This window comes from Ylistrum balloti, unplaced genomic scaffold (genome assembly GCF_031769215.1).
Source record: "Ylistrum balloti isolate Yb309-2 unplaced genomic scaffold, AGI_CSIRO_Ybal_v1 Utg370778, whole genome shotgun sequence".
NCBI lineage: Eukaryota > Metazoa > Mollusca > Bivalvia > Pectinida > Pectinidae > Ylistrum > Ylistrum balloti.
In genome coordinates, this window is record NW_026782455.1 from 337157 (window position 1) to 409245 (window position 72089).

The 72089-nt window shown below is 38.2% G+C and overlaps 2 protein-coding genes across 2 annotated transcripts; both read left to right on the top strand.

Annotated features, from left to right (window-relative positions):
- The first annotated feature begins 358 nt into the window (after positions 1 to 358).
- On the top strand, positions 359 to 9446 carry LOC132558286 (nucleoside diphosphate kinase A-like). Its single transcript, XM_060222829.1, has 4 exons — positions 359 to 574; positions 4691 to 4792; positions 7334 to 7446; positions 9106 to 9446. The coding sequence occupies exons 1-4, from the start codon at positions 392 to 394 to the stop codon at positions 9218 to 9220; spliced, it is 513 nt and encodes a 170-aa protein (XP_060078812.1). The 5' UTR covers positions 359 to 391; the 3' UTR covers positions 9221 to 9446.
- A 14072-nt stretch (positions 9447 to 23518) lies between these two features.
- Positions 23519 to 56662, top strand: LOC132558288 (uncharacterized). Its single transcript, XM_060222832.1, has 3 exons — positions 23519 to 23607; positions 28796 to 33346; positions 53337 to 56662. Exons 2-3 carry the CDS (start codon positions 28834 to 28836, stop codon positions 53933 to 53935), a joined length of 5112 nt encoding a protein of 1703 aa, XP_060078815.1. The 5' UTR covers positions 23519 to 23607; positions 28796 to 28833; the 3' UTR covers positions 53936 to 56662.
- The last annotated feature ends 15427 nt before the right edge of the window (positions 56663 to 72089 follow it).

Genomic DNA, 72089 nt, shown 5'->3' on the forward strand with positions numbered 1-72089 from the left:
TTAGGTATCGCGGACCTCAAAAACAAGTTGATGAAATAATTTTTACTTTTACATCTCGGTATAGTTGATTTCTTTTTAGTTCAGAGCCTAACAGTTAATGCAGGTATGTCTTTCCCAAATTGAGCTGATGTAATATGGCGTAGGCCTGGGTCATGACATATTATCATCCACCGCATGCTTCTACATGTATCATTTATTTATTTTCATAAGCTTTACGTCCACACGTATCGTCATATCTACACGTTTTTATACATCTGTGGTCTCACTCGTGGCGCTGTGGGTCTTTATTGAAACGACTTATACTTTACCGGAAGTTGTAAGCCTTTGTAGTGAATCACGTGGCCGGTGTTGAAATTTCCTCCGACCTCACGTTTCCTTTTACGTAGTCCACATGGTCGCGACCCTGCTGTCTATTTTTGCATCGTTCAACCGTTCACAAGTAAAGATGTCCGACCAGAAAGAAGTATCATTCATCATGGTGAAACCTGACGGAGTCCAGCGGGGGCTCGTCGGAGAGATCATCAAGCGGTTCGAGAGCAGAGGCTTCCAGCTTATCGGATGCAAAATGATGTCGGTAAGCTAACATTCATTTTCAGACACCGGCCGGCATTTTATTTCACCTACCAGGGCATGGCACGTGGAGTTATACGTCACGCACAGAGACATGTTGATTATGAAAAAAAAATGAGCCAGAGCTGGGAAGATGTCTTGCCAGTACATGTTCGACAAACATTGTACAAAAATGTACAACTTTGTATGCATATAATGTGACGTCATTTTTGTGTAATTAAAATCTAGACTCGATGTTAACATTTTAATAGGAATCCTATTTCCTGTATTGACACAAGTGTTCTAAGCTTTTGTCTTGTCCTTGGGAAGAAAGACGTCCGTTTGATGTGATTTTAAGAAGTAATGTTATGTAAAGCTGAAGTATCAATTAAAAAAAACCCAACTAATGACTAATATTTAATTAGCCTCCGCGGTTTGAAAAAAAGCTAAGTTACTTCATTTCGGAAAAGAGACTAACGTTATGAACACCACTTTCTACATGCAAATAAAGCTCAAGTTAGTGAAAAATGAAGTTTTATATAAAATTTTCTGTCAAAAAATAGGACAAGTTTCATTTTTGTCGTAATTCACCAAAAATTTGTATTGATTTATATAACTTAGTCCGCAATATGAATAATTCTGTTTGGGTCATTTATTATTTGTTAACAGTAATTGGCAGATAAATATATACACAATGTTTATATCTACAAATACTGAACTTAGTGCAGTCCTCTCTTTTGAGATATATGTAACATGTGCATCTGAGCAGCTTAATCGGGTAAAAGAGTGTCAAATTTAAAAGATGAACTTTTAAAAGTAAAGTTCTCTGCAGGAAAGTTGGGTTCCAGGAATGAAAAGCATTATAATATAATTGTTACTTGTATTTTAAAATATGTTGATAGAAATATTATTAGCTCACTTGGCCCAAAGGGCTTCTGCCATAGCGCAGCATTCGTCGTCTGTCTGTCCTGCATCTGTCAACTTTGCATTTAAACAACTTCTTCTGAAATACCAAAAGGCATAGAGCTATCATATTTGGCTGGAAGGTTCCTTTGATGAAGCCCAACAAAGTTTGCCAAAAGAAATTACCATGACCCATATTCAAGGTCACTGAGGTCAAATGTGTAAAAACCTTTAAACGACTTCTTCCAAAATGCTTGAAGGCCTAGAATCATTATATTTGGCTGGAAGGTTGCTTTGATGAAGCGTAATAAAGTTTGTGAAAAGAAATGACCTTGACCCATATTCAAGGTCACAGAGGTCAAATATGTTAAAACCTTTAAACAACTTCTCCCCAAATACTAGAAGGCCTAGAATCATTATATTAGGCTACTATGTTCCTCTTGTGGTGTCCTACAAAGTTTGCTAAAAGAAATTAACTTGACCAATCTTCATGGTCAGAGGGGTCAAATGTGTTAAAACGTTTAGAAAATTTCTTCTGAAATATCGAAAAGCCTAGAGTCATTATATTGGGCCAGTACGTTCCTTTTATGAAGTCCAAGAAAGTTTGCAAAAAGAAATGACCTTGACCCATAGTCAGGGTCACAGGGGTTAAATGTGTTAAACATTTAAATGACATTTTCTGATTATCCAAAACATCTAGGATAGTGATATTATTCTGAAATAGGTTCTCAATGATGCCCGGTAATAATTGAGAACAGAAATGACATTGACCCATATTTTAAGGTCACAACAGTCAAATGTGTTAAACCTTTGAACATCTGCTGATTAATCTTAAGGCCAAGGATCATAATACTCCCTAAAGGTTCCCTTTATGGTGCCCACATAGTGTGTGAAAAAATAGCTTGACCAATAAAAATATTTAAGGTCACTGGGGTTAAATTTGGTAAAATTATCAACAACTTCTGATTGAACAAAGGCTATCATATTCGGCCAGTAAAAGTTTCACAAAGGCTTCTATACAAATATGTAGAACCTTCCAATGACTTATTAAAGGAATATATTTGGCTGGAAATTTTCTTGGCACAATTTGGATAAATTATAAAAGACCTTTCACAGTGATGTAACACTGTTCCAAAAAATAGATTAGGCCAAGCCCCCTGGAGGTCTGAGGGGCTTGAGCTGAGTAATGTGAAAAACTACATGTTAGCCAATTACTTATGTTCTATTCACAGCATTAAAATGCAGAAAACATGATTGGAAAGAGAATTGCAAGAGCTTCATTTTGATTTAAGATTCTTCGTAATTATGGCATAAATAAATAAATTCTAAGTTGATCCCATTTGCTATGCAGTGTTTATAGGCCTACAGTAAACTGTTATCAATATATCTCCAGTAACGGGGCTTAACTGACCATGGTGACATCACTAATGATATGCATGAAACAATTTATTATTGGTTTTGAGTTAGGATTATGGTTTATAATCACACGTACCTTAATTTTTCCTGTCTTGATATTTAATTGTTGCTATATATTGTTGACTTGTGCAAGTTTCAAATATGTTGTATCTGTGTTTGTAAACAATGATCTAAAGGGCAAATAAGCTTCTGCTATCCTGGGTCACCCGTCCAGCTATAACTAAGAGTTTTTCTGCTATATTGTTTGTATATTGTTGGACCATCTTCTTTCCTTGATTTGAAAGAAAGCTATCAATTATATTTAACTGGAAACATAATAAGAAAGTCTCAGTTCAATATTGCACAGTTGAGGGGGCTGACTACTAAGGGACAGAACCAATATGGAGTAATTTGTCATATTGCTTTAAGCACCTACTGTGGAACATATGCACAGATATAGTACCGTTGGTCATAAAGATCCAGGTGAGCGATACAGGCCCTCTTGGCCTCTTGTTGATATTGAAAAATGATGGATTTTTTTTCCTACTTTTGCGTGTCATAAGTGTTCAACAAGAAAAATCAATACACATATACTTCGTATTACATCTGGAAATGTTATTACATTGAAAACTTTATAGAAATGACATACTTTTTTTTTTTTACATAATGTGAATTAAAGAAAGATTTCTCACCACACTCCTCTAGGTTTTTTTAATTAACAACATCTTTGACATGTGATTCCATTTTGAGAGATAATTAGTGTAATTGCCTGTGTCAGGTGATCAGCTTAGTATGATTAGGTGTTCCACTTATCACTGGCTATTGTCCAGGTTTCCATGACGCCAAGGTTGACTCTGGAACTGGATGTAGCCAGCTTTGACCTGGGGTTGAATGTGAATTCTGTCCATGTACTGCAGGGTTGTACTGTTGTGTGTAGTCTGACTGTAAATTTTACTTCCCTGGACAAGCAGCCTGAGTTATACACTACTACAGCTGTACAAAATAAAAGCAATTTGTTCTTAAACGAAAACCTTTAGCATTGTACATGGAACACTTGAGGTGTACCTCCACTCCTGAGAGTGCCACATGATAAAGGAACATAACCAAAAAAAGCGGGGGGAGGGGGGATACTGTAGTAAACAATAGCTTTGTATGCTATCTCTTGTATAATTGTATATTAAACTGTAATTTTGTATAATATTTGTGCCAAATCCTGATCTGGATGTCAATAGAGATGCTGGATTTCTATATTTCTGTAATGAAGTACTCTGTATGTTTGTATCAACACACTTAACAGGAATCCCTAGTCTTCAGTAGCTACTAAAATATGTCCAGAGTTGTGTTACTGAGAGGTTTTTCTGAAGTTACTGTGATGTTCTTGGTAAGGCTAATCAATGTCTATATTTCAACACATTAACATGTACCATCATCCACTGAATCACCACAGGCTCCTGGATGTACTGATAATTCACATGCTAACTATTGATGTGATAGTTTAGTAATGAACTGCTTTCATTTGGCATCCATTAGCTTATGAATGCCAACAGGATTAAGAGAATTTCAATTACACTGTTTATTGCTTTTATATTTAATTTGCCTTTACACATTTTGTCCTAACTCTATATGACTCTTCATAATTAACATGTATTCTGTGATAAGCCAAACAAACTGTATACATCAAAAACCATTTGATGCTTTGGAGTATTTCATTGTTCTGTATTAAGCCTCCCCATGTACTTTTAAATATTTGACATCATTGTTGTAGTGGGCACTTAAGTAATGATAAGATAGATCTTATTTGAAACTGAATAGATGTTGCACAATACCTTTATTGTTTCTTCAGCCGTCCAAGGAATTTTTGGAGACACATTATCAAGACCTCAAGTCCAAAGCTTTCTTCCCAGGATTGATCAAATACATGTCTAGCGGACCAGTCGTTGCCATGGTGAGTACCTAAAGCTGATTACTTCATTTTATTCAACTAATAAAAAATTTATGACACTTTGGAAATACTAATATATTTGGTAATCATTGCAATTTCATCTTCATCGGGTGTTTAAGAGATGAGAGACAGCCTGAATAAAGGTAAAGATAACCTGTAGTTGTCATATTTCGTCTGTTGTCGTGCATCATCCACAAGACCTTTCACCTTTTTTAACTTCTCAAGTTCCAACTGTGACAAAGTTGTCAAAGTGTTATTTTCCTGCTGTGGCAGCCACTGCTGCTATTGTTGAACATGATTGCACGATCATGGTTTTCCTGAACATCACACATTTTTAGCTCATCAGATGGTGGGCTATTCAAATCCCCCTCCGTACATGAACACTTTTTGTTATTGCTATTTTTTGAGAACTACAGCATAAATCTTTCTCAAATTTCATGTGTATGTTCCTTTTGGTCCCTAGTTACGCCTGTTTGATTTGGTACTGATCAGAAAAAGAAAATGGCCTCCTGGTGGCCATCTTGTATTTTGACTTTGAAAGTTTATTATCGCAATTTGTAGAGAAACTTTGCATAGATTTTTCTCAAATTTTATGCATAGGTTTATCTTGGTCCCTAGTTGTGCCCATTTCATTTTGTCACTGATCATAAAAAGAAAATGGCCAATGGGCAGCCATCTTGGATTTTGTCAAGTAAAGATTGTTATCCCTATTTCTTAAGAAGCACTGAATGGATCTCTCTCAAATTTCATATGTGTGTTCCCTTTAGTCTCTGTTTGTGCTCGTTTGATTTTGGAACTGATCAGAAGAATTAGACTGGCTTTCTGGGGATCATTTTGGATTTGGCAAGTTAAGATTATCATTGCTATTTCTAAACAAATGTTGTAATGACAGTATGACAAACATAACCACTCATTATCACTTTAGAATCAATATTTACCCATGTTTCAGTCACAAATATTCCATATATCATCAGTACTCTCCATTTTATTTTGGTGTACAGAACTTTCAGTATGCATAATTATGTACACCTCCTGATTTGGCGTATATTTTTGTGTTTGTCAATTATGTCAAAATTCAAACATCAAAACAACTGCACTGTGTCATATATTTTAACATTTGATAATCAAATGAACTGACTCCAGTGTCTCCATAATATATTTCCAAAACCGTCCTTATATATCATTAAATCACTACTTCTGTTTCATCCTTCATATAAACCATTACCTCTGAACTCCTATAAAGGAATATTACATACCATGCCCTTGGCAAAGGATCTGATTAACAATGTCCTTTTCATTTTCAATTTCCCCCATTTCCACTGGAAACATTAAACTGGAATTAGGTCGGAATGTTGAGAACATCAATTAAAACAAATTGTTTTCTGTTACCTTTACTAACTATAATTCAAAATTGTTTAAATCAAATACATAGAGGCCATTCTCAGTCTGTTAAATGCAGACTGACAACAATTGAAGTACATATGAAGTATTCTATTTGTATAAATCAAGCCCCTTACACTTACAAATATATATATATATATATATAAACATCTGCATAGAACAGGTGCTATATCATTTAACATGAGCTAATGATTTGTTGGTTTGTGTTGATGCTACCTTTTACAATTCTAAACAATTTTATTTTGTCAGAAAAGAGTGAGTGGATCACAATATGTGTCTCTACTGAATGACTGATTTTCTGTCAGTATTTAAAACATGAATATTTCAATTTCTACCAAAATCAGACCCAATGAATCTACTAAATGTGATCTGTTTCATTTACCGATGAATTTGACCAGATTAACAACATGAATCGTAAGGGGAGAAAACTCCCCAACTTCTTGACTGGCAATATACCACAAGTATGAGATTTAAAAACATCAAAATAGAAATTGAAATCAACATTTAATAACTGTAACTTTACTTTTCAAAAGATGTAGCGACTGAAGCCTAATATTTCTTTATCGTTAAGGTCCTTGGACGACACCGCACCGGGGAAAAATGCACACTGTCTTTGTTGCACACTGTGATTTAAATTTTCATTAAAGTTGTCGAAAAATATATTTAATTTTGTTCTTATTTAAGTTTCATTGAATGTTAAGTAACCACACTGAAATATATTTCAACCTGTCACAATAATCTGTCTTCAAATGACGGACTATTTGCCTGTATGACGTCAAACAATATGACAAGAAACGAAAATGAAAGTAAAAGATAAATTGCGTCAGTTCCCATGCTATAGAAAAAAGAAGCGTGAATTGAAATATAAGGATTGAATCTTGCTTATGTCGATTTCATGGGATGATAAATTGAGTTGGTCTTGAGACAAATCCAACATGAACTGCTTTGCAGTTCATTAAATTTGTCTCAAGACAAACTCAATTCATCATCCCATGAACTTGACATAAACAAGATTCAATCCTTAAATGCTATCAGTCCAGATATAATCCTTAAATGCTATCAGTCCAGATTAAATTTTTACAACATTCCTAAAGAATTTTCATATTTTGTTTCTGATAAGAAAGTTGGACTTGTCTTTTACAGGCTTGGCAGGGAAAGAGTGTTGTAAAGACCGGGCGTGTCATGTTAGGTGCCACCAATCCTTTAGACTCTAACCCAGGAACCATTCGAGGCGACTTCTGTATAGATGTTGGAAGGTAATTTTATCATTTACAGTGATCTTTTAAACTTCACTAAATCAAAATTATTAATTATTTCTTGTGTCTGGTGAAGGTCTTGATGTGTATATAGTGTCTGGTGGAGATCCTGTTGTTTACATGGTGTCTGTTGGAGGTTGTGTTGTGTATATAGTGTCTGGTGGAGATCCTGTTGTATACATGGTGTCTGTTGGAGGTTGTGTTGCGTGTCTGGTGGAGATCCTGTTGTTTACATGGTGTCTGTTGGAGGTTGTGTTGGAGATCCACATGGTGTCTGTTGTGTTGTGAGATCCTGTTGTATACATGGTGTCTGTTGGAGGTTGTGTTGTGTATATAGTGTCTGGTGGAGATCCTGTTGTATACATGGTGTCTGTTGGAGGTTGTGTTGCATGTCTGGTGGAGATCCTGTTGTATACATGGTGTCTGTTGGAGGTTGTGTTGCGTGTCTGGTGGAGATCCTGTTGTATACATGGTGTCTGTTGGAGGTTGTGTTGCATGTCTGGTGGAGATCCTGTTGTATACATGGTGTCTGTTGGAGGTTGTGTTGTGTATATAGTGTCTTGTGGAGATCCTGTTGTTTACATGGTGTCTGTTGGAGGTTGTGTTGCATGTCTGGTGGAGATCCTGTTGTATACATGGTGTCTGTTGGAGGTTGTGTTGCGTGTCTGGTGGAGATCCTGTTGTATACATGGTGTCTGTTGGAGGTTGTGTTGTGTATCTAGTGTCTGGTGGAGATCCTGTTGTATACATGGTGTCTGTTGGAGGTTGTGTTGCGTGTCTGGTGGAGATCCTGTTGTATACATGGTGTCTGTAGGAGGTTGTGTCGTGTGTCTGGTGGAGATCGTGTTGTGTATATGGTGTCTGTTGGAGGTTGTGTGTGTGTCTGGTGGAGATCCTGTTGTATACATGGTGTCTGTTAGAGGTTGTGTTGTTTACATGGTGTCTGTTGGAGGTTGTGTTGTGTATCTGGTGGAGATCCTGTTGTATACATGGTGTCTGTTGGAGGTTGTGTTGTGTGTCTGGTGGAGATCCTGTTGTATACATGGTGTCTGTTGGAGGTTGTGTTGCGTGTCTGGTGGAGATCCTGTTGTATACATGGTGTCTGTAGGAGGTTGTGTCGTGTGTCTGGTGGAGATCCTGTTGTATACTTGGTGTCTGTTGGAGGTTGTGTTGAGTATCTGGTGGAGATCCTGTTGTATATATGGTGTCTGTTGGAGGTTGTGTTGTGTACATGGTGTCTGTTGGAGGTTGTGTGTGTGTCTGGTGGAGATCCTGTTGTATACGTGGTGTCTGTTGGAGGTTGTGTTGTGGTGGAGATCCTGTTGTATACATGGTGTCTGTTGAAGGTTGTGTTGCATGTCTGGTGGAGATCCTGTTGTATACATGGTGTCTGTTGGAGGTTGTGTTGTATGTTTAGTGTCTAGTAGAGGTTGTGACGTATGTTTAAAGGTCTGGTGAATTTTGTGATGCATGTTTGGTGTCTGGTAGAGGTTGTATTTATATTATATAATAAAATTGCATGCCAAAGGTGTTAAATGGCATGAAAAATATGTTGTAATTGAGCCCAGAAAATATTTCTATCACTTTTTTTTTTTTTTGACAAATAATTTTATCCAATTTGAAATATTTGTTAATGCTTTTTATCTTGTCATTCATTAGGAACATCTGCCACGGTAGCGATTCTGTTGAAAGCGGAAAACGCGAGGTTGAGCTCTGGTTTGGTGGCAAAACAGAAGAGTATTCATTATGTACAGAGAGTATGATTTATGAATAAATTCACTGTACAGAAAAGGAACTGTGGATGAGATTGATGTCCAGAAGGAACCGTGCTCTTCCTGGTTGTATGATCTGTGATAAACCTTTACAACATTTTGATAATGATCTTTTGGACCAGCAAATATGACACTGTGTACATGTCGCATGGAAGTGCTTACATAAATGATCATGAAATATATGCTATACAAAATCTTGCATATGAATTAAAATTCACACATAAATTACCTTATTTGTTGTAATCTTAAATTAAATGGAAGAGTTTGCTGTGTAAGGAACAACAAACTTAGGAGAGAGCATCGTAACTCCTGTATTCTAGAATGTTCACATTTTACAGAAATCACCGCGTTGTCTGTCAACTGTTTACCATAACTCCTGTATTCTAGAATTTTCACATTTTACAATCACTGCGTTGTCTGTCAACTGTTTACCATAACTTCTGTATTCTAGAATGTTCACATCTTACAATCACCGCGTTGTCTGTCAACTGTTCACCGTAACTCCTGTATTCTAGAATGTTCACATCTTACAATCACCGCGTTGTCTGTCAACTGTTCACCGTAACTTGTGTATTCTAGAATGTTCACATTTTACAATCACCGCGTTGTCTGTCAACTGTTCACCGTAATTCCTGTATTCTAAAATGTTCACATTTTACAGAAATCACCGCGTTGTCTGTCAACTGTTTACCATAACTTCTGTATTCTAGAATGTTCACATTTTACAATCACCGCGTTGTCTGTCAACTGTTCACCGTAATTCCTGTATTCTAAAATGTTCACATTTTACAGAAATCACCGCGTTGTCTGTCAACTGTTTGCCATAACTCCTGTATTCTAGAATGTTCACATTTTACAATCACCGCGTTGTCTGTCAACTGTTCACCGTAATTCCTGTATTCTAGAATGTTCACATTTTACAATCACCGCGTTGTCTGTCAACTGTTTACCATAACTCCTGTATTCTAGAATGTTCACATTTTACAATCACCGCGTTGTCTGTCAACTGTTCACCATAACTTCTGTATTCTAGAATGTTCACATTTTACAATCACCGCGTTGTCTGTCAACTGTTCACCGTAATTCCAGTATTCTAGAATGTTCACATTTTACAGAAATCACCGCGTTGTCTGTCAACTGTTTGCCATAACTCCTGTGTTCTAGAATGTTCACATTTTACAGAAATCACCGCGTTGTCTGTCAACTGTTCACCGTAATTCCAGTATTCTAGAATGTTTACATTTTACAATCACCGCGTTGTCTGTCAACTGTTCACCGTAATTCCAGTATTCTAGAATGTTCACATTTTACAGAAATCACCGCGTTGTCTGTCAACTGTTTGCCATAACTCCTGTGTTCTAGAATGTTCACATTTTACAGAAATCACCGCGTTGTCTGTCAACTGTTCACTGAACTCCTGTACTCTAGAATGTTCACATCTTACAATCACCGCGTTGTCTGTCAACTGTTCACTGAACTCCTGTATTCTAGAATGTTCACATTTTACAATCACCGCGTTGTCTGTCAATTGTTCACCGTAATTCCTGTATTATAGAATGTTCACATTTTACAGAAATCACCGCGTTGTCTGTCAACTGTTCACCATAACTTCTGTATTCTAGAATGTTCACATTTTACAGAAATCACCGCGTTGTCTGTCAACTGTTCACCATAACTTCTGTATTCTAGAATGTTCACATTTTACAATCACCGCGTTGTCTATCAACTGTTCATTTTACAGTAGTTGTTACGATCCCTGTTAGTTCAATGTAAATAATCAGCTATTATCGTATATATGGAAAAGAGTGCACGTTGGAGTTGTCTCGCTTTGACAACATTCACCCGCGATGCACAACCTACACAACGGCATACTTCATCTTTCCTGATGTTTTAGGCTGTACAGTGACACGACTTTTTGGGATCATCATTTCGATAAGTCGTGTTATTATGTAAAACCAGCACTCCTTTAATGTCCAATTGACCACATAATTGAGATAATCATTTCATTAAATCGTGCTATTATGTAATTAACTTCTCATGAAATATCTTTCGTATCTATTGATATTTGAGGGTGTAATGCTCATAATAACGGTAAGTGTATGAAACCACAAGATACCCCTCGATCAGTGTATGAAACCACAAGATACCCCTCGATCAGTGTATGAAACCACAAGATACCCCTCGGTAAATGTATGAAACCACAAGATACCCCTCGGTAAGTGTATGAAACCACAAGATACCCCTCGGTAAATGTATGAAACACAAGTTCCCTTTGGTCAGTGTATGAAACCACAGGATACCCCTCAGTAAATGTATGAAACCACAAGATACCCCTCGGTAAATGTATGAAACAAGTTCCCTTTGGTCAGTATATGAAACCACAGGATACCCCTCGATCAGTGTATGAAACACAGGGCCCCTCGGACAGTGTATGAAACCACAGATTACCCCTGAGTAAGTGAATGAAACACAAGTTCCCTTCGGTAAGTGTATGAAACACAAGGTTCCCTCGGTCAGTGTATGAAACCACAAGATACCCCTCGGTAAGTGTATGAAACACAAGGTCCCCTCGGACAGTGTATGAAACCATAGATTACTCCTCAGTAAGTTTATGAAACACAAGGTCACCTCGTTAAGTGTATGAAACCACAAGATACCCCTCGGTAAGTGTATAAAACCACAAGATACCCCTCGGTCAGTGTATGAAACCACAAGATACCCCTCGGTCAGTGTATGAAACACAAGGTCCCCTCGGACAGTGTATGAAACCACAGATTACTCCTCGTTAAGTTTATGAAACACAAGGTCACCTCGGTAAGTGTATGAAACCACAAGATACCCCTCGGTCAGTGTATGAAACCACAAGATACCCCTCGGTAAGTGTATGAAACCACAAGATACCCCTCGGTAAGTGTATAAAACCACAAGATACCCCTCGGTCAGTGTATGAAACCACAAGATACCCCTCGGTAAATGAATGAAACACAAGGTCCCCTCGGACAGTGTATGAAACCACAGATTACTCCTCAGTAAGTTTATGAAACACAAGGTCACCTCGGTAAGTGTATGAAACCACAAGATACCCCTCGGTCAGTGTATGAAACCACAAGATACCCCTCGGTAAATGAATGAAACCACAAGATACCCCTCGGTAAGTGTATAAAACCAGAAGATACCCCTCGGTCAGTGTATGAAACCACAAGATACCCCTCGGTAAGTGTATAAAACCACAAGATACCCCTCGGTCAGTGTATGAAACCACAGATTACTCCTCAGTAAGTTTATGAAACACAAGGTCACCTCGGTCAGTGTATGAAACCACAAGATACCCCTCGGTAAATGAATGAAACCACAAGATACCCCACGGTAAGTGTAGGCAACACATACTCCCCGTTAAGTCAATGATATGAACAGCTCTTCCTTCTACAAAATAGCGATATCTATATTAAATACCAATGAAATCAAATTCTAGAAAATGATACAGGACTTGTAATAAGGTTACTCCACAGCAAAAACTGGTTACATTACGCACTTCCCAATTTACATCAATAACATTTACGAAGGCACATAATTAAACACCATGCATGTTTATGTAGGGTTGTAAAATGCATCACTATTTTATATACTTCCTTGTTTTTGTTACTGTCATAGGATCATACTTCTGGCTGCAAATTGTTTACACACAACACATTGTTGCAGAGACATACCACCAGTGAGGTGGCGAGACATACCTCAGTGAGTTAGAGAGACTTACCACTAAGCAGTTCGAGAGACATATCGGCAGTGATTTGGAGAGTCATAGCTCCAGTGAGGTGGAGAGACATACCACCAGTGAGTTGGAAAGACATGCCATCAGTGAGATGGAGAGATATACCCGAGTGAGTTGGAGAGAAATGCCTCCAGTGAGGTGGAGAGACATACCACCAGTGATTTAGAGAGACTTACCACTAGGGAGTTCGAGAGACATATCAGGAGTGATTTGGAGAGTCATACCTCCAGTGAGGTGGATAGACATAACACCAGTGAGTTGGGGAGACATACCCAAGTGATTTGGAAAGACATACCATCAGTGAGGTGGAGAGACATACCTCCAGTGAGTTGGAGAGACATACCCAAGTGAGTTGGAAAGACATACCATCGGTGAGTTGGAGAGACATACTACCAGTGAGTTAGAGTGACATACCATCAGTGAGTTGGAGAGTCATACCCAAGTGAGTTGGAAAAACATACCAGAGGTGAGATGGAGAGACATAAACCAGTGAGTTTAAATGACATACCATCAGTGAGTTGGAGAGACATACTAAGTGGTTGATGGAGAGACATACCCCCGTGAGTTGGAGAGACAAACTACCTGATTGATGGAGAGACATACCACCAGTGAGTTGGAGAGACATACCACCAGTGAGTTTGAGAAACATACCACCACTGGGTTTGAGAGACATACTACCAGTGGGTTGGAGAGACATACTACCAGTGGGTTGGAGAGACATACTACCTGGGTGATGGAGAGACATACCCCCGTGAGTTGGAGAGACATACTACCTGGTTGATGGAGAGACATACCCCTGTGAGTTGGAGAGACATACTACCTGGTTGATGGAGAGACATACCCCCGTGTGTTGGAGAGACATACTACCTGGTTGATGGAGAGACATACCCCCGTGAGTTGGAGAGACATACCACCTGGTTGATGGAGAGACATACCACCAGTGAGTTGGAGAGACATACCACCTGGGTGATGGAGAGACATACCACCAATGAGTTTGAGAGACCTACCACCTGGGTGATGGAGAGACCTACCACCTGGGTGATGGAGAGACATACCACCTGGGTGATGGAGAGACATACCACCTGGTTGATGGAGAGACATACCACCTGGGTGATGGAGAGACATACCCCCGTGAGTTGGAGAGACATACCACCTGGGTGATGGAGAGACATACCACCAGTGAGTTGGAGAGACATACCACCTGGGTGATGGAGAGACATACCACCAGTGAGTTGGAGAGACATACCACCTGGGTGATGGAGAGACATACCACCAGTGAGTTGGAGAGACATACCACCTGGGTGATGGAGAGACATACCACCTGGGTGATGGAGAGACATACCACCAGTGAGTTGGAGAGACATACCACCTGGGTGATGGAGAGACATACCCCCGTGAGTTGGAGAGACATACCACCTGGGTGATGGAGAGACATACCCCTAGAAAGTTAAAATGGATAATACTGAATAAAGTTCGGGGGGAAAGTGTGTAGTAATGGATGGTTTTACTCTGTGTCTTATAGGTTTAATAGAGTTATTGCTGTCTGGAGCTGTTCGCGTCTAACGTTGGATGAAGGAATGTGACAAAGAGTGTTTGGAAGATGTCCCCGGTCAGAACGATAATTGTAGTACACAGCTGTATTACTCTTTAGTAGTTAGTAACAAGAGGCATGTATATAGATCCGTACACGGTATACTAGCATGTCATGGGGATTTGTTCTCAACTCCAGGGAACTTCATTTGTAATCTAAAATACGTTGTAAGGTTTTGATAAAGTTTGACAATGATATATTATGCTATAATGATAAAAATAATCAAATATAACATTATAACATGAAATGAAAAAATAAAATGATTAAAAATTAAAGAATAGAAAATATTGCATAAAGGCAAGCCTCTTTGATTGCTTTCTTCCATATCAGTCTTGACTCCATTAACGCTGGAGGCTCCATGGTCCAGTCGTCCCTTAATTCTACATGACGTAATAAATGAAAACGATATTTTGTTAGTTCCACTCACCATTCTACAGACGTAATGCCATTACCCCTCTCGGATCACTCATGTAACAAAATGAAAATCGTTGTCAATTATGATTAGTCAAAACAACAATCGCTGACAACTGGCTTGCAAACTTCGATCTCTAACAGAACAAACGCTGATTTCATTGTAAGTCACGTGACTTCAGCACGTTTCATCCTTCGAGGTCTTACCGGTGATGCTATTGTTCCAAATTTATTCATAGAGTTTAAAGAAACTAGTGGAAAGCACCTTTCAATCACAAAATAATTACACAGTAATGAATTAGATTACATCTCTAGTATACAACTGTTTCTTCCCTCTGAGGCCCTTAGAGCAGAAATCTCGAAGGCGAGTGGAGAATAATCAGGATTGGTCGAAAACAATGTTAAAATAAAGAATTAGGGAGATGCACAAACTTCATTATTCCGTTAATTTCGTCAATAATGTATCGTCCTAAACAACGCTTAGGCGGAAATACACTACTGTGTAGCAGTATAAAGGTTGATATTGGTAAAGATTACATCTGAGGACCTGTAAATTAAATTCGTAATCTAAGTCCATGCATTAAATTGTGCTGATTTATAGAACAACTGTACAATTATTTGTGGAATACAATATTCGTATGAGTGAGTTAGTACGAGATGGATTAAACGAGGAGAATAGCTGAACAAAAGAGGGATACATTTGAATAAGTAAGTGGATGATAAAACAGTGTTCCGGTAGAGTTAGCGTCCTTAAGACCAGAGTCGATGTGGTTAAAAAAAAGCACAACAAAGAAAATACCGATATGTCAACAGAAACTTAATTCATACACAAATTCGATTAAATCTGGGGTAAGATATGAACACAAAAAAGATTTACACCGTGATTCCTGGACAAAGTACAAAGAGAATTAGACCAGGTGGTCCGAAAGAGTAAGTGTCTTCTTCTTCGACGACAGCCACCATGTAAATCTGGGTTAATCCAAGAAAGAAACGTAACGTATGAGAATGAGAACAAGACTGACAACAACGGTATGACGAGGTATGATAACAGGTATCAAACATGTTCGACTTAAGTCACTATGACAACCCTAAAGGTTCTTCATAATCTTCATCAACCTTCACCTCTTTAAAATCTGTTTATCTGTCAGTTGTTGACACCTTGAATCGAATTTCAAATCCGTGTAGGAACAGTGTAATTATAGACAAGCCACGACGAAAAGGGATATTTTCATCATCCTGTATCTCTCGTAACCTGTAGTTTATTGCTGTCAACTGTCTAACACAGAGCAATTACCTGAATTTAGAATCATTTGTTACCTGGAAGAATAATTGTTACCTGTAAGCACCACAGGCTAAGAAAGTGGGATGTTGTTGTGAACCTGCAATCCTTCCCTTATTGGTTTCTGATAACAGGAGCTGTAGGCGGGACGAACCAAATTTAACACGGAGCACATTTCCCTCTCTCTCCATTTAGCTGTATTGTTTACTTTTTGCATGTTTTCTGATACGGCTCTCTGAAAACAACTAATATTACCTGTCTTTTGTAAATAGATATAGAAACGTTATACAAAAAAGCAAAAACTGAATAATTATACAAACATAGAAACGCTTCACAATTTAGCTAGGTAATAAGACACAAGTGTATGACTTTATGCTTATGTCTGTTTATGTACATAGATTCTATATACCGCCACACACGACTACCTCACCACATCAACACATTACACCCACCATCACCACTGCGGCAGTGGCAGTACTGACGTCACCCGTTGCTGGGATTTGAAGTAAAGCAACGAGGGTGCATACGATTGAAACCACTGAATCGTAACATTAAACGTGGGATTACTTTATCCAGAAAGAGGACATTTTCAGTCGTTAAATTTTTGTTTTAATTTTAGAGTCATATCGTTGTTACTTAACATATGATTAATACATTTCTTAGTTCTAAATGACATCCCCTCCGTCGCCCCTTCTATAACCTACCGAACCACAGGTGAAATTGAATTAAAACCACATATCAGAAACGATCACAAAATACAGCTAGTCATAAAAGTATCATGTCTCCGATCATAAATACTTGTCCGGATCCTGACGAACATTCCAATTTGTCAGCTACGTGCACTGTTAAATAAATGGTTTTTAAAAACACTTATTAAGTTACTGAATGATGAAGCAAGTTTAATATTAGTTATACAAAACTCATGAGACCTGGGTTTGTATCCGTGTAATCATCGTCACTCGCGCATCCCTTTGATATTGGCTATAAACGATTGATAAAGATTTGTTGAGAAGCAATGAGAAAAACTGACAGTTTTCAGAGACTCTCATATAACACCTAGGAAAGCACTGCCAATACTTAACAGAATACTCCACAGGAAGTGTGTAGTGTCGAGGGAGAATTTGATGGAGCGTAACGATTTCACTTTTTAAAATTCAGTCGACATGCTTGAGAAGTGAAAAGCCTTGTATAATCATTTGCATAGACTTGACGAGCTGTCAACATAGGAAATTTCTGTCATGTTGGATAACATTTAATCGTGTATGGAACAAAAACGTATCCTTGGAGAATTCCCTATCTTTGAAACAGTCGGATGTTGATCGCAGGACGATGCTAAGGACACCGGGAAATATGTGCACACCTGTGTTGTAGTGTTTGTTGTTCTATACTAACAACTTGAAGTTGACTGATTCGTATGGTGAAATAACAGATTGTTGTGGATTTTAATCATATTTTCATATTAGTACTGTTTGTTTGCATTATCAAATACCACGAGAACACCGAACTCTTTGTACTCGACGTAGAATGGCAACATCTGCACAAACACCCTAAGTTTGAAAGCTTCGCGTGTTAAACCTCTTCCTTGTAACCGTATACTTATGTAACGTGCACATGTATGAAGTTTAGTTACATGGACTGAAACCTGTATTACTGAAGACAAATCCGCCCCGGGCGTTCATCGTTCGAGTCCAGCCGCGGGCCAGGTCGTCAGCGAACAACGACTGCACCACTAGGTTTGTAGCCATCAAATTATGATTGAAGATAGAGTGCCCAATGATCATTGAATATAAAGAGAAGAGTTCAAAATAAACTTCCTGACGCGAGTACATAATAAAACCAACATAAACATCCGCCGGCCTTTGAAGGTAATCTCAAAAACAACTCCGAACACTAGTTTTAGTAGCATGCCAGAAGTATATACGTAGGTCAGAAGAAAAGTCTTTATAATATACATATACATATATTCTAATGATTCAAGTCCTTTAGAGTGTTTAAAGACCAAAGATCATGAAGGTAATGAATTATTGTCGTGAAATCAACCTAGACACTTAAAGATTACAATTTATATATGTCCCCTAACCGTGAAAAACGCCACATCAGACTTACCAAAGGCTTACCTCGATTTTACATTAAGATGACAGCGTTCCAATAAGGTGTATGACACTCAATAATTTCACTTTTTGTATTGTGAATTTTTCATTTCTTAATAGTAACAGTAATAGTAATCCTCGTTACGTCGATGTCTGTGTATGTTTATATTATACCCTCGTTACGTCGATGTCTATGTATGTTTATATCATAACCTCGTTACGTCGATGTCTGTGTATGTTTATATTATACCCTCGTTACGTCGATGTCTATGTATGTTTATATCATAACCTCGTTACGTCGATGTCTGTGTATGTTTATATTATAACCTCGTTACGTCGATGTCTGTGTATGTTTATATCATAACCTCGTTACGTCGATGTCTGTGTATGTTTATATTATAACCTCGTTACGTCGATGTCTGTGTATGTTTATATTATACCCTCGTTACGTCGATGTCTGTGTATGTTTATATCATAACCTCGTTACGTCGATGTCTGTGTATGTTTATATTATACCCTCGTTACGTCGATGTCTGTATGTTTATATCATAACCTCGTTACGTCGATGTCTGTGTATGTTTATATTATAACCTCGTTACGTCGATGTCTATGTATGTTTATATCATAACCTCGTTACGTCGATGTCTGTGTATGTTTACATTATAACCTCGTTACGTCGATGTCAGCTTAAGATTACAGCTTTGATGTGTTGTATTTGAGCGTTAAAATAAAGTTACACTTACAACCAATTTAACCAAAGTTACAATTTTCAAACTGCAGTTGAAATATTCTTTAAAATATAACCCTTATCGAAAGCTCTCTAATCGTAACATCAAAAGCATTTGCTCCGCTGTGGTGCTAATTGATCATGCATTTCATTACACAAGGCAGACTCATACTTTGTGCAATTTTACACGTGAACAATTACCAGCGTCCCGACTTGGCAATTTGTTCTGTGTCAAACATGCCTTTGCTCTATCAGCTGTCTGCTTGAAGGGCGAACATGTTGATATCGTCATCTGTTTGACCTTGGAAGGAGGTTTTCAATGGTTGCTGTTTTGTTTTTGCTACTTGTGTATTTATTTATTCCAATGTGTTTATGTAGATGACAATCGTGATATTTTATGACAGATATTCATCAGTTTTGATATTTTTGGCGCTGAAAATAATCAATATTTTATCATGCTTTACAGCCGTTTTGACTACTCTAACGTAACAAAGAATAACATGTGTCATGTTCAGATGGAATCTCGACAAATTTACATGATTAACACACTAATGTCACTTTAAAGAATTCACGGCAGATTACAGGTGTGGACCGAAATATCTAATACAGGCAAACGAAAGGAAGTAATAAGATTCATAGTTAGGATGTTTATAAAACATACATGCATAACACAGGTATTTGTGGTACAGATAGAGGTACAACATATATTACAATTACGGTCTCTCCTCTCATTGAGTACGGTATATCTATACAGTCTCTCCTCCTCTCATTGAGTACGGTATATCTATACAGTCTCTCCTCTCATTGAGTACGGTATATCTATACAGTCTCTCCTCTCATTGAGTACGGTATATCTATACAGTCTCTCCTCTCATTGAGTACGGTATATCTATACAGACTCTCCTCTCATTGAGTACGGTATATCTATACAGTCTCTCCTCTCATTGAGTACGGTATATCTATACAGTCTCTCCTCTCATTGAGTACGGTATATCTATACAGTCTCTCCTCTCATTGAGTACGGTATATCTATACAGTCTCACCTCTTATTGAGTACGTATATCTATACAGTCTCTCCTCTCATTGAGTACGGTATATCTATACAATCTCTCCTCTCATTGAGTACGTATATCTATACAGTCTCTCCTCTTATTGAGTACGGTATATCTATACAGTATATCCTCTCATTGAGTACGGTATATCTATACAGTCTCTCCTCTCATTGAGTACGGTATATCTATACAGTCTCTCCTCCTCTCATTGAGTACGGTATATCTATACAGTCTCTCCTCTCATTGAGTACGGTATATCTATACAGTCTCTCCTCTCATTGAGTACGGTATATCTATACAGTCTCTCCTCTCATTGAGTACGGTATATCTATACAGTCTCTCCTCTCATTGAGTACGGTATATCTATACAATCTCTCCTCCCCTTATTGAGTATGATTATAATTATAATTTCTATGATCTTATGTTAAGACCCACGGCGTCAATGACGACCTACTGAGCCTTTACACAAACACGAATAAACCAACACCAATTTCTATAAAATATCATTATATTATATGTGTGCTGCATTTAAATGAGAAAGTGTTTTGTCACCAGTCAGTGTGGGTAGGATATACACTCCTCATACAAAAAGTCTAATTCAAAAGGGTATAAAGATCCAGAATAAGCCAGTGTTGTAGAAATTACACCCCTTCCCCCTCAAACTTGTATTACACAACTACACTTACTCAGATTTTCATCATACATTTGTTCATGCTGATTCCTAGCTGTTAAATTTCTCTCTTCAAATGTAATTCAAATAAACTTCGTGTCTTGTTATACTGTCTTACGACAGTACGTAGCATTGCACATAAGGGGAAGCGTTATTAACACGTGACATCCTGGGCTCTTTTTCGCCATGTTGATCAGGGTTGGACTGGTGACACAGGAGGTAATTAAAATTGCACGGCAGAAAATAAAGCACCACATAAAAAGTGAAATATGTAGATATTGCTATGTAGGTACACTGCCAGGAGGGTACAGAAAATAAATGACAAATGTTTCATGTGTAACATATTTTATCAGTCTCCGTGAGGATAACAACTTGGCAATTTTGGTTTGTGTTGACGTTGTCACAATCGTACATGAAGTTTTATTCAGGAAACTCACAGGAAAATGATTTTCAAATGTTGACATTAATAGTAAAAAATGTTCGTTTCGAATTTTAGCTTTTCTTGTGCGAACTTGTTTCCCTAATTCCATTATTAAGTTGTGCTATTCAAGGCCATGTAGTCTGAAAGTCATAGTATCAATGATTCGTTGATGTTTCAAGGTTGTCACACGGACCGAGTTAGCTGTCGGGTTTCATGCGACATGCGAGTCTAATTGCGGTATTCCGTTGTATAACGTCTTGTCACTGTACACCGTCAGCACATGCCAATTGCAGTATGATGGCAAACCTTGGAATTAAAAAACGTTAAACTAGTTTTGTCCGTCAGGAGACTGTCACTTAACACTAAGACGTCAGGCAAAGCTAACGACCCTAACGATCCGGCCGGCCAAAGACTGCGGCATATTGATACTAAGAGAATATTTAACAGCTGGTATAACAAACGCTATCATACAGGTTCCCCCAAGGTTGTTAGTCTTTGGAAAATCTATAACACGACGAAAATGTTCAAGACATTGTTTATTGTATCGTCTGGATGGTTAACTATGGCGTGAATCAGTTTAGTATCTTCGTCCTCAGTAAACAGACACCAAAGTCACCTTTTACTCAGGCACGAAGGAATTGTTACCAACTTGTCTGATAAAGGGTTCTGACCACCATTTTTCATAATGTCATATTTCAGTCTAAAAATGATACACTTTTGTATATGGGCCGCGGTATCCTGTCTTTCCCAGCAAACAGACGACAACTGAAGCTGGTACCGCCCTGCTCAATATAGCAACCCGAGAACAAGTCACAGGTCCCATTTATCACACGATGGATGATATTGGCAAATAAACGTTGTTTCTGTGTCAAACATGAAATTTGTTTGGCTTCATATCTATAGCTGTTACATTGAAATGTTATTTTGTTTTCTGTTGTGGGTGTTAAAGTAAATTCCTTTAGCATGAAACCGTTTATTGAATAAAACGTCACTGATTTAAAAATAAATCATCACAACATTATGTAACACGTACCTGTTTACGAACAGGTGTCACTAGAATAGAGGAGCTCGTCATTTACTCTGTGCTGATTTTCTCTGACAAATATTTTGATGCTATTTGCTGTTTACGTGTTTACGATATCTCGGTCATGCTTCTATGAGTTTGTATGACCATGTTTTATAGTGTAAATGATAAGTGATATTTACTCACGTTTGTCTTATCTATACTTATCAATTTCTGGTTCTCAAGCTCTTCATCAAGCTCATAAAAGTCCCTAGACTGAAAAGGCCAGTTTTATCACAAACCAGCAATGTAAGAATGTTTTACTTGTAAATGATTGTTTTAATAACTATATTTACATATATCAAGACACGTTAATTCAATTGAAATTTATTCCCTATACACAATCTACGTATAATGGTATATGTATGTACCTGTGTATAATGGCGTCTCCTTTCCTGTGTATAATGACGTCTCACTACATGTGTATAATGACCCCTCATTACCTGTGTATAATAACCCCTCATTACCTTTGTATAATGATCCCTCATTACCTGTGTATGATGTCGCCTCACTACCTGTTTATAATGACCCCTCACTACCTGTGTATAATGACCCCTCACCTTTAGATAATGACAGTGTCCTTGACCGCATGTATCCTGATTCATCAGCCATGCTACTGTACCAAGTCACGAGGCCTGATTGACAATATATCTACAACATAGTATACAGTTATTGGAAATTGACGTATCTTTATTAACACAATAAAGATGGAATACCCCGACTTATGAAGATATTTTTTCTTTAAATGCCGTATAAGTTTGAAGATATTATTTTTCACCGATTTTGATATACCTAATATGGGTCAGTTATGGCCTTTACCAGCGTTTCATTTAGAACTTCGGTACGTTAACTATTGCGTAGGCGCGTCTGATGATTAATATAACGGCTATTCTTAATTGACAACACCTTGAATGTGAAGACAACATGTATGCATATTGAAGTAACATGGAGCTGTACCTTGGAGACAAACATATGCACGTGCCACGTGATCAGTTGGGACGAGCATTCCTCGTATACCATTAAACAATGACAGATCGCAAATTTTACAATTCAAATCAACACACTTTAAATGTCAGAATGTAATTATCTCCCAGTGTAACACATAACTTGCTAGGTAACCTAATCACGTACACACCGTGTGTGCCCCACAATTTGTATAATTAGTCTCCGTCTTGGCAGCGCTTTATGATACACTGCTAATAAGTTTGGACTCTCGTTTCAGATACAGTGGAATATTGAGAGGATGTCCTCTGATTCTGGGTCATATTGAAGCTTGACGACACGTGACCAGTTCGGAATTAAACTAAGATATGATGGTAAGTAAGAAAATTTACTTTAGGTATTGTTAATTCTGTTTTTCAAAAGCTACACTTTAAAGTTGGCCTCTGCCACAGACGGACCATTTGTGGTGTTTTACTCCGCATTGCGGACTAATCTCAAGAATTTAGATAGCCTTGTCCCTCGTCAAGTGTCTCCTGTGTGTATGGGATCGAGCCTTACAGCGTACTTCCTATGAAAAGGGCTTAGAAAGACATCGTACATTTGTTCGTGACGAAATGATCTCTTGTCGCTCTGGATACTTCAGCCCATGTATAATTGTATCCGTATCGTTAATTGTAGTTCATTTTTTTCATTTTTTTTTATTCATCATCATCATCATCATCATCATCACCACTGAATCCATACATCATGATTTATCATCCTAACCAAATGCCTAAAACTACATGATGTAAATTAAAGATCTGTCATCAACTTAGATATCTTTCACATAAACAAAATGAACTTATGAACGTGTTCTCCATTCATTCACTTACTTTCACATCAATACACATCCCTCGTCCACAATTTTGTAAGTATATCAGTGCCTGGATAGGCAAGAGAAATCTTACAGACTTAAATCTGAGAGAGAGAGAGAGAGAGAGAGAGAGAGAGAGAGAGAGAGAGAGAGAGAGAGAGAGAGAGAGAGGAGAGAGAGAGAGAGAGTGAGAGAGAGAGAGAGAGAGAGAGAGAGTGAGAGAGAGAGAGAGAGAGAGAGAGAGAGAGAGAGAGAGAGAGAGAGAGAGAGAGAGAGAGAGAGAGAGAGAGAGAGAGAGAGAGAGAGAGAGAGAGAGAGAGATACAACAGAAATATTTATAATACATTTAGTTGAATCAGCTAAGTCAAGACTATACAATTAGGATAATTACAAAACATAACATACAAAATAAGAACAATAGAACCATCCTATGAATCTAGAAAAGGTTTCCATTTTCTCCAGTTTAAACCTAAATACCTCTCGATTTGTTTGCTTTCATTACTAATGTTTTTGTACCAAAAATTATGTTTGAGGGCATGAATGAGGGCATTCAAGGATTTGTTAAGACATCTAAATTTTATAAATGTAGTGCTTGATAATGATTAAGATTTAATTATCCACATAGCTACAACGGTATGAGACTATTCCAACAATAGAGGAATCCTTGTTATAGGCAAATATAATTTTTAAAAACTCCAACAAGTTTTCAGATCTCAGAAATGCTGGGACCTCTGTACATAGACAATGGACCATGGTTTCATTTTCCACATTACAGAATGTACATAGTGGGTTGGGATGTAGTGTTACTTTATATAGAAATGTGTCGGTATCCAGTATGTGATGTAAGATTCTAACTTCGAAACACTATAACATTTTGGTTACTGTAAAAGGTGGTTTACATATTTTTGACCACTTTTCCATATCAATATCAAACTCCTGGTTCTATTTACTTGGTCCAATAGGTATTAACACTGGTGTAATAATTCTGTTATAAAAATCTTTGGAATATCTTTCTATTCTTGAATTTTTTTTAAAAAAAAAATAACCGATCTAATTAATTGTGGAGGTCTTTCTAAATGAAACTCTAATTTTCTTTTAAAAAGCTTCAGTGATGTCACTAGTCCATGTAGAGAGTTAGTGTTAATTTGAAAATGATGCAGAAACTCAACAAGGATATAAAAGTGTTTTTTTTTTTTTTAAATTAAGTAATTCAATGTAAAAACTCCATCCCTAAACCAGTTCAGATAAAAACAAAGTTCCTGTTACCTTGGATATCTTGGATATATATCAAGGAGGAGTTTTCAGGATAGAACTTTGTAGAACAATTCTCATAGATTCAGAGCTGTTCAGGATACTCCAAGCTTTAAATAAATCTTTCCTAAATAAATTGCGACAGTTCATTCCACAGAAATTTATATATTCATTCCCACAGTGAAACATCTTATTAAAATCGATTGTTGACTGAAGAATCAGATGCAGTTTACCTGATGACTGAGCTGTTCTTCTCATCCAACCCAGCTTAAGTGACTGAATGATTGTAAATCAATCATTTTTAGACCACCATCTATGTAGTCCGGCCACGCTGTGTTTTATTTTATCGCGAAATTTTGAGATAGCAACTCTTGAATTCTAGGTATAGTTTTGCAAATGAAGTCTCTTTTCTCTAATCAAAAGAGATTTCACTATTCTCTAATTTGAAGAAATAAGAAGTTGTTTTTTTTCCCCACCTCAAACACTTAATCTTTTTTCAAGCGAATAGACTCCAGATCTTTTTAATTCCCTGTTAATGGCCCTGGTCTGTGTTAACTTCAGCCTCCAATAATGCAAAATAATTTCATAAAAGAAGCATAAGATATTGTTTTATCCCTAATCTTCATTAACAAATTTTCTAGGAGTAGCTGGTCATTTATTTTGTAGTTCATAATTTTTTCCAGATTCAGATTCATAATTTGCTATACTTTTACAACTTATCACCATAAAACAAGACAGGGTCCATTACTTACACTGACAAACACATCGACGTTCATCAACTGTCTTACACACATACATTTTCTTCACTTCTTCACTCTAAATCCAACTAAAAACCACCACAGTCTTGTTAGTATATTCTTGTTTACCTCCCTCTAACGTCACCAGATTACGTTCTAATTCTGTAATTCGAAACTCTATCTTGTTACCTGATAACATATTACAATCAGGTCTGTATGTTTTCGATTTCATTGCTGTTTAAGGTATTTTGCAGTATGCATCGCATTTATGATGTAATTTACATGTTTGTCATGGAGCAACAAACATTTACACGAAACTTGTTTAGAATGTTGCATTTTTTATCGGTAGATGAATCTTTGCAAATAAAATGATGTCTTCCTTGTGCTGCACTGTGAAAATTATACGCTTCTCTCGAGCTGGCTCAGAGATCCGTACCCGGATGACGAGAAATCAATTTACTTCAAATATCAGAATCGTTATTGCAAAGTAACATATGATGTCGGTAAACATAGTCTAACACCTAAAGTCCCAATTTATTAATGTTTTACAGTATACTTTTGTTACTGTAGTGTATTTTTAAGACACGAATGAAACGAATTGTAAATTACACATGTACTAACAAATGAAAGATAAAGCCAGACCCATATCAATACACAATGGGAATAAGACCAGATGTTCCGGAGAAATAAGTGCATTCCGCTTCATCGACGACAAATCTTGGTCATCACAACTTCATTTGTTTGCTTGTTTTTCATCTTAAACATTTGTGAAATTTTCCTAGAATGACAATACAAAGTCAAAGTGACGGAATTAATGTTTGTATACAACATTTGGTAGATCGATGTCTGTAACATAACGAATTTTGGGTCCGAATCAACGGGTAGGAATGGTCCCGACCAAAGCCGTCTTGTATGAACTGAATTCTGATCAAGTTGTAACGACACTATTTGCTATATATATCGTAGGTAATTTTTTTTTTCAATTTTTGTGATGGCGATAGATGAAGTAAGATATGGTAACTACCCTGACCAGGATAACCAATAATGAGCTCCGGTATCAACCAGTGTCACTTTGAGACGTGGACTCCTTGTAGTATCTGGTCACTACGTCACTGATTAGCATGGACTTCATTAACATATAAAATGAAATTCTGATGTCATTGTTCCTGCTATGTGTCTCAAGAAAGAGAAGCCAACGGCTGACCTTGGCGTCCAAACGTCAACAGCCTCCTCCACTTCTTGTCCCTTTTTCTGATTTTTTAATTTTAATAAAACTCTTCCAAACAATATACATTTTATTTAGTATAACTTATAACAGAATCAAAGTTAAACACAGGAAATTTTCATGTAAAATTTGAGACACATCCCTTAAGTACCTTCCTAAAGAAGTAACCACTTGGTTTGAAGAAACCATACTGAATATGTTTATAAGTGGTCCACTGAGAAGTTCTTCAGAAATAAAGCAGTAGAACTTTTGCACCTCCCCCGCAGATCATTCAAGCAATCACTGAATATATCAGGTCCGGGCCAGAGCCATGTACAGTATGTATACGTGTAGCATATGTTTAAAAATTGCCGTTTGATTAGACATAGAGATTCCTGCATTTTTACATGTTCAATCTGTCCTGTCACCGGCGTTTAGTTTTACCTGACTGTACTGGCGCGCTACCAGGTGATGTGAGGTATATATTGTCGGTATGTACCGCCTGCACATTTGTCACCTCTAGTAGCTGCTCACCTGTATTACAGGTGTCAACGCCCGTGTCCTTTACAATACCTACATGTTAAATTGTTTACGTAGCTTTATCATTAAAAGCGCCCATCCTTACAACGAGTTAATGCCTTCCCTATTTAACCACTGCTATGTAATTGATACTTGTTTACTTAGATATATTACAGAATCCCCGTTTCTCGGGTGCTACAACAGGAACTATTCATTCTATCCGATATGTACCTGTTTACTATTCACAGTATCAACGGTCTACAATTTCTCACGCTTTCTTATTTTGTAATGTTTGTGATACAAATTATCAGAAGACAGTGAAGTCAAATTGATGTCTCAAGTATATATAACTTTAGAGTGATGTGACTATATTCATCGAAGCGAATGACTGTTACAACTTCAAAACGACTGTAAGGAAAGTGACATCCGTCCGACCGTCCCAGCGACCATAACTAAAGCTGAAACGTCCCTACTATCGACTGTGATGATAGTTTCAAATTGCCCGTCCTGGTAAATGATATCTTTTCTAAAGCTGTAGCGTCCGTCCTAGCGACTGTGGCGATAGCTGTAGCGTCCGCCTAGCGACCGTGACGATAGCTGTAGTGTCCGCCTAGCGACCGTGACGATAGCTGTAGTGTCCGCTTAGCGACCGTGACGATAGCTGTAGTGTCCGCCTAGCGACTGTGACGATAGCTGTGGCGTCCGTCCTAGCGACTGTGACGATAGCTGTGGCGTCCGTCCTAGCGACTGTAACTGTAGTAGATATATGTGAGTAAAGGTCTAATCTGAGTCGTTAATTGAAATATGAAGTTTTTTTTTTATAGAAAACAATTATAGATTGTTTTTACAATTTATAGTGTAACCGGGAATGTCCTTGACTAGGACCTTTTTTGGTGTTTTGACTGTTTCAACCTGACAGATATGTTAACTGTTATAAATAACCTATATTTTTAGCTAGCCAATGACATTCTTTGATCTTTGTATTTTGTTTTCCGCAGACGAGTACCGGTATTGCTTCCGTTTGACGGTTCACGCGATGGACGCGGAGGAGTTAGACGAATTATCTGACGTCCACACTAAGGTTCAAAGAAGCTTCGTCTCCAAATTATCTCTCCACAGACAACATGGCGGGACATTGCCAACCATTCATTCTAACACAGGGCTTCCACCCTCTACCTTTGGCAGACAAACCTCTCAGAGATCGTCTTTATCTTCCTTGTCGACTGATTCCGGATTTCCAATGTCGTGTGGTTCCCCCTCCCCTTCCATAGACGTTGTCTCTTTTGATGATATTGACAAAACTTCTCTACGACCGTCGAATTCTGTGACGTCACCAACATCACCAAAACGAGTGACGTCATACAAAAATTTGTCATCATCAAAACGTTTTGTATCGGTCTTCACTTTAAATTGTAAGCCTAGTGCGGACGATTCCAATGTTGGCCAACTTCTTACAAATGATCAAAAGCCCAAATCTCTTTCGATGTCGAACTTGGTCTCATCAAAGTTTGCGCTTCACCCACAGGAATTTGACAGTCAGCCTGATGTATCTCTGAATTATGATGATGAACAAAACCCCATTAAGCAAAAATATTCGAATGGTTCTTGTTCTAGCCATAATGAAAAAGAACGAAATGTTGTAGGTTCAGTAAGCATGACAAATAAAGACGACCGTGATTCTAACAATATCAGACAGAGTGAGCAGTCTGGAACGTGTAATTCGGAATACCCCCTCCAAACTTCATCTCCTCGAGTGTGTCGATTGTCTCGTCCTGTAAAGTTTCCCGCGGACTTTCGGAAGTCCTTTGCCTCCTCTCGTCCTGACGCATCAGATAGTTCCCAGCCTCGTAACCGCGATACTAAGACCGCGCAACTTATTGCCAAGAATGTGGTTGATTTAAATCAAGACAATCACTCCCACATTGACAGTGTGAAACTCCGTACCACTGAACACCATAATTTACTAGGATCTTTAGACGTCTCTTGTCGTCCGGACAGAACATTCACTGACTCCAAAGTTCATGATGCTGGACATTTAAAAACCGCTAGTAATGGATATCGTCAAGTTCGACACAAGAGTACTGGTAACCAGCCAGCGTACCATACACGACTACCATTTACCATTTCCAAACTTGAGGACACAACGAATACTGTGAGGAAAAGGATTCCACCTGGGATGGTTGCAGACATGAGACAAGTGTTCTCAAAACCAATTAAAAGGCGACAAACCATGCCGACTTTATCGAATTTAAAAAACTATGATAGTTCTTCACGAAAGTTCAATATCCCATCAGTGTCAAATAATGGCGTGAATACAACAGACGAATTAACTTTAACCGGAAGTTCTCCGGAAAGAATCGAATCTAAAGCGGAAACTACCTATCGTTGTTATTGCAGTGGTGATTCTAGTCCAGCAGGAAAGGATGACATTTTTCCAAAACGATTTAACGCTGATGAGAATAAGACGAGAACTGAGTTAGAAACACCAGAATCAAATGAATATGTTCAGAGTGTTTGTTTAATGAATAAAAACGACGACGGAAAAGACGATAACATTTCTGATGATAGTGAACACATGGAATATGATAGTGATGTTAATTCATCAGAGTTGAACTTTTACGTCGTAAATGGTAGCACATTGAACGGAGGTGACGAAGAAACTGTTGGTTCCGACGATGTTTGGGATGAAAGTTCAGACAACCCTGATGATGAAGATGAATATAATGTTTGTGCCAGTAAAGATGATATCACGTTCAACGCCAGACCATCAATCGATCCCCCCGCTACACTGAATACTCCATCCTACATCGACAATATCTTAAAGCTCAGCAGAACGTCTCTAAATTATGACGACACAGACTCAAAGAAAACTCAAACTAAAAACACAGTAGATATGAATTGGAAAAATAACGATTCCTTAGAAAGCATGCACAGATACAGTGAAAGATCGTTTGACAGAGTAGAAATATCCGATGAGAGCAAGGACATGGTAAACGACGAGGTCGTTACGTCACACAGCGAACCAGTCATTGTACCTCGTAGAAAGGTAAATATGTATTCTGTGATTAACGAATTTAAGGATAATGACACACAACAACGTCAATCAAGTTCGTGCACGTGTATAGATTTACACACGCACGTGGCATCACATGAGGATGATAAAACCAATACACAAACGAAGGGTGTGGACATATCGCGAGACGACAGGAACGCAATACACAATGATAGAACAGCCTATTTACATACCATACCTAATACAGGTGATACCGTGGGTAAAGGTAACACTCGTTTGAAGACTGACAAGAAAAATGAACAAAGACAAGAGAAAAGTGGGATAAAGTGTTCCAGAGTCAAGGTTTTACCTGTGGCTATTGAAAATAAATGCACTGATGGAGATTCGTCCATTAATAACACGCCAACAAGGTCCTATGTCACCTTTGATAAACCGCGAACAGACGATGAATTCACTGAAGCGTGGCCGACTCCAGGCAAAAGGGATAAACCTGAAGATGATCACGTGTCCTTAGCGAATAATACACCGCCACAGGTAGAAACAAAACAGTGTCGAACTTCCACAGTGGTCGTACCAGAAGGAATCTCCTCGTCAAATTCTCTGGATTATAGCGGTAAATATTCAGAAAGGATAGACAATATGCCTGAAAGATCGGCAGGACCTAATAACAACTTTTCTGAAATTTCAGAATATACTGGAGGAAAGAAAGTTACAACAAAAATGTCAACAACAGACGTAAATATGAACGAAACGTCTGAGGAGGCAAAACAAACATTGGCCATTCTGGCCGAGGCTATGTCGAAACTTAATGGTGATAATAACGACGATATTCTACCCGAGATCAAACAATCTGTCGCCAAACTAGATGGAGGTAACCTAGTTGTAACGACATTGACCCGTAAAATCATCGAGGAGGAGGAGGAATCAGGTCGCGGGACGCCCCTTCCGGATTACAATGATGTGTTTTACGTCAGGGACCATAAGGGTAATGTGTACATGGTGGAGGATTTGACAGAGGACTCACAGGAAAGTGCCTATTACAGTTCATCAAATGTCAGCCAGGAAAACGATTACAATAGAATACACAACTTGCGGTCAATTGGCAGGACCAGCATTGACCACTCTACGGCCGAGGAGGTTCTTTTAGGGCTTTATAACCAAGGACGAAGCACGGTCCAAATCGAGGAGATTGACGAGAACGAAAAACAATTGGTTGTACATAAAGGTAAGGAGGCAGCTAGTTTACAGAACCAATTCTCAACCGATAGCTCTTTTAACAAGCAAGCTTCTAAGTATGAATACGATATGTGTAATGGTGGTCAACAACTTCCGGTCCAGGGAGGGCCAAGATCCACCTCCAAAATAAAAACTATCAAACAGTGTTACGAGATGACCTCAGATGGCAGGAACAACAAAGATGGGCAACCGAATGAGGAGGACATTAAAATGGAGACGGAGGAAACCTCTACGATCAAGAATATGGATAGTTCTGGGTGTAAAACCATGTCATCCAGCTTCCGGTATCAGACCGATGCCAGTCTGGTACCCCAAGTCGCACAGGAAGTCCAAGCTGTGATTCCAGCTCCAATGATTCTGCCTCCGGTTCAACCCAAGTTGGTACAACTCGATATGACGCCGGTATTTCCGGTCAGACAGGAACTGCCGTTGATGACCACAGTTCCAGTAACCACAACCAAAGTGACCGAAAGCACCAGTGATAAGATCGTCACCAGCACCGTGAATGACGATGCTAAAATGAAGCTTTCAGAGCACGGAAGACCCGTGTACAAATCTGTAGCTCTCGTGAAGGGACCGTACGAAGCTCCAAAATGGCAAGTGACGAAAACTAAGGAGGAAAAATTCGCTGAAGATGCCGAGGATTTTAAGCGATACAAACTCGTGAGTTCACACGCGTCTAACGAAACACAACAAAGAGAAGTATCTATTCAGAATTCCTCGTCAATGTTTCATGCCGTTAGCGGTTCTACAAACAGAGCAGCTGTGCACGAGAACCAGAATATGTACAAAAGTGAACAAGTCATGCAGATGAATGGTGGTCCGGTTCCACAGCCAAAGATACACCGAACTCGGATAGACGTTTCCTCACTGCCGCTTCCTCATACGGACTACGGGGGTCGGGATGTGTGCGAATATTCGGAGTCTAACAGGACTATCACCACACAAAAACTACAGTCTGAGCCGGTATTTCCAGCTCGGGTTCCGTCGCCGCCTAAACTCTCAGCCTCCGGAGCTGAGAAGGATATGATGGTTGTTCGAGGAAATATTCTAATAAAAAACACGATGGACCAGGGACTAGAACAATTTAATGATAACATAAACATGTTCAGTAAGGGCTTCAATATGTGTAAACAGAATCCCTTGTACCAGAGTGACGAGGACCTACAGAGACGGCTTCAGGAGGAGGAGGACAATGAGAGGAGGCGACAGATGGACCAGGAGGACAGGGAGAGGAGGCGACAGATGGACCAGGAGGTCGCCTTTGAAACGTGTGATCGATACTCCAAGACAAAACACGGTAGGTACAACACATATCGGTCATATCAAATTCACGTAACCGATTGACCTTGCGTGAACTTTTACATCTACAAAACGTTGAAATGTTTGATGTTTTAACTGACCACCGACCTATAGAACCTAAGAACTGTTGGGAAGTTCCTTAAGGTTTGTTAGGCCCAGTACATCACATATTGATACTGGGTTAAGATATATAGCATATCGTATATCGGAGGATGTGTTGTGGTTTATAGTTGTCAATGTAATTAAGTGGTTTGATAAACAAAACAAAATATCAGTAAATCTAATCTAGGTCAGTAACGATTCTGTTTCAACCTAAACACTCTGGAAAAACTGTTGAACGAAGCATCGTTTTATAGTTTTAATTTTTATCGTTGTATCATGTCGGCATCCCAGCAATGATACCCTGGGTTTTATCGTGTGATCGAGTTACATAACTTACTGTCGGTGTTTTATGTCGGTGTAAAGTTGAACGTTCTAACTACCTGTTTTACCAAAGCTTGTGTATACGGAACTATGACGGTATTATTGAGACTCTAGCAGTTGCAATTTTATGGCGGTGTATCCGAATGCAACATTTCTAGTGTTGAATCTGAAGATCTTGTTTTAAACGATGTATGGATATATCTGTGATTCCTTCTCTACTGAGAGCTAATGATACTGGGGGAAAGCTTTCCTTTAATTTCTTTCTAAATATATAAGGAATTTTCTGAAGCACGGAACGTTCGTGTAAAATAGGCAGATACAAACCGGAAATCGACACCGTATACCGTCGCTGGTTTTGTATATGTTTAGTAGAAAGTAAAATCACTCCGTCTAAATGTCGGTTTGATTTAATAAGAAACATTTAAACTGTTTACCTGTATAGATTCTAAACATTGATGCACATAAACGTCGGTATATTTCATATCCAGTCGACTTCGCGATGAAGATTGGAGTACCCGTATGTGTCGTGCCCTAGAGGTTTCCTATATAAATAATTGTGTAGGTATGGATGGGGTCAAACATCTGTCTCCCTAAATTATAACCGTGGAGATTACGACCGAGGTTTAGCCGCACAGTTAAGTACAATAATACACGGTCTCTGTAGCTATACAAAGGAGGAATTTACCTACTTAAATATACCGCCTATTTAGAAAGCTATAACATATATACTTTACACACGGAGTGGGGGGGTCACCTTATACAGGTGAGGTTGTCAGTCAGTCTGGCGGAACATTGGATAACGTATTTACCATTCAGTAATGGACATTGACGGGTCTTCTGGGAAAATCTCCACTCCATAATGAAGCCCACCATAGCCCCCTTTTTTGTCTGATACTATTTGTTCCTTCCTATAGGTACGTCCTCATTTCGTCTGTCTCTATCATATTTACCAACTTCATATTCTCCCTCTAATATCCCGTCACTTGTGCCCCCTCTAATTTGCTCCCTATCGATTATTACCCTTCCGTCGGTCCGAGATCTCCCCCTCCATTTTTCCCCTTTTGCTTACCCCTCCTCCACGCCCATTTGTAACCCATGTTTGTTTCTCACATTTGTACCATACTTAGCGCTCTCTCTTACCCATGAACATTTTCTGTAGTACTACCCCTGTATATAATCAGAACTGAAAATCGAGTCGTTATTGAATCACTATGGTAACCGATGTCTTTGAATTATTCCCACACGTATTGATCTAATTTTGCTTTATGACGAACCTAAACCTTTTGAGGACCTTTCTACACGTATTAACAGGTCCGTCCCGATTCACGCTTAAAAACCGGTTCCTTTATCGTTTTAAACCTGATCGTTAGTTAGTGACCAGCCTTAGTTTGGGTTTAATTTGGTTCGCTGTAAGATATTCAATGATAACATGATATACAGTAATGCTTTTAAGGCATCTAACAAAACTATACACAGTCGATAAGACAAGAGATTTAAAGAACATGAAGTGCAGTAACAATTTTAAAGACTTGCTCAAAAAGGCGTTCCCGAAGTCTAGAAAACAGTTGGACTTTAGCAGTCTCTTATCAACAGATATCTCGTCGTATTCCAACACACGTTACTTGATAAAGAAGATTAATTAATTAACCAGTTCTATTTGGGAATGAGAAGGTCAATATTGGGTATAACCACCATCTGGTTCAGTTCTCATGCCCGTTATTTCATAGCTTTGACCAGACGCCGAAGATTGTTCTTAGGGAACCTCTGTTACTCCTGAATTGACATTTTGTCTGAGTAGTCCCAATCATGCTTAACTGGGTTCATTTCTGGTGTCTGGCAGGTCATGGGCGGGTCTGTATCGCTTCTTGTTGAAGGTAGCACTAAGCAGGCTCTGTGTAGTTTAGCATCGGCATCCATTAGGATGGGCCGATCTACCAATGGGCGTCTACATGCTGAACAGACTAAGTTTCATCAATGAAATGCAAGCGAAGCTTACAGTTAACTCACAAAATAGTAACACCAATACCTTCAAATGTTGTTATGCCGAGAATGTGATTATGATGACAGACATCAAAGCGTGCCGCTTCTTGTCTGTATGTCATACCACCTTGAACCATTCCGAAAGCTTGTCATCGTTTAGAATTTGTCAATTTTTTAACGTAACAGATTTTAAATACGATACGGGTATGTGTATGATTTATCAGTAACACAGTGCTACACTGTAAACGCTGTTTATTCAGAGTAGGGGGAACTCCAGTATAATCCGTGTTATCGTCAAGTTGGGTGGTTCGCTTGGTGACATCCGGCTCCAAAGGAGACATTGTACAAAGTTTATTTTCACGGGAGGTAAGTTAAGTCTTGGTTGAAATATTCATCCTGAAATTTATGATATAAAGCACATGACTATTGGTAGAGGACTACTTGTATTACAATGATTTTTATGATCTCCTTAAGTATTGGTAGCCTTCTTTAGATACTGTAAACATGTTTAATTAGCGCAATCAAATTTCAGGCATTATCACTTTTTGGCAAAGAAACACAAATATTAATTTGCGTTTCAGTAATAATTGCTTCACATAAACAACACTCAGAAACAACAATAAGAGCAAACATATTTTATAGATAATACTCTCAACGGGAAACACGCTACTATAAGCCTACGGCTAAACAAAATACTTGTTTGTAGTTGTAAGTCAGATTTATACCACACAATACAATACAATACAACACAATACGATACAATACAAATACAATACAAATACGATACAATACAAATAGAATAGAATACAAATACAATACAAATACAATACAAATACAAATACAAATACAAATACAATACGATACAATACAAATACAATACAATACGATACAATACAACACAACACGATACAATACAACACAATACAATACAAATACAATACGATACAATACAACACAATACGATACAATTAAAAACACAATACAAATACAATACGATACAATACAAATACGATACAATACAATACAATACAATACAATACAATACAAATACAATACGATACAATACAATACAATACAAATACGATACAATACAATACGATACAATACGATACGATACAATACAATACAAGTACAATAGAAATATAATACAAATACAATACAAATATAATACAAATACAATACAATACAAATACAATACAATACAAATACAATACAAATACAATACAATACAAATACAATACAAATACGATACAATACAAATACAATACAATACGATACAATACAACACAACACGATACAATACAACACAATACAATACAAATACAATACAATACGATACAATACAACACAATACGATACAATTAAAAATACAATACAAATACAATACAAATACAATACGATACAATACAAATACGATACAATACAAATAGAATAGAATACAAATACAATACAATACAAATACGATACAATACAATACGATACAATACGATACGATACAATACAATACAATACAATAGAAATATAATACAAATACAATACAAATATAATACAATACAAATAGAATAGAATACAAATACAATACAATACAAATACGATACAATACAATACAATACGAATATAATACAATAATACAAATACAATACAATACAATACAAATACAATACAAATACAATACAATACAATACAAATACAATACAATACAAATAATACAATACAATACAAATACAATACAATACAAATACGATACAATACAATACAATACGAATATAATACAATACAATACGATACAATACAAATACGATACAATACAAATACAATACAAATACGATACAATACAATACAAATACAATACAATACAAATACGATACAATACAATACAATACGAATATAATACAATACAATACGATACAATACAAATACGATACAATACAAATATAATACAATACGATACAATACAAATACGATACAAATAGAATAGAATACAATACGATACAATACAAATACAATACAAATACGATACATTATATTTTCATTTTATCTAAATGTCACATATCAAAGTATAAAGTAATGACACATCGTTTACGTATTTGTATACATGACTGGAAGCAAATATTTACTTCGCAATAAGAAGCACAGCCTCATCCACATTCTAGATGACGTCATTTAGATTGTCCGCAGTAATTGTATCAATATAGGGATGTGATTAGGTTTCTAGCGTTTCCAATTTAGATTTTACCAACGTATACAGTATCCGCCGTACTAGTACTTTAGGTGTAGCTCGATCTCGGTAGTAAACATAATAACAGTGTACTTCTGTTTAGAGGTCTGTCTTCAACTTAAATTAATCGGAAACTCTCAGCATTCCGAACTTTTAACTTCTTTATTAGATAAGACGACCTATATATAGACTTCTCTGTACAACAATTTCCGCATCGCGTGATGCTGTAAGGGTATCGAGTTGTTTCAAGTTGTCGATTTTATCTGGAAGCTAACATACTTGTATCTACGATCACACATGAGAAAGTTTATTTATCAAACTTGTCTCTTGTTGATGAAACTAAAGACTGTTTACAGAAAAAAATTAATATTGTTTCGTGGAGAGAAGATATTATTTGCAATTGCCGTGTTGGTCTCTGTTCTTTCAGTAATTTTGTGGTTTGACTGTAATAAGTTAAAAATGTTTCGTCCTCTCCCCACACACTAAGTATGCATTATCTATGAATACAGTCGAAGTAAGAGGTCGTTAACTTACGTGAACAAGATGGTTATCTAATTCTTTGTAACTTTAAGCCCTTTTCTAGGTATCTAAACAATGTTGTTGTGAAGGCAGCCATCCTTAACACCGTATCGACTGGTGACAAAGGTGAAGTCTGTAAAACTGTGTAATATAACCCATCTATATATGTAGTAAAAGTATGCTGGTAAGTCCGAGGCAGGTTACAGATCAACTACCAACAATATCACCTACTGAAAGTTTCCTTATTTTGACAAACTCTTTGAAACGTAAATAGATACAGGATTTGTCCTCACTGTATACTGGATGTGTCTATGTATATTGATGTAGGTAGACAGACGATATAGATACAGGATTTGTCCTCACTGTAGACTGGATGTGTCTATTGATGTAGGTAGACAGACGATATAGATACAGGATTTGTCCTCACTGTAGACTGGATGTGTCTATTGATGTAGGTAGACAGACGATATAGATACAGGATTTGTCCTCACTGTAGACTGGATGTGTCTATTGATGTAGGTAGACAGACGATATAGATACAGGATTTGTCCTCACTGTAGACTGGATGTGTCTATTGATGTAGGTAGACAGACTATATAGATACAGGATTTGTCCTTACTGTATACTGGATGTGTCTATGTATATTGATGTAGGTAGACAGACGATGGAGTTACATGATTTGTCCTTACTGTATACTGGATGTGTCTATGTATATTGATGTAGGTAGACAGACGATGGAGTTACAGGATTTGTCCTCACTGTATACTGGATGTGTCTATGTATATTGATGTAGGTAGACAGACGATATAGATACAGGATTTGTCCTCACTGTAGACTGGATGTGTCTATGTATATTGATGTAGGTAGACAGACGATGTAGCTACAGGATTTGTCCTCACTGTAGACTGGATGTGTCTTTGTATATTGATGTAGGTAGACAGACGATGTAGCTACAGGATTTGTCCTCACTGTAGACTGGATGTGTCTATGTATGTTGATGTAGGTAGACAGACGATGTAGCTACAGGATTTGTCCTCACTGTATACTGGATGTGTCTATTTATGTTGATGTAGGTAGACAGACAATATAGATACAGGATTTGTCCTCACTGTAGACTGGATGTGTCTCTGTATATTGATGTAGGTAGACAGACGATATAGATACAGGATTTATCCTCACTGTAGACTGGATGTGTCTATATGGATGTGTCTATTGATGTAGGTAGACAGACGATGTAGATACAGGATTTGTCCTCACTGTAGACTGGATGTGTCTCTGTATATTGATGTAGGTAGACAGACGATGTAGCTACAGGATTTGTCCTCACTGTATACTGGATGTGTCTATTTATGTTGATGTAGGTAGACAGACAATATAGATACAGGATTTGTCCTCACTGTAGACTGGATGTGTCTATTGATGTAGGTAGACAGACGATATAGATACAGGATTTGTCCTCACTGTAGACTGGATGTGTCTATTGATGTAGGTAGACAGACGATATAGATACAGGATTTGTCCTCACTGTAGACTGGATGTGTATATTGATGTAAGGAGATAAATGTTTTGTCCTCTTCGTATTTTGATGTATGAAAACAGACGAGGAGTTAAAAAATTGTCTTACAAACGCATCATTTCTGTGAGGCTGCACTATACTGACATGTTGTCATTCAGTATAAGTTTTTTTGTATCAGATATAACTCGATACAAAAACGATAAAATTCTCTAGAAATCCCCGAGGAGTATCGATAACTTGTGAAGTGAGGTATCATATGTGCATAATCTGTATTACAGACTTATCAACGAGATTAAATTAAACGATAAAATCGTTCTCTGTGACTAAGCCTGACTACCAGGCCTCCAGCAATGTGTCGTATCAGCAACACCTCCAGCGGGAATGATTCCGTATATGCACAACGGAAATGTTTGCGTGGCATTCCTCCAGGCTCACATAAAGATGAATTAAGGGTCACTGTATGAATGCTGGGTGTAGTAGTGACCGGCTGACTATATAGCCAGGAAATGTGCTGTATACTGACTATATATAGCACGTTTCCTTTGTTTTGGTTGGCTGTTCCGCAGTATATTGCACTTTGAGGCGAGCCGTAGGCCTTCTGTGTATAAGTCAGGTGACGTTTTAATCACCGAAATGTGAATCAGGTGACGAAATATATATTTCTTTTCTTTTATGTAAAGTTGCATTTCGTCAAATATATTACAATACAGTAACAGTTCTTAGCGAAGTATGCATTCAGCGGGCCAACGGCCAAGTTAAACATCACCTGATCAGGAATATATCATAAAAATAATTAATTTGAAAACGTGAAAGTTGATGTCGATGAAAATCTTGGCTGTGTAGATGTAAGCATTATATTTCTAATTGGAAAGACAATTGAAAAAACGTGAAGAGATGTTTCTGACAGTAATAAACGGATTTCAAAATGAAATAGACGGACTTTTTTATTTAAATTCTGAAGATGATGATGACGAAATCACTTATTTGGATGTTAAAGATATCTGCTTTCAAGTTTTGAGTTTAAAACAGAGTTTAGAGTTTAAAACACAATTTAGACTCTAAAACACAGTTAAGAGTTCAAAATCAGTTTAACATTCTGGACTACAATACGATGTTTCAATATTAATAAACAGAATTCGAAGGTAGAGACGAATCGAGAAGTGAAGAAAAAGTCGAGTTGATCAATGAAGAGCTAAGACTAGAATGAATCCATACCAAACATTTATGATGAGTTATATATATAAATAGAAACTGAAGTAACAGGGAAAACCTTATTTGGACAGTTTAGTGAAAACTTGTACATCTGTAGTCGGTGAATGACAATACAAATGAAAACAAACCTAAAGAACCCGTATGTCTACTTCAAAGCTTCAATCCTCTCGCCATGTTTAGATTGAAATGAACAAGAACCGTGGAAATTCAGGATGTCGCTTTTGTTTTTAGTTTACAGCATTACAACATATGCATTAACTACACATACTTTTACGACGTCACTGTGTGAGAATGTGAGAGTGTGAGGATGTGAGAGAGTGTAAGGTTGTGAGAGAGTATGAGGATGTGAGTGTGTGTGAAAGTGTGAGAGAGTATGATGATGTGAGAGAGTGTGAGGATGTGAAACTGTGTGAAGGTGTGTGAGAGTGTGAGGATGTGAAACTGTGTGAAGGTGTGTGAGAGTGTGAGGATGTGAGAGTGTGTGTGATGCTGTGTGAAAGTGTAATGACGTAAAAGAGTGTGAGGATGTGAGAGAGTGTGAGGATGTGAGAGTGTTTGAGGCTGTGTGAGGATGTAAGAGTATGTGAAGGTGTGTGAGAGTGTGAGGATGTGAGAGAGTGTGAGGATATGAGAGTCTTTGATGCTGTGTGAAAGTGTGAGGATGTGAGAGTGTGGGAGGCTGTGTGTAAGAGAGGGAGGATGTGAGTGTGTGTGAAGGTGTGTGTGAGGCTCTGTGAGAGTGTGAGAGAGAGTGAGTGTCTGAGGGAGGGAGAGTGTGAGGATGAGAGGGTGTTAGTAGGAGATGTGGGGAGGGTGAGTGAGGGACATGTTTAGGGTGTGTGAATATTACATGGTTTGAGTGTGTGAAGGAAGGAGGGTGATGGAGAGAGATGGTTAGGGTGTGTGAATGTTATGGGGTGTGAGTTTGTGAAGGAGGGAGGGTGAGGGAGAGAGATGGTTAGGGTGTGTAAATGTTAGGGGGTGTGAATGTTAGGGGGGTGAGTTTGTGAAGGTGGGAGGATGAAGGAGAGAGATGGTTAGGGTGTGTGAATGTTAGGGGGTGTGACTTTGTGAAGGAGGAAAGGGAATAGATTAACATGATGAACTTTGTAAAAGAGTGATAGATAAATGTGATGACCTTTGTAAAGGGGAATAGATAAATGTGATGACCTTTGTAAAGGGGAATAGATAAATGTGATGACCTTTGTAAAGGGGAATAGATAAATGTGATGACCTTTGTAAAGGGGAATAGATAAAAGTGATGACCTTTGTAAAGGGGAATAGATAAATGTGATGACCTTTGTAAAGGGGAATAGATAAATGTGATGACCTTTGTAAAGGGGAATAGATAAAAGTGATGACCTTTGTAAAGGGGAATAGATGGACATGATGACCTTTGTAAAGGGGAATAGATGGACATGATGACCTTTGTAAAGGAAAATATATAATCGTAATAACATTAGAACATGGGGAATACCGTGTTGAACTCTTTTTTGAGAGAAGTTTAGAGATGGACTTTAGTAAACTGCGGAGCTGCGCGAGAAAATGACCCCACTTGTGGTTCCATATATAGTAACCACTTGTATTGAGCCACCTTGGAAATCAATGCTCGAGAAATAAGCCCTACTTGTGTTACCAGAGTCACCGCCACCACCATAACGATCAATAGAAGAGGTGTCATCGTTATATAATCATGAATTCCATACCATTTGACAAGGCGTACTTGTCTTCGTTAGGGTAAAAAGTTCCGTTAGGGATACTGAACTGAACTGCCTGAACCTCTTATCGGGGTACCTCATTCCTGAGGGAGATGGCTCTCCGTCTGGCTGGGAACGAGATTTTTCTGGCAGTTCTGTATGTCAAATATCGAAAGTCAACTCGGTAACACATTGTAACGTGCTAACTACCATTGATCGCCTAATCTCGTAAACTCTGTAGTTTGAATGAGAGAAATAACTTTCCATTTATTTTAATGTTGACGCAGTGCTCATCCTGATTTTTAATCTTAAAGGTACGGATATCAAAGTACATTTTTAAGAACATTAATAAAAGTGCATTTTTAGTACAGTGATAACAGTACAATGTTTAGTACAATAATAACAGTACAATGTTTAGTACAATAATAACAGTACAATGTTTAGTACAATAATAACAGTACAATGTTTAGTACAGTAATAACAGTACAATGTTATGTACAATGTTATATACAGTAGTAACAGTACAATGTTATGTACAGTAATAACAGTACAATGTTTAGTACAATAATAACAGTACAATGTTTAGTACAGTAATAACAGTACAATGTTTAGTACAGTAATAACAGTACAATGTTTAGTACAGTGATAATAGTACAATGTTATGTACAATGTTATATACAGTAGTAACAGTACAATGTTATGTACATTGTATGTACAGTAGTAACAGTACAATGTTATGTACAGTGATAACAGTACAATGTTATGTACATTGTATGTACAGTAGTAACAGTACAATGTTATGTACAGTGATAACAGTACAATGTTATGTACAGTAGTAACAGTACAATGTTATGTACAGTAATAACAGTACAATGTTTAGTACAGTAATAACAGTACAATGTTTAGTAGAGTGATAATAGTACAATGTTATGTACAATGTTATTTACAGTAGTAACAGTACAATGTTATGTACAGTGATAACAGTACAATGTTATGTACATTGTATGTACAGTAGTAACAGTACAATGTTATTTACAGTGATAACAGTACAATGTTATGTACATTGTATGTTCAGTAGTAACAGTACAATGTTATGTACAGTGATAACAGTACAATGTTATGTACAGTAGTAACAGTACAATGTTATGTACAGTGATAACAGTACAATGTTATGTACAGTAGTAACAGTACAATGTTATGTACAGTAATAACAGTACGATGTTTAGTACAGTGATAACAGTACAATGTTATGTACAGTAGTGACAGTACAATGTTATGTACAGTGATAACAGTACAATGTTATGTACAGTGATATCAGTACAATGTTATGTACCATGATAACAGTACAATGTTTAGTACCGTGATAACAGTACAATGTTATGTACAGTGATAACAGTACAATGTTATGTACAGTGATAACAGTACAATGTTATGTACAGTGATAACAGTACAATGTTATGTACAGTATGTACAGTAGTAACAGTACAATGTTATGTACAGTGATAACAGTACAATGTTATGTACAGTATGTACAGTAGTAACAGTACAATGTTATGTACCGTGATAACAGTACAATGTTATGTACAGTGATAACAGTACAATGTTTAGTACCGTGATAACAGTACAATGTTTAGTACAGTGATAACAGTACAATGTTATGTACAATGTTATATACAGTAGTAACAGTACAATGTTATGTACAGTGATAACAGTACAATGTTATGTACATTGTATGTACAGTAGTAACAGTACAATGTTATGTACAGTGATAACAGTACAATGTTTAGTACCGTGATAACAGTACAATGTTTAGTACCGTGATAACAGTACAATGTTTAGTACAGTGATAACAGTACAATGTTATGTACAGTAGTAACAGTACGATGTTTAGTACAGTAATAACAGTACAATGTTTAGTACAGTGATAACAGTACAATGTTATGTACAGTAGTAACAGTACAATGTTATGTACAGTAGTAACAGTACAATGCTTAGTACCGTGATAACAGTACAATGTTATGTACAGTAGTAACAGTGCAATGTTATGTACAGTGATAACAGTACAATGTTATGTACAGTGACAACAGTACAATGTTATGTACATTGTATGTACAGTAGTAACAGTACAATGTTATGTACAGTAGTAACAGTACAATGTTTAGTACCGTGATAACAGTACAATGTTTAGTACCGTGATAACAGTACAATGTTATGTACAGTGATAACAGTACAATGTTATGTACAGTGATAACAGTACAATGTTTAGTACCGTGATAACAGTACAATGTTATGTACAGTAGTAACAGTACAATGTTATGTACAGTAGTAACAGTACAATGTTTAGTACCGTGATAACAGTACAATGTTATGTACAGTAGTAACAGTGCAATGTTATGTACAGTGACAACAGTACAATGTTATGTACAGTACGATGTTCAGAAAGGATCGACTTTATAACCATGTTTAGTATTTAGAAACATTACATACAGTATGACATATCTATCTCGTGCATTTCGCCTTTTGTAATCAGTACACGCCTTATAAAGATATATTGTTCTGATGTGCCCAAATGATGCCGCATTATCATGAGGTTAAAGAGTACATACACTGTTTGTATTAGTGTGAGAGAGTTCTGTAGTGTCACAAGTAACATGCTATGTATTAGTGTGAGAGAGTTCTGTAGTGTCACAAGTAACATGCTTGGTATTAGTGTGAGAGAGTTCTGTAATGTCACAAGTAACATGCTTGGTATTAGTGTGTGAGAGTTCTGTAGTGTCACAAGTACAATGTTTTTTCTATTTCAATCGGTAAATAACCTAGAATAGACAACAGTTGCACCAAATAATTGCTCTCAAATTGATGCTAGCACGTGCATCCCATTGTAGTTCCTAATCTAATGAGCTTGTCTGTAGGCCCTGATATATAGAACGCAATCCTTTATCATCAAACCTTTCCGACATTAAGTTCATAGGACGTGACCTGTGGATGTATGTGATTATAGTACATGGTTCAGCTAGGTCTAGAATAAAGGTTTATAATATGTGGCTGCAAGGAACAAATAATTTACAGAGTGGATCACGCTGGGTTTTAAGTCAAATGACAACATTTGACATCATAAGGTTCAGTGTATAGAGCCGTGCTATATTTATACTACATAAGGTATCATATATAGACCCGGAGATTCAGATGCTGATGGCACTGGACCACCTTAGGTATAATGCTTAGGAAGTTCAAGAAACGGCGATATTTATAGGTTTACAGAAATGTAGTCTGTTTAGGAAATAAAATGACTTTATATCTAATAGCATTGACCTACTGTCAGAATAATCGTATGTTCAATTAAATATCTAGAGAAAATTGACCTGATCAACTCAGATCATAAGTAGTGAGGTGAGCCAGCGTGAACAAAAACTTATCACAAAACAAACCAAACAAACTTTTTATAGTATAGATACAAGGAATTTATTTTGATTTACTTACTCGGAATGTGTTAGATTGTACTGACTTGTACTGTAGGTAACTAGTGACTACCATATCTGTATGTGGTAGATTGTACTGACTTGCACTGTAGGTGACTAGTGACTACCATATCTGTATGTGGTAGATTGTACTAACTTGTATTGTAGGTGACTACCATATCTGTATGTGGTAGATTGTACTGACTTGTACTGTAGGTGACTAGTGACTACCATATCTGTATGTGGTAGATTGTACTGACTTGTACTGTAGGTGACTAGTGACTACCATATCTGTACGTGGTAGATTGTACTGACTTGTACTGTAGGTAACTAGTGACTACCATGTCTTGTATGTGGTATATTGTACTGACTTGTACTGTAGGTAACTAGTGACTACTATATCTGTACGAGGTAGATTGTACTGACTTGTATTGTAGGTGACTACCATATCTGTACGTGGTAGATTGTACTGACTTGTACTGTAGGTAACTAGTGACTACCATATCTGTACGTGGTAGATTGTACTGACTTGTATTGTAGGTGACTACCATATCTCTATGTGGTAGATTGTACTGACCTGTACTGTAGATAACTAGTGACTACCATGTCTTGTATGTGGTAGATTGTACTGACCTGTACTGTAGGTGACTAGTGACTACCATATCTGTATGTGGTAGATTGTACTGACTTGTACTGTAGGTAACTAGTGACTACCATATCTGTATGTGGTAGATTGTACTGACTTGTACTGTAGGTAACTAGTGACTACCATATCTGTACGAGGTAGATTGTACTGACTTGTATTGTAGGTGACTACCATATCTGTATGTGGTAGATTGTACTGACTTGTATTGTAGGTGACTACCATATCTGTACGTGGTAGATTGTACTGACTTGTACTGTAGGTAACTATTGACTACCATATCTGTACGAGGTAGATTGTACTGACTTGTACTGTAGGTTACTAGTGACTACCATATCTGTACGTGGTAGATTGTACTGACTTGTATTGTAGGTGACTACCATATCTCTATGTGGTAGATTGTACTGACTTGTACTGTAGGTTACTAGTGACTACCATATCTGTATGTGGTAGATTGTACTGACCTGTACTGTAAGTGACTAGTGACTACCATGTCTTGTATGTGGTAGATTGTACTGACTTGTACTGTAGGTGACTAGTGACTACCATATCTGTACGTGGTAGATTGTACTGACCTGTACTGTAGGTAACTAGTGACTACCATATCTTTATGTGGTAGATTGTACTGACTTGTACTGTAGGTGACTAGTGACTACCATATCTGTACGTGGTAAATTGTACTGACTTGTATTGTAGGTGACTAGTGACTACCATATCTGTATGTGGTAGATTGTACTAACTTGTATTGTAGGTGACTACCATATCTCTGTGTGGTAGATTGTACTGACTTGTATTGTAGGTGACTACCATATCTGTATGTGGTAGATTGTACTGACTTGTATTGTAGGTGACTACCATATCTGTACGTGGTAGATTGTACTGACCTGTACTGTAGGTGACTAGTGACTACCATATCTGTACGTGGTAGATTGTACTTATTTGCACTGTAGGTGACTAGTGACTACCATATCTGTATCTTTTCAGGTCGTCCCTTAGTCGCCGTTAACTTGTTTTTCACCGTTCTTACTGTTGTATTGTCATTGCGTTACTGTGTCACGGAGGTTAGTTGCTGGAACATGGCACCTCAAATGTCGGTGTGATATAGTTTTGTACTTTACAAGGGAAACTCAGTTTACTATATGTATGTAAGATTGACACAGACCAGACACATATATCTGATGTCTCACACAGACCAGACACAGATATCTGATGTCTCACACAGACCGGACACAGATAGGTGATATCTCATCCAGACCGGATACATATATCTGATGTCTTACCCATACCGGACACAGATACTTGATGTCTCACACAGACCAAACACATATATCTAATGTCTCATACAGACCAAACACAGATATCTGATGTCTCACACAGACCTTACACAAATATCTGATGTCTCACACAGACCAGACACAAATATCTGATGTCTCACACAGACCAGACACAGATAGCTGATGTCTCACACAGCCCGGACACATATATCTGATGTCTTACCCAGACCGGACACAGATATTTGATGTCTCACACAGACCAGACACATATATCTGATGTCTCACACAGACCAGACACAGATACCTGATGTCTCACACAGACCGGACACATATGTCTGATGTCTCACACAGACCAGACACAGATATCTGATGTCTGACACAGACCAGACACATATATCTGATGTCTCACACAGACCGGACACATATATCTGATGTCTTACCCAGACCGGACACAGATATCTGATGTCTGACACAGACCAGACACACATATATCTGATGTCTCACACAGACCAGACACTGATACCTGATGTCTCACACAGACCGGACACATATATCTGATGTCTCACACAGACCAGACACAGATATCTGATGTCTGACACAGACCAGACACATATATCTGATGTCTCACACAGACCGGACACATATATCTGATGTCTTACCCAGACCGGACACAGATAGCTGATGTCTCACACAGACCAGACACATATATCTGATGTCTCACACAGACCGGACACATATGTCTGATGTCTCACACAGACCAGACACAGATATCTGATGTCTGACACAGACCAGACACATATATCTGATGTCTCACACAGACCGGACACATATATCTGATGTCTTACCCAGACCGGACACAGATATCTGATGTCTCACACAGACCAGACACATATATCTGATGTCTCACACAGACCGGACACATATGTCTGATGTCTCACACAGACCAGACACAGATATCTGATGTCTGACACAGACCAGACACATATATCTGATGTCTCACACAGACCGGACACATGTATCTGATGTCTGACACAGACCAGACACAGATATCTGATGTCTCACACAGACCAGAAACAAATATCTGATGTCTCACACAGACCGGACACTGATATCTGATGTCTCACAGAGACCAGACACAGATATCTGATGTCTCACACAGACCAGACATATATATCTGATGTCTCACACAGACCGGACACATATATCTGATGTCTCACACAGACCGGACACATATATCTGATGTCTGACAGAGACCAGACACAGATATCTTATGTCTCACACAGATCTTACACAGATAGCCGATGTCTCACACAGACCAGACACAAATATCTGATGTCTCACACAGACCGGACACTGATATCTGATGTCACACACAGACCAGACACAGATATCTGATGTCTAACACAGACCAGACACATATATCTGATGTCTCACACAGACCAGACACAGATATCTGATGTCTCACACAGACCGGACACATATGTCTGATGTCTCACACAGACTAGACACAGATACCTGATGTCTCACACAGACTAGACACTGATATCTGATGTCTCACATAGTCGGACCCGAGTACGAAAATCGTACAAGGGAAGTAGTGAAATGTCCTCACACGCTGATGTACCGAGGACGGCGATAAAGGTACTGAACATTTATGTCAGTCTCCTGAGTACAACTCATTAATTCCAGCAGGAACGTTAAGAAACTAATTGAGGACCAACAGGCCACTGTTGTGTAATTAACAGTCTCCTGATCAATACAATTTGCTACAGGTTGGTCGATGTAAAAACGTCACCCTTCCTCGGCAGAAACCCTCGAAATCATTATACTACATTCATCTTACTTGTGTGGGTGAACTAAACATGTGCTTAGGGGGTTCAGGATTCTAGAATTTCTGTGTTGTACACGGTCTATAGGGTATACTTTCGGTTAGGAATTAGTCCATACTTGAACAGGAACAAAACTCGTCCAAAGGTCGGTAATAAATTATCATTATTTTTTTAACTACTGGAATGTTGTTTTTATTTATCATTACAGTTTTAGAGACGAACCTATCCAAGGGATCTCGGCATGTGTGTAATATTTAACAAGTGTTAAACAATTACACTGATGTCAAGTCCGCGTGTTTATGACGTTTAATGTTCACTTGCAAAAATAATTACATTTTACCTTCGGCAGACTCTTCAATGAGTATCCCGGGAAATAACGCTATGAAAATACTCATATACGTGTGTGTGAATTTTCCCAAACCAAATTATCGATTGAGGTTTAATCGTTCACAAAACAAATTTACGAGGAATCATTTTCAGTCTGGTAGTGTCTGGACACGGAAATTTTAATATGATTTGGACCGACATGTGCATCTGTAGACCGGAAACACTGAAGTAACATGGCGGAGCGGTATCCAGATAACAACCCGGAATTGATCACAACAAACTTTATAGATAGTATCGGTTACCTAAAAAGTCTTACTTTATGCCTTAAAAAATAACGCTGATGTGTACCACTTACTTGATTATGAGAAGACTATATTAGACATTACACTCTTAACATTGAAATAAGATAAATAATTAATTTGGTAAACACGGTAATATTGACAAATAACCTCTGCGCTTCTATTCAATGCTATGACATCAGCTAAGTGTGGATTGGTGGTACTTTTTTGCACGCGTTTCTAGTTTTGTTTTCGTGCGTTATTCTACATTATACCAGAAAACGGACTGTCCTCTCAAAATGGCGCTGGTTTGTCATCAAGCATAACGAATCGTCTAAAGCATTTCATGTAGAACGATGACCGGGAATAAAGGCGCTGGCCAGTCAAGGTATACACCTGATACTGCATGTGACTGGGGAGGTCATTCTCCAGAGTCAATAACATGCATTTATTGAGAAGATATTGACTGTTACTGACATGTGTGAGCAAAAAGACATACTGACTGTGAAAAGCATTGCAAATGTCACATATTTAAGGTGTAGAAGGTCACAGACCGGCCAACAAACAAAAATGGTTTCTTTATAACACTTGATGTCGTGAACGATAGCATTTTATCACAAATATTGATAATGAGGGTTTCATTAGTTACAAATCAGGAGTGACTTTAAGGTGTGTAACGCTGTCTTCCTATCGGTAATTTCTGTTCCGGTTCGATGATAGTGTTGGCGTTGTAATACTGACCCTCTTTGTGTTGTTTCCTTGTTATTTTTGGTATTTACATTTAGATACTACGGAAGCAACTTTGTCATGATGATAAATATTGTATGCATTTTGTCCTTGTATATCGAAGCTCTTGAATTTTGTCCCTCTATGTCAAAGCTATTGAAATTTCTGTCATGGTATGTCGAAGCTATTGTAATTTCTGTCTTGGTATGTCGAAGCTGTTGTAATTTCTGTCTTGGTATATCGAAGCTATTGTAATTTCTCTCCTGGTATATCGAAGCTGTTGAAATTTCTGTCCTGGTATATCGAAGCTATTGTAATTTCTGCCCTGGCATATCGAAACTGTTGTAATTTCTGTCTTGGTATATCGAAGCTGTTGAATTTTCTGTCTTGGTATGTCGAAGCTGTTGTAATTTCTTTCTTGGTACATCGAAGCTGTTGAAATTTCTGTCTTGGTATGTCGAAGCTATTGTAATTTCTGCCCTGGTATATCGAAGCTATCGCAATTTCTGTCTTGGTATATCGAAGCTATCGTAATTTCTGTCTTGGTATATCGAAGCTATCGTAATTTCTGTCTTGGTATATCGAAGCTATCGTAATTTCTGTCTTGGTATATCGAAGCTATCGCAATTTCTGCACTGGTATATCGAAGCTATCGTAATTTCTGTCTTGGTATATCGAAGCTGTTGAAATTATTGTCCTGGTATATCGAAGCTGTTGACATTGTTGTCCTGGTATATCGAAGCTGTTGAATTTTTTCCCGTTTGTTTTAACAATTCACTATTTGATGGGGCCGTTCCTCATCACATTGATCTGCATTCACGCTGTCCTACTGTGGTTTTAAGCACAGTCTTAGTTCACTTAGAACTGGATCGTCCACATTAGTCATACTCCAGATCCGACTACAATCTTTCGACATCAATTCATATTAAAATAGCGGTACATTACTGTCGCTCGTTCTCACCAATTTACCACAGGAGTGCTAGAATTAACCGTTCTTGTTTTGAGTGTTTTCTTCCAAATTAACAATCGTTATACCAATTACTGAGTGTATCCCCCCTCCCCGTCACTCTCCCTCCCTATTCTAATTTTCTGTTAAATGCTAACCAAACGTAAACAATTAAAGCACGCGAACGGTAATGTAATTTATTTCCCACCATTCCAAGTTCACCTAAGAAGCTTTGCACAAACACTTATGTCGCGTGTTCTTGCGAGTATCGATCAGGATGTTTCTATATGTATTGATAACCAGGTAGATATTGTGGACCTGATGTGTTAAGATACTGGCCTAACGCCTAAAATCTCTCTTTGTGAATCAGAATTTTTTTGGGTTCGATGCCCATAATAGACAATTCATACAATAAAAATAATTAGCTTTGTAATATTAGTTCTTATGTGTAATTAAGAGTCAGGTCAATATTAGCTAAATCCTACTCCATAGGCATCGAGATTCACTTCTTTCCTGGCAGAGAGGTACCAGTATATCCTGGTAAAACACTAGCCGCTCCCATCTGATTCGTCTATGGAGAATTTCTCTCTATGTCGTTAGCAGAACGTCAGATTAGTAAGCTAGTTGTTCTGGGTTCGGACCCTAGCGAAGTCATTGGATAATAATGACTTTTTACACTGTAACGCGTATTCTTAGTACATCTCGGTATTTCAATTTAAATCCATTTTTGTGCATGGTGATATACAAACGGACCAGAATGATCGGATGCAGGTTATCACATTTCCGTACACATTCACTAATATAGATAATGTGTTCCATGGACGTGAAAGAAAACCTTTATCTGCTTCAACTTTCTAATTGTATCCATAAGATATCTTTCAATTTATGTTGTTCTGAAGAATTTGATGTCATTTCACTTCAACTACTATTTTATGATTTCAGTCAAAAAAGACCCACCCCAAGCAGCCCGACAGCACTTGACGAGTCAACTTCTGTTATCTAAACTCTCTAACATCGACGTGAAGGACATCAGACAGCACATCGACGTACAACACCATAACGAGGATATCTATGGCGACGCGCGCTTTATGCACGCAGACGGCAGCTCCACCCAGCAGGGCGCCAACAACTTTGATTCGGTTAACGAAAACATTGACCTTGTGATGCGAGGGGGAAAGGCCTACATCACTATTACAGTGACAGCTGAGAGGTATACTCCCATAGATAAGGAGTTCAATGTATGGCGGAAGAGTCAGGCAGTCGTGACTAGGGTTATTGAAATAGATTTCCTTGCCAACGAGCAACGCAGACGATTGTACATGAGTGTCATGGAAAGGGCGGGAGAAAGTGAAGGCGATGCTGACCGCAATGTTTATGGTGGAAGTTCGAGAAGTCAAGAACGTGTGCTCTCTACAAAAGAAACTCTTGACTTATTTTCCGAAATAATGAACGCTACGGAAGGAGAGGGGGACCACGAAGATATTACTGTGAAAACAAAGCAACACAGAACGACCCTTCCACCTCACGACTTTCTCTACTGACTTAAACAGAAGTAGCAGAAACAGATATTGGTACTCTGTTGCGCTGCCATTATGACAGGGTTGTTTGATATACGGGCTACACTGTAGAGGTGTAGGACCCAAATATCGGGTGAAGTAGACTAAATGTGAGTAGTGTCAAAAAAAAAAAAAAAAACCTGACACGTTTAGCGACAAATCATGACAGGTCAGGCGGAATAAACCACTGCTAAGATAAGGCAACCTGTTTTCGTATATATTACACTATTTTCGTTGATGATTCATTTCGGCCATATTCGCTGATTTTGTGTGTTCGCCTGACCACGTCACCAAGACAGAAAGCTCCAGTGCTGTAAATAAGGGTTAAATTAGATGAATCTGGCCTTGTTGCTAGTTGGCCGATCATCATGCTATCTATTGGGTATATCGTCTGTAAGACTGACATCATTATCACATCCATTTGGATCCCAAAGGGCTTGTTCCTAATCTTTGGTCCTCGAAAGGTCATCTTTTCTCTGTTCATTGTACAAACCCCAAGACGACTGAAACGGAAATCAGATTTAACCGGGCCTGACCTTTCTAGATATGCAGGACGACTCCTTATGGTGAAATTATAGTAACGTAGGTGTTCATGTTCACGTACAATGCTTCTAAATAACAGAAGGTTTTAACTAACTTAAATCATAAAAAAATATGGCTAGTTCAAGTTTGTCGTCGTCCACTGATGTTTTCAATAGATATATATACATAGACGATTGTTTTTGACAGCTGTATAGGTTCCTGTGTTTCAGAGACTCAAAGCCGAACATTATGAAAATGTTTACACTCCTGTACAAACATACATCGTAACTTCGACAGGCGATAACATATATTTGTATTGTAAATACATGCAACTCAAATTAACGAGGTTTTACAACGTGTACAATGTTATTCTTATTTCTAATACTGTTAACGAGTTATTCCAAGATTACCAACAGAACATATCTATCGATAATTGTTATAGTATAACGTACATAAGATCGGAAATTTAGCTTTAAAATGTGATACTCGATAACTTACAATGCTAGCCATGGTATGATATTTATTGGAGTAATCGGGTGAAGTATTAAACTAGTTGTTGTTTATTTCTAATGCCTACATTTACTGATTAATTTCCATTCCCATAAGACTTTAAACATTCAAGTACAAATTTGGATGGATCTCTATAACATTCGAATGGAATGTTAATCGCTAGATTCAATTATTGTATGTGTAAGATTTGGGAGTAACTCTCTATCAGAGTTGTCTTTCCTTACGCCCAAAATGGCGATTGCCGCAATGAACTCTGGGAAAATTTTGGTACTCTCATGCACATTGACCACAAACACTGTCCCGTGAGAGGCGTTCACTGATTCATGAGAATAACACACTGAACCCCCAGGGTATCAACATTCATCATGAACCAACAGTAACTTATACTTGAAGACCACTGAAGGCAGGATGGTGGCAGCTAATAAACTCACAAGGATATCACTTGACAAACGCCAATGGTGCTGCTTAACAGAACGAAATATAATATCACAGCATGTGTAAATACCTTTACTTTCAGGCATTATCCTCATGGTGAAACAAATGTGTGACGGAGGGAACAATACAATTTCCGTGAATATCACACGAGGGCAGAGAAATAAGGCTACCAGGACTTGGCCATGTCTAAATGTATCGATGCATACTTTTCTGTGGCCACGATCACCCTACTCGGTGGCCAATGGACCTTACAAAGTCGCCAGGCTCCACAGTATGGCCTTCCGTGTGTCTCACCGAGGTTTTATCGATTGATGTATTGATACTCTGTAGATGTATTTTCCCCTTAAATTTAATCTCTATGAGGCCATCAAGTATTCAGTATTTAAAACCATTGTTTGTTACAAATGTTTTAAAATCCCCTACGTATAAAAAGAGTTCCAAATCGCGATGACGGATAAACAAAATAGAGCATAACCTTGCCATGACGTCATTATTGTTTCAATTCAATATTTTATAGAGAATTGACTGTTTTCCTGCCCACTTTTGTAGCTTACTTTTCACGACTGTAGCAGAACGTGTAAAATGGTTTTGTATTTAAAGTGGAAAACATTTAGACATTACTGTATTGGTAGTGTGATTTGTATATTGACATGCGATAAGTATTTTACAGGAATGAAAGCCGAAGTTGTCACTCATTATCTATGATATCTTAAATAGCGTTTGGTAGTTTACCTTGTACTTGATGTCTTATCACAAGAATGTTTGAAATCACTGTGCAATATCAAATTTAAGTGTACATGTAAAATAGACAGTTATGTTAATTCCTTAAGATATATCAGTGATATTGTAAAGTACCATGGAACTGACCGGATGTTAGGGACATGTACATACTGTGAATCTGACCGGAAGAGGCTTAACTTGGTGTTGTTGATTTGACCGGTTGTTTGGGTCACATGTTATTACCTGCTATGAGCTTGACCGGAAGTAACGATTACGTGGGCAGCGTACCTACTCTGGACATGATTGCATTAATTAGCATATTAGTTGTAATTTAAAAACAAATATATTTTTCTCATTGTAAATATAGAAAAACAATAGGATAGGGCTTTCACTAAGACTGGTGCTGTATTGTCACTGTATCAACATAGCAGTGTAAACAATGCTTATGATGCTATTTCATCTATGTACATGTATTTACTCATTGAATTTATATGGTAATAAAAATATACCACCGAATAGAGTTAAGATCTTTGAATGATTCTAATGATACACCCACGTACAGTTTATATCGCTGTGGGTAAATGACACCCACGCACAGTTTATATCGCTGTGGGTAAATGACACCCACGCACAGTTTGTATCGCTGTGGGTAAATGACACACACATAAAGTTTGTATCGCTGTGGGTAAATGACACCCACGCACAGTTTATATCGCTGTGGGTAAATGACACAAATGTCAGTTTGTATCGCTGTGGGTAAATGACACACACATAAAGTTTGTATCGCTGTGAGTAAATGACACCCACGTACAGTTTGTATCGCTGTGGGTAAATGACACCCACGTTCAGTTAGTATCGCAGTGGGTAAATGACACCCACGTACAGTTTATATCGCTGTGGGTAAATGACACCCACGTACAGTTTGTATCGCTGTGGGTAAATAACACACACGGACAGTTTGTATCGTTGTGGGTAAATGACACCCACGTACAGTTTGTATCTCTGTGGGTAAATGGCACACACGTACAGTTTGTATCGCTGTGGGTAAATGACACCCACGTACAGTTTGTATCGCTGTGAGTAAATGACACACAAAGGTCAGTTTGTATCGCTGTGGGTAAATGACACCCACGTACAGTTTATATCGCTGTGGGTAAATGACACCCACGCACAGTTTATATCGCTGTGGGTAAATGACACCCACGCACAGTTTGTATCGCTGTGGGTAAATGACACCCACGTACAGTTTGTATCGCTGTGGGTAAATGACACCCACGTACAGTTTATATCGCTGTGGGTAAATGACACAAATGTCAGTTTGTATCGCTGTGGGTAAATGACACACACATAAAGTTTGTATCGCTGTGAGTAAATGACACCCACGTACAGTTTGTATCGCTGTGGGTAAATGACACCCACGTACAGTTTGTATCGCTGTGGGTAAATGACACACACATAAAGTTTGTATCGCTGTGAGTAAATGACACACACGGACAGTTTGTATCGTTGTGGGTAAATGACACCCACGTACAGTTTGTATCTCTGTGGGTAAATGGCACACACGTACAGTTTGTATCGCTGTGGGTAAATGACACCCACGTACAGTTTGTATCGCTGTGAGTAAATGACACACAAAGGTCAGTTTGTATCGCTGTGGGTAAATGACAGCCACGTACAGTTTGTATCGCTGTGGGTAAATGACACACAAAGATCAGTTTGTATCGCTGTGGGTAAATGACACCCATGTACAGTTTGTATCGCTGTGGGTAAATGACACACAAAGATCAGTTTGTATCGCTGTGAGTAAATGACACCCATGTACAGTTTGTATCGCTGTGGGTAAATGACACACACATAAAGTTTGTATCGCTGTGAGTAAATGAGTAAATGACACACAAAGATCAGTTTGTATCGCTGTGAGTAAATGACACCCATGTACAGTTTGTATCGCTGTGGGTAAATGACACACAAAGATCAGTTTGTATCGCTGTGAGTAAATGACACCCATGTACAGTTTGTATCGCTGTGGGTAAATGACACACACATAAAGTTTGTATCGCTGTGAGTAAATGACACCCACGTACAGTTTGTATCGCTGTGAGTAAATGACACACAAAGATCAGTTTGTATCGCTGTGAGTAAATGACACCCATGTACAGTTTGTATCGCTGTGGGTAAATGACACACACATAAAGTTTGTATCGCTGTGAGTAAATGACACCCACGCACAGTTTGTATCGCTGTGAGTAAATGACACCCACCTACAGTTTGTATCGGTTTGGGTAACTTAAGTTCTTCATATAAACCATATTCAAAATATATTCAAATTGAGATAGCAATTCCAACGACCAGAGATGAAACAGAATAACGATAATGGAGATCGATATGTAAAGTTATGTTATCAGTCAACACTTCAGTTTAACGATTGCTTTATAAACACATGGATCGATGAAAACAAACATAATACAAGCACAATATATCTTAATTGTATTATGATTTCAACTCTGAACAAATTTCAAACATCTCTTTTTAATTATTCATACAAGTAAGCAACATGGTTATTTCCAAAACATACCTTTTACTAGTGCATATATTGTGAGGTACTTAAAAGACGACGATTGTGATCCGACCTCAGACTGTAATTCAGACTAGGACACTAAACATAGATAAAAGAGTACAAAAAACAGTAAACAGATTTTCTTATATAGCATTGGTTCTGTATCACAATGTACACAGAGATGGTATATGTTGTACACATGTTCAGGATGATGGTCGACTTTACTTTTACAATTTAATGAGTTCAATATGTCCAATCACATTTAGCAAAACACGTGTATGAAGGTTTTCGATAGTAAACATTGTTCAAACACTAGTCATTTTGAATATGTAACAAAGGAACCCAAACTACGAAAAATGGCCCTGTTCGGACATTTTCTTTTTCTGTTGACGCCTCTTAACACCAGCGCAATTCCTTTTGACATAATCTGCTATCCGTCTAAGGTCACGGAAGGTCACTACAACGTTGGCCTCCAGCCATTTGGTTTCAGAGATTTATTAACAATTATGACCCACGATACAGCTCTGTATTACGCCCCGATTATAAAACCGTATTCACAGGAGTGTGGCAAGGCGATCTCCTTCAGGCCCCGTGATTACAAGCGAGATTAAAGTATTCCTTTAGCTGTTGTCTTCGCTCTCTGTTCGATATGAAATCTTCTGTCAAATTATAATGGATTGCACAGCTCCACAGGATGTCTGTGTAGACTGTTAATGGTGCGTAGTTACATCATTACTACACAAGTCCTTGATGTCGGTCTATACAGTTTGATGTCGTCGTCTTACCTTTTATATACAGCATGATATCAATGTTTTAGATGGGGGTTTGTCCTTGATGGTGTAAACGTCTGAATTATGATAATGATAACTACCGCATATGATAATAGATTTAAAAATTTATTTCCCTGCTCAAGATATATCTTATACAAATAACTTTAAATTTGAATTAGAAAATAAAGTTTAAGAGCGCAATGAGGAGTTTTTTACATTCAAAGTTATATCGTCTTGTAAACAACCAACAGAAATTTTGGAGGGGTGGGTGGTGACACAAGAAAGTCGGGGGAATAAAGATCCACATAGAGTCTATTTATGAGATCGCAACACCTTGGTTGGCTAGGGCTGTCGATCTTACGTGATCGCCTCTTGATTAAAAATAGAAATGCTAGCATCGTGTAAGATCCTATATATAGAAACAGGATATAGCCATGCTTTATACAGACTGGTATCAAGGTCGTATCTTAGAAAGCTAAATACGCTACGATAAGTGAGAAGACGACATGAGAACAATTAAGGTCGATTTCCTTCCGTCATCTCAACAAAGCTGGAAGATTTCCTGGATTTCTCAGACGTTTCCTAACATGGTGTTTAATCACATTTCACAGAAAACGAATTCTAGTTACCACCATTAAACTGTAGCTATTCAAGAAAGCATCGCAGATCTACCAAACATTGAAGTAGGTTAGTCAGTGGATAGATTACAAATTACAAGTTCTCATCTACAGTCGGAAATGTTCGGGTGTTGATGTGACGTCATAACAACACCATACTGTTAAAACATCTTCCAAACAGTCTGCCTATTCTGACCTAGTCGTCTGATACGTTTATAACATCTCATGATGAAGGTATGTATTGATGTGTGCAATACCGGTGTATCACTGTCTGTCACCTTCTACTGATAAAACCCTCACTACCAAACTGAACTTTAATATCTTCTATGACACGCTAATAATGCAATTCAGTCAATACATTTTTTCTGTTTGAAAATAATTTGTTGTATGCAGGAAATTGCTTGATTTTTATGTATTGACATGTTTTACAACAGACTGTTCTAGACACAGCCCAGTGATCGTTAAAATGTTGCAATGTACAAATTATTCATTCGCACATAAAGTATAGTTGTATCAGAAAATCTATCGGCAGCGTCTGAAATTGAATTCCATTGATAAACATTTGGTATTCTGTAAAACAAACGAGCATTGTGAATATTACTGCTAAGCGAAGGAAGGATGATGTTTAAAACAGTAGATTTACAGGAAGTCATGTTTCAGTAGTTTGTTGGCATTCAATACCAGATACCTTGTCACTTCATCAATATTGGACACTTAAGCATGAACGCAACATTGAACATTTTGACAATTTACTTACATTGGACACTAAATCGATATATTTACAGCGGGAATTTTAAAATCATACCCTGACACTTAATCAATATTGAAGTGTGACAATTATTCAACATTGGACATTTCTACACTTAACCAACATTGGATATTTCCACACTTAACCAACATTGGACATTTCCACACTTAACCAACATTGGACATTTACACACTTAACCAACATTGGACATTTCTTCACTTAACCAACATTGGACATTTCCACACTTAACCAACATTAGACATTTCTTCACTTAACCAACATAGGACATTTCCACACTTAACCAACATTGGACATTTCCACACTTAACCAACATTGGATATTTCTACACTTAACCAACATTAGACATTTCTTCACTTAACCAACATTGGACATTTCCACACTTAACCAACATTGGACATTTCCACACTTAACCAACATCAGACATTTCCACACTTAACCAACATTGGACATTTCCACACTTAACCAACATTGGACATTTCCACACTTAACCAACATTGGACATTTGTACACTTAACCAACATTGGACATTTCCACACTTAACCAACATTGGACATTTGTACACTTAACCAACATTGGACATTTCCACACTTAACCAACATTGGACATTTCCACACTTAACCAACATTGGACATTTCCACACTAAACCAACATCAGACATTTCCGCACTTAACCAACATTAGACATTTCTTCACTTAACCAACATTAGACATTTCTTCACTTAACCAACATTGGACATTTCCACACTTAACCAGCATAGGACATTTCCACACTTAACCAACATTAGACATTTCTTCACTTAACCAACATTGGGCATTTCCACACTTAACCAACATCGGACATTTCTACACTAAACCAACATTAGACATTTCTTCACTTAACCAACATTGGGCATTTCCACACTTAACCAACATCGGACATTTCTACACTAAACCAACATCAGACATTTCTTCACTTAACCAACATTGGACATTTCCACACTTAACCAACATTAGACATTTCCACACTTTACCAACATAGGACATTTCTTCACTTAACCAACATTGGACATTTCTACACTTAACCAACATTGGACATTTCTTCACTTAACCAACATTGGGTATTTCCGCACTTAACCAACATTGGACATTTCTTCACTTAACCAACATTGGGCATTTCCACACTTAACCAACATCGGACATTTCTACACTAAACCAACATTAGACATTTCTTCACTTAACCAACATTGGGCATTTCCACACTTAACCAACATCGGACATTTCTACACTAAACCAACATCAGACATTTCTTCACTTAACCAACATTGGACATTTCCACACTTAACCAACATTAGACATTTCCACACTTTACCAACATAGGACATTTCTTCACTTAACCAACATTGGACATTTCTACACTTAACCAACATTGGACATTTCTTCACTTAACCAACATTGGGTATTTCCGCACTTAACCAACATTGGACATTTCTTCACTTAACCAACATTGGGCATTTCCACACTTAACCAACATTGGACATTTCTTCACTTAACCAACATTGGGCATTTCTTCACTTAACCAACATTGGGTATTTCCACACTTAACCAACATTGGACATTTCTTCACTTAACCAACATTGGACATTTCTTCACTTAACCAACATTGGACATTTCTTCACTTAACCAACATTGGGCATTTCTTCACTTAACCAACATCAGACATTTCCACACTTAACCAACATCAGACATTTCCACACTTAACCAACATTGGACATTTCCACACTAAACCAACATCAGACATTTCCACACTTAACCAACATTGGACATTTCTTCACTTAACCAACATAGGACATTTCTTCACTTAACCAACATTGGACATTTCTTCACTTAACCAACATTGGACATTTCCACACTTAACCAACATTGGACATTTCTTCACTTAACCAACATTGGACATTTCCACACTTAACCAACATTGGACATTTCTTCACTTAACCAACATTGGACATTTCCACACTTAACCAACATTGGACATTTCCACACTTAACCAACATTGGACATTTCCACACTTAACCAACATCAGACATTTCCACACTTAACCAACATTGGACATTTCTTCACTTAACCACCATTGGACATTTCTTCACTTAACCAACATCAGACATTTCTTCACTTAACCAACATTGGACATTTCCACACTTAACCAACATTGGACATTTCTTCACTTAACCAACATTGGACATTTCTTCACTTAACCAACATCGGACATTTCTTCACTTAACCAACATTGGACATTTCTTCACTTAACCAACATTGGACATTTCCGCACTTAACCAACATTGGACATTTCTTCACTTAACCAACATTAGACATTTCTTCACTTAACCAACATCGGACATTTCTTCACTGAACCAACATTGGACATTTCCGCACTTAACCAACATTGGACATTTCTTCACTTAACCAACATTGGACATTTCCGCACTTAACCAACATTGGACATTTCTTCACTTAACCAACATTGGGTATTTCCGCACTTAACCAACATTGGACATTTCCGCACTTAACCAACATTGGACATTTCTTCACTTAACCAACATTGGACATTTCTTCACTTAACCAACATCGGACATTTCTTCACTTAACCAACATCGGACATTTCTTCACTTAACCAACATCGGACATTTCTTCACTTAACCACCATTGGACATTTCCACACTTAACCAACTTGGACATTTCCACACTTAACCAACATAGGACATTTCCACACTTAACCAACATTGGACATTTCTTCACTTAACCAACATTAGACATTTCCACACTTAAACAACTTGGACATTTCCACTCTTAATCAACGTTGGATCAATAGGATACAGCAAATCGGGAGTTGATGCCAGTTTACAGGATTATCTGTACCAGAGTTGTCGTTCCTGGAGTCCACAGTGTACTTTAACACTGCAAAAAAATTCAATAAATTCCGTGATTGCTTTTCGTTTTATGTATTGAGTTTATGTAACGTAATGTGATTCGCGTCGCACTGTTACTATAAATGTCAACATTTCTCTGACCAAATTTTGACTCTGGGTTCGAAATATCCCGAAATTCTGAAATTTTTTTTAACAAAAGACCTACATTTCATGGAGTTGAAGCGTCTATTCATTCTTGGTAGGGGACAGCAAAGGTCGGATATCACGGATACAAAGAGCTGGGTAATGCTTCCAAGGGACAAAGCCAGACTTTGATTTCACCTCAGAGAATATAACAGTTGACGGAGAAATCAGAACAGGATTATAAAGTGAGAAGACTACTTGGTCTGTTATGGACAGGAATTTGTGATATCACAGTTTAGAAAGGTCAAATATCGTTAAAGTCTACCATATAGAGGAAATAACAAATGTTTCAGAGCTAGTAGTTGACTGCTCTACATATCTGCCTTCTATGAATTAATTGGAACTCTTGTGAGGCCTTGGACTTAGCCATTGAGCAAGTCCTTAACAGGTTAAGAGAAAACCTTATGTTGAAAACTTTAACAAAGGGGGACTCCATTCCATACGATTTAAAGTCAAGGCAAGACACACGCGTAACAACTCAACATTCACTTATACACAAAAATGGACACTGTAAACCTGGTGGTTGTAGTATAGCTAGGGGGAGTTACAGAATGATACAGCAGTGTTGTACATAAGATCAAAAACAAAGCCAGTGTTACGCTGAGATATTGTAACAGAAGAGAACTGTATATAAACCAATGATTGATACCAATGACAAGTGTAGCAACTTTATACATATATGGTGAGGATTACAGTAACCACACGGCAAACCTATGTTATAAAGAGTACACCAAGAAGATAAGACAAGTTCGTGAAAAGAGAGAGAATGCTGATCGAATAAAGGAAGTCGAGATAAAGCAAAACCTCTGAAAAGACAACGAGTAACTTGAGACGGAGTCAGCCCACAGAGGACACGGATGTCATGTAAACAATGTGAATATTGACACTGCAAATTTACTGGAGTGACTAATGAACTATCTGATTAGATAGATAAAGGTATGTTGTGAAAAAAAGAGTGGCAATGTAATACAGGTGTGAACACCTTCAATTGTCTCAGCTCTGGGACAATATCTTTGAAAGAAAACAAAGTATAGACAGTAAACAACAATAGCAAGCAAGTCTAGTTATAGACACTGTTTATCATAGAATGGATGATATGGAAGGTAAACTTGACTAGCTAGCAAGAGAAATTCCAGTTATAGACACTGTTTATCACAGAATGGATGATATAGAAGGTAAACTAGACTAACTAGCAAGAAAAATTCCAGTTATAGACAGTGTTTATCATAGAATGGACTAGCAAGACTAGGATTCAAGTACAATTACTCTGGGCGGTTCGCATCATTTAAATTGCCCAATGATGATAAGGAAACGGACACCTTCCGTTTATATTGGATCGATGAATTTCACAGGGATTCATATAAATAGAGTTTTGTTGACTTCCCTTCTTTTTGAAGAACTCCACAGAGCTTTGGACCAATCTTCAATACCCTTTTCAAAAAATCTTTTCTTGTGTAGTAACATTTGATTTTCCACGTCCATAATATTTACCAACAAGGAATGGAAATCAAAGACACAACAGACGCTTTTGTATAAGGTGCTTATCTCGATATTTTCCTGCAACGAAACTGGCTTTCCACCAAGCTGTATGATAACCGTGATGGTTGCACTATCCTTATTGTGAATTTTCCATTTCTGATAGCAATAACCCTGCATCTCAAACTGATGATATTTACATGTCACAGTTGATCTGATATTTAAGGGCCTGTTACAATTATCACAATTTTGTGCAAGAAGTCCACAGACGGAAAAACTCGTAACACAGGGGTTAAAAAGCTGTAGGTTGGTAAAAAATACGGGCAAGTTTTATGGTCGGCATTGTCGTCCCATTGACAAATGTTCTATTTCTTTGTGTAAAATGAAGTTGGATGTGTTAGATGATTGGTAGCTTGCATGTAGGTTCTGTTGATGTATACCTTGTTCTCATTTGAGAACGTGACTTTTCTTACTTAGATTGACCAATGTTTACATGGCGGGTGTCGTTGATGAAATAAAAGACACTTTACTCTTCCGAAACACATGGCCTCATTCTTCTTGTCCTTACTCAGGAGTCTCTCTGTAAATATTCCTTTGGTTTATAACTTGCTATTGTTTTGTGGAATTAAGTTTGGATTATGTTGTCATGGTGGTACGTTCTTGGTGTTCTTGATCTCATTGGTTGACGTAAGCAAGTTAATGGAACAGTACAAAATGAGGCTGATCAACAAATCAGTTTGACAAATCAGTTTCAGAAGTCATAATCCAAATAGTCGACAATGGTTATCAGTAGATCTATTACATAAACAGTTTGAATAATTCAGGGATAAGACTGAATCGACAAAATAAATCATTTAACGTGGACACGGAAACTAGAACCAGGGAACATCATCTCAAAGTAAAAAAAAAACAGGCTTACTTCTAGAAAGAAATCCTCCTACAGAGATGTAAAAATTGGAATAGTTTGTTGTTGAAGTTAACATATTAAAAAATCGAATAAATAAACACTGTAGTACGGGAGAGTATTAAGTCGAAATTTCGTGTAACAAGAAAAAACGATTTTCCCCTGTATAGCCCTAATGCTGTTCCGTAATGGAGGGATGCACCAACATGTTTTTGAAAAATCTGTACTAAAATCATAGGACTTTTCATCTCAAAATGTCACAGGAAGAAATTGGAAAATGCGAGACGTAGTATACAACGGAGAGATATATATAGACAATTCACTGGCGTAGGCAAGGGGGGGGGCCAATTGTCCCAGAGGTGACTTTTGTGAAACGTATAAATCCGTTGAGATTTTTTATGGGGGGGGGGGTCCCATTTTTGCCCCCCTCAAATTTTAGATCCTGGCTACGCCACTGAGACAATTAACTATCTGTAGTGGAACGGTATGGTTACTAAATATACTACTTAAATGTACACTGAACAATGAAACATGAGTTTAAAGATAGCAAATATGATGAAATATGAATTAACGTTTTGCGGTTTTATTGCTAAAGAAATAGTTGGGCAAACAAATAAGTGGGATTTATGTGGACACTCCAACAAGTGAAGACATACACATGACTGGAACAAGGTATAAACAGTATATACAACAGGAATAACGTTTGAGACACTAAGTCGAACTCTCTGGATACCTCGAGACCTTGAAAGTATACAACAATGACAATTTTCTTTGATATACGAAAAACACGAAATACGAAGGACGAATCATGAAAATTGATCGAAATCCTAGTTGGCAATATATTGGTCGAGTTAAGTGGTAAAATCTTCCATATTGGCAAAACCTGCGGGAACATCCTGTGCTCCTCATTTAATTCACTTGTTTTTATACGAGGTTGGATTTATTGAAGAGCTGATGGAAACAGGTCAAAACGACCTTAAGAAATGTATTGATTACATCCATCGTATATACGCATCAGAATTTGAAATCAAAGAATCGACAAACTCTTCTACATCAGTCGCTTATCTCGATCTTATCTTACAAATTACATCTTTTCAGAAAGCTGTATGATAAACGTGATGATTTCAATTTCCCTGTTGTGAATTTTCCATGCCTGGCTAGCAATATTTCTGCATGCGTGTCATTATAATTATTCTACATAGCTAGTGTTTGTCTCACAGGATACACAACACTAACTTATTTTTATCTTGTATTTTCAACCTATTGGTTCATATATCGAAGCTGATTCGATATTCTTAGGCTTGTTCCCAGTATCACGATTTTTGTTCACGATGTCTGCAACTAACAAGCTCACAACACAGGGTTTCGAAAGATGCAGTTTGATGAAGATTAAGGGGGATATTTTAAGGTTAGTCATAATGATCTCACAGACAAATAGTCTATTTCCTTGTCAGATACGAAGCTAGACGTGTTGAATGCTCGGAAGTTAGCCTATTTCTTCTGTTGTTGTGTATCTTGTTCTTGTTTGAGAACGTGACATTACAGACTTGGACTGGCTATAATTTATTTGGCTGGTGTCGCCGATGAAGCAGAAGGCGGTTACTCTTCCGGAACACATGGTCTTACTCTTGTAGTATTTTTTCAGCAGTCTGCTTGAAATATCTTTTTGTAACTATTTTGTCATAGTTTTGTGAAATGTGTTTGAGTTATGATTCTATTACCATGTCAGTATTTCCTTTATTGTATTTGTATGGAGATCATCAGGAATAAGGAGTATAGATTCCGTGAATACTGACAGGAATAAGGAGTATAGATTTCGTGAATACTGACAGGAATAAGGAGTATAGATTTCGTGAATACTGACAGGAATAAGGAGTATAGATTCCGTGAATACTGACAGGAATAAGGAGTATAGATTCCGTGAATACTGACAGGAATAAGGAGTATAGATTTCGTGAATACTGACAGGAATAAGGAGTATAGATTCCGTGAATACTGACAGGAATAAGGAGTATAGATTCCGTGAATACTGACAGGAATAAGGAGTATAGATTCCGTGAATACTGACAGGAATAAGGAGTATAGATTCCGTGAATACTGACAGGAACAAGGATTATTGATTCTGTGAATGCTGACGGATTGTTGAAGGTTCAGTGAATTTATGCTGGAACATTTCAAAAAAAAAGAACCTGTTATCGAACAGAAACCTTTGCCAGCAGTATCGTCTTACAGTTAATATGAGAATAGCTGTTGTACTGACAAATTATTTTTCGACATAACCTTATAAACCTGACGCATTGGTGATTTTCTTGTGGATGCAATTAAAAAGTAACTTCAATTTTTTTCGATTCGCTTATCAGAACTATATGTGATTTATTTTCTGGTCGCCCTATATTTTCGATGCTAATATTGAGTTTTATGAAAGTGTACCATTTCAAACCTTTTAATTTCAAATTTGTACAGATACAGGCCAGGCTGAGGTAAAGAAGTTATTCCGGGCTCCTTGTTCAGGACCGTAACATCGAACTGGGTACACAGACCTCGTCAAATCGTTCAATGTTCCCTGCTGAGGATAGGACTAAACAAATAGACATATCCTACGAAATAGCCTTCCATACTGCCATCACATTGGCTGTGTTTTGTTAACCAATGACATCATTTCTTGAAGAGTGCATCATGATTTCATTCTCTCCCTTCGGGGAGAATTTTATCGGCAAGAAATCTGATGAATACTGCCCGACTACATGCTCTCCCTTCGGGGAGAATTATATCGGCCAGAAAACTGATGAATGCTGCCCGACTACATGCTCTCCCTTCGGGGAGAATCATATCGGCAAGAAAACTGATGAATGCTGCCCGACTACATGCTCTCCCTTCGGGAAAATTATATCGGCAAGGAAACTGATGAATGCTGCCCGACTACATGCTCTCCCTTCGGGGAGAATTATATCGGCAAGAAAACTGATGAATGCTGCCCGACTACATGCTCTCCCTTCGGGGAGAATTATATCGGCAAGAAAACCGATGAATGCTGCCCGACTACATGCTCTCGCTTCGGGGAGAATTATATCGGCAAGAAAACTGATGAATGCTGCCCGACTACATGCTCTCCCTTCGGGGAGAATTATATCGGCAAGAAAACTGATGAATGCTGCCCGACTACATGCTCTCCCTTCGGGGAGAATTATATCGGCAAGAAAACTGATGAATGCTGCCCGACTACATGCTCTCCCTTCGGGGAGAATTATATCGGCAAGAAAACTGATGAATGCTGCCCGACTACATGCTCTCCCTTCGGGGAGAATTATATCGACCAGAAAACTGATGAATGCTGCCCGACTACATGCTCTCCCTTCGGGGAGAATTATATCGGCAAGAAAACTGATGAATGCTGCCCGACTACATGCTCTCCCTTCGGGGAGAATTATATCGGCAAGAAAACTGATGAATGCTGCCCGACTACATGCTCTCCCTTCGGGGAGAATTATATCGGCAAGAAAACTGATGAATGCTGCCCGACTACATGCTCTCCCTTCGGGGAGAATTATATCGGCAAGAAATCTGATGAATGCTGCCCGACTACATGCTCTCCCTTCGGGGAGAGGGGAGAATCATATCGGGAAGAAAACTGATACATGCTGCCCGACTACATGCTCTCCCTTCGGGGAAAATTATATGGGCAAGGAAACTTATGAATGCTACCCGACTACATGCTCTCCCTTCGGGGAGAATTATATCGGCAAGAAAACTGATGAATGCTGCCCGACTACATGCTCTCCCTTCGGGGAGAATTATATCGGCAAGAAAACTGATGAATGCTGCCCGACTACATGCTCTCCCTTCGGGGAGAATTATATCGGCAAGAAAACTGATGAATGCTGCCCGACTACATGCTCTCCCTTCGGGGAGAATTATATCGGCAAGAAAACTGATGAATGCTGCCCGACTACATGCTCTCCCTTCGGGGAGAATTATATCGGCAAGAAAACTGATGAATGCTGCCCGACTACATGCTCTCCCTTCGGGGAGAATTATATCGGCAAGAAAACTGATGAATGCTGCCCGACTACATGCTCTCCCTTCGGGGAGAATTATATCGGCAAGAAAACTGATGAATGCTGCCCGACTACATGCTCTCCCTTCGGGGAGAATTATATCGGCAAGAAAACTGATGAATGCTGCCCGACTACATGCTCTCCCTTCGGGGAGAATTATATCGGCAAGAAAACTGATGAATGCTGCCCGACTACATGCTCTCCCTTCGGGGAGAATTATATCGGCAAGAAAACTGATGAATGCTGCCCGACTACATGCTCTCCCTTCGGGGAGAATTATATCGACCAGAAAACTGATGAATGCTGCCCGACTACATGCTCTACCTTCGGGTAGAATTATATCGGCAAGAAAACTGATGAATGCTGCCCGACTACATGCTCTCCCTTCGGGGAGAATTATATCGGCAAGAAAACTGATGAATGCTGCCCGACTACATGCTCTCCCTTCGGGGAGAATTATATCGGGAGAATCATATCGGCAGAAAACTGATGAATGCTGCCCGACTACATGCTCTCCCTTCGGGGAGAATTATATCGGCAAGAAAACTGATGAATGCTGCCCGACTACATGCTCTCCCTTCGGGGAGAATTATATCGGCAAGAAAACTGATGAAAATGCTGCCCGACTACATGCTCTCCCTTCGGGGAGAATTATATCGGCCAGAAAACTGATGAATGCTGCCCGACTACATGCTCTCCCTTCGGGGAGAATTATATCGGCAAGAAAACTGATGAATGCTGCCCGACTACATGCTCTCCCTTCGGGGAGAATTATATCGGCAAGAAAACTGATGAATGCTGCCCGACTACATGCTCTCCCTTCGGGGAGAATTATATCGGCAAGAAAACTGATGAATGCTGCCCGACTACATGCTCTCCCTTCGGAGAGAAGACTTATATCGGCAAGAAAACTGATGAATGCTGCCCGACTACATGCTCTCCCTTCGGGGAGAATTATATCGGCAAGAAAACTGATGAATGCTGCCCGACTACATGCTCTCCCTTCGGGGAGAATTATATCGGCAAGAAAACTGATGAATGCTGCCCGACTACATGCTCTCCCTTCGGGGAGAATTATATCGGCAAGAAAACTGATGAATGCTGCCCGACTACATGCTCTCCCTTCGGGGAGAATTATATCGGCAAGAAAACTGATGAATGCTGCCCGACTACATGCTCTCCCTTCGGGGAGAATTATATCGGCAAGAAAACTGATGAATGCTGCCCGACTACATGCTCTCCCTTCGGGGAGAATTATATCGGTAAGAAAACTGATGAATGCTGCCCGACTACATGCTCTCCCTTCGGGGAGAATTATATCGGCAAGAAAACTGATGAATGCTGCCCGACTACATGCTCTCCCTTCGGGGAGAGGGGAGAATCATATCGGGAAGAAAACTGATGAATGCTGCCCGACTACATGCTCTCCCTTCGGGGAAAATTATACCAGCAAGAAAACTGATGAATGCTGCCCGACTACATGCTCTCCCTTCGGGGAGAATTATATCGGCAAGAAAACTGATGAATGCTGCCCGACTACATGCTCTCCCTTCGGGGAGAATTATATCGGCAAGAAAACTGATGAATGCTGCCCGACTACATGCTCTCCCTTCGGGGAGAATTATATCGGCAAGAAAACTGATGAATGCTGCCCGACTACATGCTCTCCCTTCGGGGAGAATTATATCGGCAAGAAAACTGATGAATGCTGCCCGACTA

Bases quoted from the DNA above. Each gene is read 5' to 3' on its own strand.
- LOC132558286 (XM_060222829.1), top strand. From the start codon at position 392: ATGGTCGCGACCCTGCTGTCTATTTTTGCATCGTTCAACCGTTCACAA. The intron at 575-4,690 runs GTAAGCTAACAT...TTGTTTCTTCAG, and splicing joins TCGGATGCAAAATGATGTCG to CCGTCCAAGGAATTTTTGGA. The intron at 4,793-7,333 runs GTGAGTACCTAA...TGTCTTTTACAG, and splicing joins GCGGACCAGTCGTTGCCATG to GCTTGGCAGGGAAAGAGTGT.
- LOC132558288 (XM_060222832.1), top strand. From the start codon at position 28,834: ATGGACGCGGAGGAGTTAGACGAATTATCTGACGTCCACACTAAGGTT. The intron at 33,347-53,336 runs GTAGGTACAACA...TTATGATTTCAG, and splicing joins ATACTCCAAGACAAAACACG to TCAAAAAAGACCCACCCCAA.